Genomic DNA, 71656 nt, shown 5'->3' on the forward strand with positions numbered 1-71656 from the left:
GGGAGCTGCACTGACTCACTTGGCCATTCTCATGCACTTACTTCTCTGCACTTGGCCTCAGCCATTTAGAGTGAGCTGCGGACCCCAGGACACCGCCCCTGGACCCTGCAGCTCGAGTCTCCCGAGCGGGGGACGTCCTCCCCCGTGATGGGGACAGGCTCCCTTGTCAGGATGCCCAGTGTCCACGCAGCGTCTGGGTCTCCACCTGTGAGTGAGGGGCTCTTTGGATCATGGCCTTGTCTGAACTGAGACCCCGCAGAGTGCCAGTCCTGCCTGGGCTCTGGGCACACACTGTCCTCCCACTGGGTCGGGGGGTGGCACTTGTCTGGCAGAGGGTACGCAGCCGGGGGTGCAGGGAGGTCCTTTTAGAGCCATGGGTGAGGAGCTCAGCACTGACGCTGACCAGAGGCCACCCCGCCAGCCACATGGAGAAGTCTGGGAAAGGCCGGAATCTTGACGTCCCAGGGAGGCACAGCAGCCTCTGCTTCCACGCGAGGCCTGGAGATAGGACCAGGGCCCCGGGGAAAGGGGTCTTCCGCTGTGGAGAGGGAGCGAGGTGGGGAGCGGCACGGGGGCTCCCCACGGCTTCTGCAAACTGGCATTCCTGAGGGTCTTGTCACCTGCGAGGACATGCCTGCTGGCTGAGGGTGACAAAAGGACTGAGTGAGAGCTCTGGCCCTCTGCCCTGAGTGTGTGCGGAGTTCTTCAGGAGGGACAGTGGCATCCATCCTCCATCCCAGGAAGACCCGGCGCTGCTCAAACAAGTCATCGGCCAAGACACGAACGCAGGTTTGAAAACACCGCGGAACACGGAAAAGAGCTGGAGGGCCGTGGGGATCTGGTCTGTCCAGGGCCCTGCTCCTTCTGCTGCAGGAACCCCGGAGTCCCCAGAGAGGGGCGCACAGGCCCGTGAGCAAAGGTGCTCAAGACGCAGTACTCCGGGGTCCTGATGAGCTGGTGCACAGTCACTCCACACCCGTCCACACTGGTCACCCGGTCACTGTGACGCGGGCCACAGACAGGCCGGTGCAGTGGAGAGCCGGGGCTCCATCCCCGAGTCCGGCTTTCCCACAACACCGTGGGGAGGACGGCCCCGTGAGCGTGGTGAGCCAGGTGGCGAGAGACCCCTGAGAAGGACAGACGGCAGGTCACTCACCTTGTCAAGGTCTGCGGGGAGTCTGCCTCTTCACACTCCATGTGAAACACACTAGAAAAGGAGTCCTGAAACAGAAGACGGGAGGCTGAGGCTTGGCGTCGGCAGAGCGCCACCCAGGCGTGTGCGGCTGCCCCCGTCCTGCTGCCCCCGTGAGGACCGGCTCACGCACAGCCTCTCGCCGCCGCTCCCCACAACTCGTCTGGTTTTGTCGGGCAAGAAGGCCCCCGCAGCCCGCGCCGGTCCACGGCTCTCCCACCAGGGAATCCTCCTCGGATGGCCGTTATTAAATACAGGCAACAGGCCTGTGGGCCACAGGATAAAGGAGAACTGGAAAGGACCAACCGAAGCGGGGTGACCACGGGTGTTGGGAGAGGCTCTGATTTTGTTTTTGCTCCTGTTGAAATATTTTCATGCACAGTAACTGCAATAGGTATGAACCCACAAGGCACCTGACTCCCTTTGTAAACGTAGCCACGTAAGTTGTGAAAAAGTCAGCAGAACATATTCCCGGCTTCTTGTTATCTGTAGCCCAAGGCACCGCTTTTCCAAATCAGCGTGTCACCACGCAGGGTGCGACCCGGCGCAGCTCGCACTGAATACCAATGAAAGTGATATTTAAGATGTTTAAAAACAAGTGCTTCATGTACAACTTTCAAAAATTAAATTCCAGAGAGCAGGCCCTGAAGGCTGAATCTGACGTCGGCGTTGACGGATGCTGACCTGGACTTCAGGGCTGCAACCGTCTGTGATCGCCTCTGTGTCAAGGGTTTCGTGACCAATTTAAAACGCGAAGGAGCACCTGTGGACGTGCTGACTCTCTTTTTAGCACAGTGGATTTTCATTTGCTATCCTTTGGAATCAGCCACTGTGACGCACACACACACACTCGCTCACACACACACACTCACACACACACACTCACTCGCTCACACATACACACTCACACACGGGTTCACCTGATGACGGGCCACACAGCCTTCGCAGCTTGCTAAAGTGCCTGGCTGAATGCTTTTCTATCCTACGTGCCCAGTGCCACACAGACCCATGGGGACGCTCTTCCCAGTTCCACGGAAGAAGGACCACGTCGGAAAGAAACGTGCAGAGGTGATGGTTCCTGGGTCCAGGAGGCTCAGAGACCGCAAGAGCGCCACAGCGAGGGCCAGGACTCGACTCTCCTGCCAGACTCGGGCAGATGCCCGTCTGTGGGTGGCCAGCACTGGTGTGAGCACTCCTCTCTCCCTACACCTTGGGCTCGTCCTGGGCCTCCACCAGCAACAGAAGACTGTGCTCTAGAGGGTAAAGTCGGCCCGAGGAGGTGGGCAGTGGTGGGTCGGGACGCTTGGTGAAGGGGAAAGCATCTGTGGTTTCGTCACCGTGAGCACCCCACTGGAGGAGGTGCCCAGCGTCACCAAGCTAGCAGAGGGCCAGTCAGACCTGTCAGTACTGACAGGTGCCAGCCTGGTCAGTGCCTGGAGAAACGGCCTCTGCTGGGCGACACCTGTGGTTTGCAAGACCCTGTGGGAAAGGCAAGCTCGAAGCCAGGTCCACCTGCTTAGAGCAGCGGGCACCCCACCCTGCCGTGGACATCGGCACTCCGCAAGGACTTCTTCCCATCCAGAGGTGCTCGTCACCTTGTCACCTACACAGTGTGGCCATGGGCCTATGCAGTGGACACTGTGTGGCCACCATCATGGTTCCTACACAGTGACACAGTGTGGCCGTGGCCATGGTACCTACACAGTGGACACAGTGTGGCCATCATCATGGTGCCTACGCAGTGGACCCAGTGTGGCCATCATCATGGTACCTACACAGTGGACCCAGTGTGGCCATCATCATGGTACCTACACAGTGGACACAGTGTGGCCATCATCATGGTGCCTATGCAGTGGACACAGTGTGGCCATCATCATGGTACCTACACAGGGGACCCAGTGTGGCCATCATCATGGTACCTACACGGTGGACACAGTGTGGCCATCATCATGGTACCTACACAGTGGACACAGTGTGGCCATCATCATGGTGCCTATGCAGTGGACCCAGTGTGGCCATCATCATGGTACCTACACAGTGTGGCCATCATCATGGTGCCTACGCAGTGGACCCAGTGTGGCCATCATCATGGTGCCTGTGCAGTGGACACAGCGTGGCCATCATCATGGTACCTACACAGTGGACACAGTGTGGCCATCATCATGGTGCCTGTGCAGTGGACACAGTGTGGCCATCATCATGGTGCCTATGCAGTGGACCCAGTGTGGCCATCATCATTGTACCTTCGCAGTGGACCCAGAGTGTCCATCATCATTTTGCCTATGCAGTGGACCCAGTGTGGCCATCATCATTGTGCCTATGCAGTGGACCCAGTATGGCCATCATCATGGTGCCTATGCAGTGGACCCAGTGTGGCCGTCGCCATGGTACCTACACAGTGGACACAGTGTGGCCATCATCATTGTGCCTACGCAGTGGACAGTGTGGCCGTCGCCATGGTGCCTACGCAGTGGACACAGTGTGGCCATCATCATGGTACCTACACAGTGGACACAGTGTGGCCATCATCATGGTGCCTACACAGTGGACACAGTGTGGCTGTCGCCATGGTGCCTATGGCCTGGACCCAGTGTGGCCGTGGCCATGGTGCCTACACAGTGGACACAGTGTGTCCATCATCATGGTGCCTACACAGTGGACACAGTGTGGCCATCATCATTGTGCCTATGCAGTGGACCCAGTGTGGCCGTGGCCATGGTGCCTACACAGTGGACACAGTGTGGCTATCATCATGGTGCCTACGCAGTGGACACAGTGTGGCCGTGGCCGTGGTGCCTACGCAGTGGACACAGTGTGGCCGTCGCCATGGTGCCTACACAGTGGACACAGTGTGTCCATCATCATGGTGCCTATGCAGTGGACACAGTGTGGCCGTCGCCATGGTGCCTATGGCCTGGACCCAGTGTGGCCGTGGCCATGGTGCCCGTGCCAGGCCACAGGGTAGCTGTTGCCATGGCTGAGTAGTGGTGGGACCCGGGGCCTTGGAGAAGCCCTACACCCCAGCCACCCCTCCGCTGGACAGGCACCTAGTGCCCGGGGACAGCTGTGGCTGGGCCAGCTCCCAGGGCCGTGCTGTACTCACGGGGCAGTCTTCGTCCACTATGAAGATGGTGCAGCTTTGGACCTGCATGAAGGAGATGATGGTGGCCGCTATCTTCCTCAGAATCACCTCTAGTGACTGCTGCTCCTCAAAAATCAGGCTGGCCAGGTCCAGCAGCACCTGGATGGAGGGAAGTGCCGGCCTGCAGGGGCTGCCGCAGCTGGCAGCGAGCTGCCCACGTCCTCACTGCTGCCGTACGGCTGACCGCCCCAGTGCCAGAGCAGCAGGCCTGTTCTGCCTGCTGGCCACACACCCTGATGACCATCAGGATGGCCACACAGAGGCTAGGCTGCCGGTGGGCAGCGTCTGGCTAGTCCTGACGACCCCTCCACTGGCGTGACAGGGACAAGCTTCCTACCACAGGGAGCTCGCAGCAGTGAGCGGGCGCTGCTGGGGGCTGAGCTCCACAAGGTGTTCTGAACAGCATCCGGCGGGTGGCACACAGGGATCACTGCCCCCAACACCCGATCGACCTTCACCACAGCCAGTCTTCAGAGAGCCCGACTCCGCACAAAGCCAGGGTGAGAGCCCCTGTGCCTTCCTGGGGCCTACAGGCAGGAAACGTGCAGGTGCACACAGGGCTCAGGGTCGGGCCACAGGAGCCGAGTCCACAGCAGCCCCGGGAGCTGCACGCAGGTGTGGGAGGGGAGAGCCCGAAGAGGGGAACGCAGAGCAGCAGGAAGGAAACATGGCCGTCATGTTCAGACGGCAGAGAAGGCACGGATCGCCCACGGCAGGCAAGAGCAGGCACCAGGCGGGCCCCACGCTCTCCGGTGTCCACTCACACCCACAGAGGCCGCGGGCACTGTGGGTGTCCCTCACCTGCAAGTCTCAGAACGCTCACCTCACTCATACCATCTCTTAAGCACTTAATTGGGAATATGCTGGAACAAAACAATCAGGGATCTAGAAACCAGGGCACTTCCCTGAGGGCCAGAGCAGGTTCCGTGGGACATGTGCCTCGTGGTTGCAGGACAGTACGTGAGTTGTCAATGTGGTGATAGTGAAGACAGTCCAGAAGGAGAAGCAGGCAGAGGAGTGGCGGGGGGCGGCGGGTGCTGGGTGCAGGTCTCCTGGCGCCCAGAATCCAGGGACGGCAGGAACTAACGCGGTACTCAACAGCGCCTGGGCAGCAGCTGGACACCCACATGCAATGGGCAGGGTGAGGGCCACGTGAGCCTGCGCTCTCAGGTCAGCAGAGACTTCCACAGAGGTGGAGCGACCGAGCAGGGAGACAGGAATCGGCAACAGCTTCCAGAAGCCAAGTGCCTCTGAACGTCTGACCTAGTGCCCTGCACCTGAGCCCAGCCAGGACTCTCCCGAGGGGACACGGACACCCGCAGCACTCACCTGGTTCCTCCTGTTCTCCAGGAGCGAAGTCTCGTAGAGCTGGGCATTGTGAAGCACGATGCCACAGAACGCCAGGTAGGCAGCAAAGTCCTGCAGAAGAGCAGCCGGACCGTCAAGGGGCAGTGCCCAGACCACCGGCACCAGGTCCACGGTGGAGCGAGCGTCACGAGCCCAGGTGCAGGTGGCACTGATGCCAACCAAGTGGGCCAGCATGTTCTCAGCCTCCTGGGCACGGAAGGTCTGGGCCAGCAAGAGGAAGGGGAGAGGGGCTGGGAGGGGGCTTCCCACACGAGACCGCCATCTGCTCTGTGCAGAATCTGCAGTGGCCTCCACATGGTGCTGAGGCTCAGGCCTCTGCTGAGACGACGTGGAGCCTGCCAAGGGTTACTGCCGCCAGCAAAGGCACATCTGCCATCAGGACAAGGACAGCAGCAGCAATGCAGCCACACACTGCATCAAGGTGCAAGTAACACTTCCAATGTGCTCTTTAAACACGGACCCTCACAGCACCCTGAACACCCCGTCCTGGGGTTATGTGCTGCAGTCACATTAATTATCAATCCAAGCACATCTTGAGATCGCAGGCTTCATCCCACAACCATGAATATATTTTGCCAAGATGTGACAGAGCCTAAGATTGCAAATTCGTTCAAGAGGGCTTCACCTTAAAGGGCTATAAACACAATAATGGAATAAAGAGCCAACCCAGAACCAGGCTTTCCCACCAAGTATCCGCAGCTGTCCCTGGCAGCACAGGAGGCTAGATAGGTATTCAAAGGTACCGCTATGATGAAGCATGAGGACAAACAGGTGCCACACAGCCTAAGCCTGGGTCAAAGTATCTCCTGTCTTGTCTCAATGTCTGTCAAGCTCCTATGAATTTTCAGAGGAGCAATGTGTAAACACAATGGTCCTGGGGGAGGGGCGCTGGCGGTGAACGGTACAGAGGTAGGTATTCGCCAGGAGGAACGGCATGCCTCCTGCAGGACGAGGGTAAGAATGGGTTCAAGGACGTGCCGGAGGGGACAGATGCCACTATGGCCTGGGGAACGGGGCCTTCAGAGTCATAAGAGACGGGCATGAAGTAGCAGCTAGCCTGTTCCACGCACCCTGAGTCTGCACCCGGGCACCAGCAGTCTGTGGGCAAAGCTGGTAAAGCCATGGTGCACCAGGGACAGCCCCCACCTGCGCCTACCTGGAGGCTGAGCCTGGGTGGCCCTGGCCCTTCACTCAGGACAAGCCTCTGCAGCAGACAGCAAAGGCCAGCCAGGCCACGAAGACACCATGAGCCAGGCCACCAGGGCCCCAGGGCACAGCCCAGGGCAGGGGGCAGCTGCGATTCCAGACTGAGCAGCTCCACGCTGCCGGGTAGCACCCACACTGCACAGGGCAAAGATGCCTTTCCACACTCAGGGTGCTGCAAACCGCCATCAAGGACCCCCAGGGGTTGCTCTGGGTCGGCATGCAGTCCCAGGCCCCTGGCGGCAGCATGGCCACAGTACCTTCTCGTCCTTCTCCGTGAAGGTCCCGCCGTGAGCCGATTTCTTGTTGATGGCCTGGGCCACGCCGACGACCTGGTGGTGTAAGCACAGAAAGAGCCTCGTGTTTTCCTGGGCTGAGATCACCACCAGGAATCCCCCCGAGGGGATGTGTGGAAAGGGCAGGGTGGCAGACCTGTGCAGAGCCTCAGCCCCGAGCCAGCCCTGTGCCCGGAGCCAGCCCTGCACCCCGGCAGCCTCCCTATTTCTGGTCGACCTGATGCTGCTGGCTTCTTGGGCCAAACCCAGCGGGACCCTGGTGCCCCCTGCAGTCTGGATGAACTGAGTGGCAGAGACAGTCTATGTGAGTGTTCTCCACAACCATCTCTACGTTCAAATAAATAAAGTGAATGTTTTATGCTGCTTTTAAACGTTGCAGAAGGGCAAAATGCTCTTTTACTGAAAATGAAACAGTCCTGAGTGGCCAATCACAGAAGAAATGTGGGAGGGTCACCAGGACACAAAGATGGCCTGATGCAGGGGTGAGGCCCAGCTGCTTTGGAAACTTCAACCCTTGAAAACCCTCTGACCTCCAACAGACTTATTTTTGGGCTATTGGAATGCAAAAACAGGAATCAGAAGTTGAGCCTGATTTCAAACAGATCAGAAGGCACCCAGAGGGCGAAGGAGACAACTAAACCTACCCGAGATGGGCCTGAGACCCCAGCAAGAGGAGTGCGTGGAAGGGCCTGCCCAGCTCACTCTCGGCAGCTTTAATAGATGACCTGACCCCCCGTGAGGCCAGGGAAGCACACACTCTCCTGGACGTGGTTTTCCTACCCTGACGCCTTGATCCCGCTCTCCTCATAATAAAGGATACTAACATTGTAAAGAGGTGGAATACCTCTCCGTCCTAACTCACCACCCGGGTCAGCTCGCTCACCTCTGTCCACCTCAGCTCTAAGGCCTCCGCCCAGCAGGGCTGCTCACTTGAAGCCGACTCGCCAGGACTGTCAGGGCCACTGGGTTCTCACACACAGCAGAGGGGCAGGGCCACATGCGTGTGGGTGAGGTTCCCGGGCCTTGGATGACCGGGTCTTTCAAGGGTTCTTTCCTTTTGTGAATCAGCGGCTGCCCTGAAGGGGCGGGACATGACCCCACAGCACTGCAGCACAGACTGGCCAGCATCATGGCCAGGGCTCTCAGCCCGCGGGAGTGAGTGCTAGGCCCGTGTGGCCAGGGGCACAGGCTGGAGTCTGCGGGGAGGAAAGGCCAGCTGTTGGGATGACCAGGCCCTCCCCAACACCTCCACGTCTTAGAGGAAAAGACAGGCGCAGCTGACAGCGTTTCTCTGAAATCAAGACTGTGGGATGACGTGACTGTCAGAGCTGCAGTCCCTGAGACCGGGGTCAAGGTTGGCCACCAGTGGCACCCTGTGACACCGCTGCCCGTCCTGCTCCCTCTCTCTGAAGGCACCGATTTGACTTTAGGCTCCTCGGCAGGAGGTTTTCCATGGGGCCTCAGGTTCCGCCAGGGGCCAGTGTCCCTGCGCTGGTGGACGGGACTCCGGCCGTGTGTGGCCTGGGTCCTGCTGCTCCAGGGCGGTGCCGTGTGTGGCAGCTCACAGCTCTGGCTCTCCTGGCTGTCCCCCGCTCTCCCCCTCCCACCTGGGCAAGCCCAGCCTGTGTGGGCAGTTCCCTGGCCACCCGGCCCTCGCCCCGCGGCCCACCTGTGTCTGGCCCCTTGCTCTCCTCGCCTGGGACTCCCCTCCTGGTTCCTGGCACCTGGTTTCTCCCTGCCACGGCTTGTTTGTAGGTTTTCGAGTTTGTTTCAGGGGACTCTATTTCCCACTTGTCTGCAGAATGGAAGGTGGTCTGCCTCTGCCCAGTGGGCCATGGGCTGTCTCGGCCCCTGGAATGGGCTCCAGGCCGCCCCGTAAAGCGGCCCGGTACTGACAGCCTCCCCTGTGCCGAGTCACCCGGAGGCCGTGAGTGCCCACAGAGGACGCCAGGCGTGTCCACTGGCTGCACTGCCCAGGGACCAGGGACCAGGGACCAGGGACCAGGGACCAGGGACCAGGGACCAGGGACCAGGAAGGAAGCCTCGTGCGTTCTGTGTGTACACGACTTTCCCCATGACTCTGCAGTTGGCTGAATCCACGATGCAGAGTCAGCCAGGGAGGGCCAACTCTATTTACATTCTTTCCCTCCAACATTAAATAAAAATACTTACCATTAGGTGATTTTGTGGAATAAGGACTCCCAACAATGACTTTTTCAGACTTCTGGTAACCAGCTATTTCTCCACTACTAATTTTATACCTTAGGTATTAAATGCTAATTTATTTAATGGATAATTAATTGAATGTAACTTCTGTATTTAATCCCTATATTTCTAATTTCTAGATTCTAAACATAGTATATAATTTCTATATTTAAAAACGAGGCAATGGCACACGCTTGTGATCTCAGCAGTTCAGGAGGCTGAGGCAGGAGGACCTGAAGTTCAAAGCCAGCCTCAGTAACTTAGGGAGGCCCTAAGCAACTCAGTGAGACCCTGTCTCTAAATAAAATACAAAAAGGGCTGGGGATGTGGCTCAGTGGTCCAGTGCCCCTGGGTTCAATCCCCAGGGCCCTTCCACCAAAACAAGGGAGAGACAGTCTCTCACAAGAGACTCCTTGACCAGAAAACGTACCTACCATGTGCCCTGCCTCCATTCACCAAGGAGACGTCTTAAACCTGCACTGGCATGAAGAGCAGAACAAGAAGCTGCCTGGTGCTTCCGAGTCTCAGGATGGTCAGAGGACAGAGCCGGCTCCTCAGACTTCCAGGGGCCGGAGCCAGCGAGGCCCTGCCCTCCTGGTGCCCCCCTCGGTAGCCACCGGGACAAATCAGCGTGTCCCCTCACCCCAATCACAAGCTTTTACATGTCACTTTTCTTTTCTTTTCTTTTTTTTTTTGCGTTCTTTTCCATCTTCTTTTTATTTTATTGGTTGTTCAAAACATTACAAAGCTCATGACATATCATCGTTCATACCTTTGACTCAAGTGGGTTATGAACTCCCATTTTTACCCCAAATACAAGTTGCAGAGTCACCTCGGTCACACGTCCACATTTTACATAGTGCCATACCAGTGTCTGCTGTGTTCTGCTGCCCTGCCTATCCCCACTGTCCCCTCCCTCCCTCTCATCTTCCCTCTCTACCCCATCTGCTCTCATTCAATTCTCTCCCTTGGTTTTTTTTTTTTTTTTCCAGACAGGGAAAGAAATTAAATGTCACTTTTCAAGGACAGCTTTTCATGCAAGTAGGTGTTAGTGAGCACCCTTCCTCCAAGGTCAGGGAGCAACCCCTCCAAGGTCACAGGGAGCAACCCCTCCAAGGTCACAGGGAGCAACCCCTCCAAGGTCACAGAGAGCAACCCCTCCAAGGTCACAGGGAGCAACCCCTCCAAGGTCACAGGGAGCAACCCCTCCTCCAAGGTCACAGGGAGCAACCCCTCCAAGGTCACAGGGAGCAACCCCTCCTCCAAGGTCACAGAGAGCAACCCCTCCAAGGTCACAGAGAGCACCCTCTTCTCCAAGGTCACAGGGAGCAACCCCTCCAAGGTCACAGGGAGCAACTCCTCCAAGGTCACAGAGAGCAACCCCTCCAAGGTCACAGGGAGCACCCTCTTCTCCAAGGTCACAGAGAGCAACCCCTCCAAGGTCACGGGGAGCAACTCCTCCAAGGTCACAGGGAGCACCCTCTTCTCCAAGGTCACACACAACAACCTCTCCTTCAAGGTCACAGGGAGAAACTCCCCTCCAAGGTCACTGGTAACCTTTCCTTCAAGGTCACAGGGAGCACCCCCTCCTTCAATCCACAGGCACGGAGGCCACAGGACACCTCTACACTTCCCTGAGCCCACTGCTGGGGATGCTCAGCATGGAGACCAAGGCAAGGGGCCCGGGGAAGACAGCCTGCCAGTCCCGCTCTCCTGGCTGCGGGGTGCTCCGTGGACCCGTTTAACCTCCGTGGACCCGACTAACCTCCGTGGACCCGTCTAACCTCCGTGGACCCGTCTAACCTCCCTGGACCCGTCTAACCTCCCTGGACCCATTTAACCTCCGTGGACCCGACTAACCTCCGTGGACCCGTCTAACCTCTGTGGACCTGACTAACCTCTCTGGACCCGTCTAACCTCCCTGGACCGTCTAACCTCCGTGGACCTGACTAACCTCCGTGGACCCGTCTAACCTCCCTGGACCCGTCTAACCTTCCAACACCCTCCTTGCTGGACAGCGGGACGTAAGGCCTCCTGGGGGGCAGCAGCACCCCGCCAGGCGCTCTTTAAGGCTCTTCCTGGATGCACTCTTCCACCTGCCTCAAGGGTCCACTCCACTATCCCAGGGCCTGTCAGAGCAGTCTCTGTTCTGGACGGGAGCCCACCCCGCCCCACTCCTCCCTCACAGACACACAACTGAAGAGGGCTGCGTCAGCCTGACAGGCCTGGGGACCCGAGGTCCACTCACAGGCGACACCATCACAGAGGCCCGAGGTCCACTCTTGAGCTGACAGGGTCTCGGGGGCCAGAGCTCCATCACTCACAGGTTCTCGGGGCCACAGAAGCCGGAGGTTCTGAGTGCCTACCCAGGCTCAGTTGGGTCCCCTGCGTATGCTTATCTGGTCAGCAGTCCTTTTGTGAAAGGAGAGGAGCAACTTGTCACGGTGACTTTGGGGAACAAAGGCAGAGTGGCTACTGAGACCCACAGGACTACAAGCCTGTGACAGGCTCTAGAGCTGGAAGTGATGTGGGAACAGGGAAGCAGGCCTGCGGCCAGGCTTGGGTGTCAAGGACGTCTGAAGGCAGGCCACCTTTGGGATCCCACGGCTCCGAGGCCACAGAAGACCCTTCCTGCTCGGCAGGGCTTAATCCCTTGCTTCTAGGACGCAGAGGCTGCTGAGTCGGGGTGGCGTTCCGCGCTGGAGCCCTCTCTGGCTGGTTGCTGCCGTGCTCAGGAACGCTGGCCGTGGGGCGAGGAACCAAGGCCCCTGCCCACAAGTGGACCTGGAGCCCAGTGAGCAGCCAGCCAGGAACCCAGCAGAGCCACCCCCTCACTGGGCCAGGCCAGGACCCCTGGGCCACAGGCCGGCAGGATGACAGACCCTGGGCTCGCAAGGTGGCAAGAGAGAACCAATAGGGGCCCACGCCTGTCAAATAGTCTGTCACCGTCACAGAGGCCTGGAATTCTAAATCCAGGTCACTTTCACTTTACTTCAGCTCTTGTGAACTGGTGCAAAAAGCAATATTCAAAAGTGTCAAAAGAGGACCATCTCTTGCTCTTTAAATTCAACCTGAATTATTAATTTTCACTCTATGGTAAATGGAAGCAAGTAGCAATTTTTAGATGAGGGTTCACTACTAATTTTTATATAATATAGATATCTTAAAATTTGTTGGATTTAACTGGGGGAGGGAGGAGCAGAAGGAAGGGGAGATACTAGATAATGAAACTGACCAAATCACACTGCTATACGTAACAATGAATCCCACCATTATACAAAATGGTACACGCCTGTAATTCCAGCAGCTCAGAGCTGACGCACGAGAATAGCAAGTTCAAAGCCCACCTCAGCAAAAACGAGGCACTAAGCAACTCAGTGAGACCCTGTCTCTAAATAAAATACAAAATAGGGCTGGGGAGGTGGCTCAGTGGTCAAGTGCTCCTGAGTTCAATCCCTGGTATCCCCCTTCACCCCCCAAAGAGAAAAAAAGTTTTTGGATTTAAAAATAAAGGAATAAATTATTTAGTATAGATTGGTGAATACAGATGTTGGCACATATGTCTATTAAGAGTAGCAATTTAATCGACAAACTCCTTAACCAGTTAAGAATGCAGGGAAACACAGAAATTATTTAATAGGCAAAGTCCATCCAAGGATCTAATGACGTCGTGCTGGGTCAGACATCACACAGAGACGTGATTCATGCATGTCTGCAACTGGTTCTACATCTCCAACGTTCACATTCAGAGACTGCGTGAAGCTCCTCAGAGTTAACGTGTAAATGATGTGCTCAGTCCACGCTTCGGTGCATCCCCGCAAGCTGATGCTCAGCCTGAATGGCCGTCCTCTGAAGCACAAGGAAAGACACACCTTCGTTGGTGAGCAGCACTCGATGTGGACCCAGGTCTCTCTGGCGCAGAGGCCACCCTGATTGACCCTCTAGTCCCAGGCTGACGTTCACTCCGGCTGCTGGACCCGGGTCAGACGGAGGAACTTGGCCCGACCGTGCCAGGCCCACGCACTCCCAAGGAAGAGAGAGTGGTCAGGTCCTCCTGTGAGACAGGCTTGGTGTGAAGGGCGGGGGGAGGGACGAGGGCCCCACCGGTCACCACACCAGACCAAGAAAACGGACGCCGTGGGGCCCTTCTGCTATCTCCACCACAAAGCCACGGCCAGCGCCTAGCTGGGGACCAACAGAACAGACGACAACTCCCAGGTCTCTAAGGCTGAGATCGACCGCCAGCCGCCTGCTGGCTTTGGCAGTGTGTTTCCCTGGGTGGGAAGCAGAGTGGAAGGGTCTTGCAGGAAGCCGTGAGTTCATTCTCACGGGGTTCTCTCATCAGAGCCAGGCAGCCCGGGGACAGTGGGCAGAACTGGGGGCCTAGCCTCCCCCACGCTGCCCCGGGAGCAAGCACTGTGCTGGGCCCCGAGCTCCCAGGCTTCCCTTCCACGGTGGGAGCTGCACGCTGGACCTGACCCACGCTCCTCCTGCCCCTCATCTAGATACTGCATTTCTGGTGAACAAGATCCATAAATCTTCAAATCAAAAAAATTTAAAAGCAAGTCTGTTCTTTGCTTCATTAAAAATGTTTGTCTTTTCTGCCCAGACTAGTACTCTCCATATTTCAGTGATTCAACGATTTCTTGTTCAAAATAAGATACTTCCGGGAAAATAAGTGAGACTATTATAAAATAAGTAGATACCATCACCCAGCTTAAATCCTAGAAAATACTGCTTTGTACACTGTTGGAGGGACAGGTCTCATATGCATGCCTTACTGGTGGTTTTTGGCAGACATAAAAAGGCTTTGATTCATCAAAGTTTTTATCTCGTATAAATCTCATAAAAAATAGCTGATATTCTTGCATCTCTTCAGATTTTTTTAAAAGAAGATATAAATAGCTTGATATTTAGCTAGAATGCTGGGTGGTCACGTTGCCAAGAACTCATAAATCCTCCTCTGTAACTGCCATGTGAGAGTCACGTCAGAGAATCTCACTGTGATAACACAGGACCAAGATGAGAGCACAGAAATGGGGCCTGCAGGGAGCTCCGATCCCAAACTGCACTCGACTTCCTAATCGAGTTGATTCGCACGTCCCTGCGCCTCCCAGCCCTCACCCAGCAGAAGCAACAGGAACTGAAGTGGGCAGGAAACAGTGGCCATCGTCCACGGCAGAGAGGACCTGGGAGTCCACCGGCCTGGGTCAGCATTTCCCAGGCGTGCAGTGAGCGAGCTCCCTCAGGTCCAGCCCCCTCTGGCGTCCAGGAACACGGCGACTCCCCCAGGGCGTTATGAAGACCCGAGGACCCACTGCCAGGCCCAGGGCAGCTCTGCAGGGCCTGCTGGACCATACCGCACTGTTCCCAGGAGCCCGTGAGCTCCACGGCTCTCAGGCACAGCCGGGCCCTGCGGTCCTGTCCCTCCACGATCCTCCTTTTGGGGTCCAGTCACTTCCTGCAGCGGTGGCTCTCAGACCTCCCTCCTCAGGATTCTGGGGTGCTGCGGGTGCTTCCCGCTTTGCCCCCTGTTCTCTTAGAGAGGGGTGAGGGAAGACGCGGAAGCCACCTGCCCTCTGCACTTGGTTCCCAAACTCACTGTCACAGAAGTTGAGGAAGAGACCCTGCTGCCACTGCCACTCGCAGGACTGACCCCCGGGACTCGCTGAAACACTAACTAGCTGAGGCTCCTCTCAGGGGCAGACAGAGTCGGGCTCCAGGGACGCCTGCAGGACTTCCTGAGCTCCCCGCCAGGGTGCACTGGGGCGCTCGGAACCGGCTCCTCCCACAGCTTCCAGGCGGGTCCCTGCACCTCGGCGGCCAGCGCCACCTACAGGCACACCAGGGTGCTTCTAAGCCGTTGACCCCCAGTGACTCAACACGCAGTCCTTTCTTGGTTTCCTGGTAAGCAGTGGGAAAGAAGAGGGTCAGGGCTCTGCTGGTGACCGGTCCCGGCTGGCTGGTTACCACTGAGGACTTGCCACGTGGCTGCTGGGCTCCCTCAGAAGCTGCCAGCTCTGGCTTCTTTTAAAACAGTAGGTGACGCTGATCCTCCATCACGGCTCTTCCAACACCCTCCAGGGTCCTCCTGCTTCCAGCTCCTGCAGCCAGGAGGCGACGCCCCAGGTTATGGGCTCCGTTCTGGGAGTCACGAGGAAGCAGTGACTCCCGAGTCCTGGCCAGGCCTCTGATCTTGGATCTCAAGATCTCCACAAGAGAGGAGAGGTGGACACACAGGCAGACGGCCCTGAGTCTGGAGTCACGCGGAGGCTGCCGCTGGCCCGTGACGTTTATACCACCACCGCCACGCCTGCGCACGCCGAGCGCTTCTCTTTCTTCCTGTCCTCTGGAGACCGATTCTCTCTGGACGTAATTTCAGGTGGGCCACACAAATCTGGAAAGAGGAGAGGCGGGGAGGGGCGGCCGCCCGCAGCGCAGAGCCAGTGGGAACCCCCGAGTGACATCACCAGGCCCCCCGGGGAGGGCGCCAGGTGCTCCTTCCCACGAATGGCTGGTGTGAGTGGACGGTCCAGAACCCAGTCGTCACGGCAACGAGGCCAGGGCAGGAGACACGGGCCGGCACCAGGGAGAGGCTCAGGGCCCTGCAGGCTCTCAGGGAGGGCCCCGGCCACAGGACCTGCCGCGGACCCCAGCTTCATCAGACCTGCCGGCCAGCAGTGCCGTCACACATTCTGTAACCAAATCCAAGTCACAGGCCACCAGAATGGCTACTGCCACACGCTACCAAGGTGAGGAGCACTGGGTACTTGGGGTGGCCACATGGAGGTGTGGGACATGTCATGAGGCTGATGTTCCTCTATCACGGGACCTGGCACATCCCCTGCTGGACATGCTCCCACAAGAAACAGAGTCCAGTCCACAGGATGCGCTTCACAGACACAGACAGCATGTTCTCCAGAACTTAAAAAAATAGAAAAAGACTCCACTGTCTACCAACTCATGAGATGAACAGGTCACGGTCCTTACCCACACCCCGGAGGGGCCAGCCGGCCACAGGAGGGTGCACTGCCGCCCTGCCACCCCAGGCAGGAATCTCCAGCAAGGAGGTGGACACGGAGGCCACGTGCCACATGGGTCCATGCTGTGGCACCCTAAAACCAGCAAACACAACCCCAAAGCAGACCAGACACTGTGGTGGGGTGGGGGCGAGGAGGCACAGCTCTGGGGTGACGGGCGGTGGAACTCCAGGTGGCGGGGTTTCCTGACGTGTGCTCATCTGCCCAGTCTCATCAGCCACACTGACAGTGGGCGAGCGCCCTGCAGGTGAGTCCTACCTGGACTCTGCAGGGCGTGGGGCTGTCAGCCAACCAAGTTGTCCTCATGGGCAGCTGGTGGGTAAAGAGAAGCCGGATCCTGAGGACATTTCTAAGCAAGGAGCTGCCTCCTTCACCCTAGTGACCCTGCTGACCCTTCTCCTGGGTGGCCTGGACCCACTGTGGAGAGACCGTTCTGGCTACCTAGAAAGAGAAGTTCAGCAGAGCGGGGTTGGGCTAAATCCTTTCACCAGCACGAAGGAGTCTTGGGAGCCAAGGTTTTGAAGCTAAAAGCTGAATGTGGTCTTCAAAAGTGTACAGAATCAGTGTGGCCCACAACCAGGGCTGACAGATAGAATGCAAATAAACTCAGGTTCAGATGCCAACAGACAGCCTGTCGGCGTGACTGTACCCCAGGTGCTGTGTGGCACAGTCCCCCCGCCCATCAGTACCACCGTCATGGGTCCACGTAAGGCCCTTGGATCTTATTCATTCTCCCCCGGCCGACCTGACGAACCTCGCCTGCGTGTCAAGGCTGCAGGTATTTTTAGGAACTTCTGCTGGACCTTCCTCTTAAGAAACTGTAGCTGAAGAAACATGCAGGTGCTGAAGATGTGGACTTCTGAGCAGCAACTGCCACAGGACTTTATTAACCACAGGGCGACCACTGACCCAGGGCATCGCCACCTGGGTCCTCATTAGAAAAGAAGCTGGGGTTCCACCCGGACCTCTGGAGCGCAGAGTCTGCGCTGGGCAGGATGGATAGGCAATTCCTGTGCCGTGGCAACTGCAGAAGCACCCATTCAGAAGACTGTGTGCTGGAGAAATTCCCAGGGCAGGGCAGGACTCTGAGGGGAACGCAGCACATGGCCCACTGCTGGGTGTCCAGCCCAAAGACGGAGGACCCTGGGCGTTCCGGCCGAGCACGTGGACAACCCCTGACAAGTCCCCCTGTCCACCTAGACACTGCAGACGCAGCCCCTGACTGACGTGAGCCCATGTACGGCAGAACCGGGAACACACAGCCCAGGGCTCAGCTCATCTGAGGCTCTGTCCACTGTCTTTTCAAGTAAACATAAAACGATGCCGTCTCTCAGAATCCACAGACTGACACGATTCACACTGAAATCTACACAGCTGGAATCAGCTACCCTTTCTGTTTTCTCAAAATCTCAATTTGAATCCAAAGGTCAACTAATAATCATCACAGCTGAATGATCATTTACGATGAAGACTTATTCCAGTCACAGCTGGGTCAGTCTTCTAAGGTAGAACAGGTGCCTGGAGAGGGCAGGCAGGAAACAGCACGCATGACATTTGTTCTAGTCAGAGGCCACAGTGAAGCCGTCAGGATTCATCCCGGCAACCGAGGGCTCAGTGGGGACACCAAGCTGAACACCGAGCAGGACTTGGGGCACCTGCACATGGCACTGTCGTATCGATTCACTTGTATGCAAAGTAGAAAATATGTATATTCCTATTCAAAGAGAAAAGTGTTTCCAAATGACTTTTAAAAATGAAAACCTGCCTTACCTCCTCCCTGTGGTTCTTAATTGGCATGCAGAGAATACTCTGGGTCCTGTAGCCCGTGATTTGGTCGACTTCTGCATTGAACCGGGGATCCTAGGGAGGAAAGAGAAATTCAATTTGATGACTGATCTGTACAAAGACTGATGGGATTTCTCTAATTTATTAGATCAGAGAATCTAACCTTCTACTTAGCTGAGTAAAAATGTCACCAGGTGGCAGGCAGACAGTCACGTGAACACTGCCATTCTTTGACAAAGATGAATCCAAGATTTTTTTAGCATCTAGTGTTTATGAGAAACCAACAACGACCAAACAAAAAACAAAACAAAAAAACCAAACTTTTAAAAAGAAAGGAAATTAAAAGTACTATTTAGATAATCTCACAATTCAGGAAAAATTGGTGGCTGTCACCTCTGTGACACCATCTGCCAGTCCCTGCTGTCTCGCCGCCTGGTTTTGCTGTGCCATCCAGAGAGCACAGCTCTGGGGCGCCCCTGGGACCGCGGCCTCAGAGCCTGTACCGACCCCCCCCTGCGGAGGCCACTCCCCTGCGGAGGCCACTCCTCTGCTGGCCTTCAGGGCCTCTACCTGAAGGGCTCATGGGAATCTAACTTTCTGTGTGTGTAAAAGGGTGCGTGGATGGACTTGTACGACTCCTCTGGCTCTTTTTCCCCTTCTACAAAGCACGTGGTGCACATCTAGAACCACAGAGGACCTTCGTGGGGGTGTGGAAGTGCTGAATGTGGTCACAGATGGAGACCAGAGGGCAACTTCTCCACCAGGCTTTAGAGTAGGGAGACCTGAAATCAGGCTGCGGGCTCCAGGAGGGATCCACTGTCAGATGACTGCCGCCATCCAGTGTGATCAGGAAGGAAACCCACAGCACGGGCTCGAGTGAGACCAGAAGGAAGCAGACGTGCAGGACACAGCCCTCCAGGGGCTCCCAATCTCTGCACCTGGAATTCCCTCCCGGGAACGTGGCCGGCCCACCTGGGAAAACCTCACCCTTTGAAGGTCACATCTGCGTATTAATCGGAAGTCAGGCACAGACAGAGCTGGGGTGGGAAGGCCACTGCATGAGCCTGAGCCAAATGGGGTCAGAAACGAGGCCAGTTCTCCCCCGAGAGGCCACACTTGGCTTTAAAGATGATTTCAAAAGAAAAGTTATAAAATGACAGAATACTATAAACACTGACTTCATTTTTGCTTTTTTTTCCAAACATGCTCAAGATTATATTAACTAAGATACACAAAAGCCTTAGCTAAATATTTCTTAAAAATAGTTCCTATTTATCTTTAGATCTTTAGGTATCCTTCAACTGCGAGGGAAAGGAGAGGAGGCAGGATCCCGAGACGACGAATCACAGAAGTGAGGAACGAGAGACGAGGAGCAAGTCATTCTACAAACTTACAAAATAACAAGGATGAAAACGCACCTTCTGTAGCTAATTTTCAACAAACATTAGAATTGTGAGACCAATTTACAAAGCAGAGGACTGGACCAGTGGAGGCCGTGGACTCTGTGAAGTCAGGAGGACGGCGTGGCTTCTGGGTGTCACGTTCACCTCAGGGGAGATCCTGGAGGCTGCCCTTCAAGGAGGAGGGTGGGATAAACACACCCCTCAAATGCATTCTACCTGGAGGTCCAGATTCCTGGTACTGCAAGGAAAAGTGTCCTTCACCAATGAGGGCAGCACAGAGGGACCCACACAGAGGACGGCTCACTCCTCCAGGCCAGGGAACAAAGGGAAAATGGGACTCTGCCACCTGAGACGACAGCGGCTGCTGGCCGTGAGAGCACGCTGTGGGAGACCCCGCTGGGTGTCCCCCTCCGCAGGCCGCACACTCACAGGTACTGGACGTGCCCTCCCGAGAAGACCACCACCATCCCAGACGGAGCTGCAGCCGAGGCAGAGGGGAGACACGTGACCACCTCACAGCAATAAGCTCTGTGCCCGGGACGCTCCTGTCCCACGGAGAAGACCTGAGAGAGCTCCAGCCTCCGTGGCTGGAACTTGTAAACTAAAGAGAGATGTGAGTTGAGGGCGAAGCAGGAGTAAGCCAGGGTGGCAGGAGCAGGAGTGGCCAGTCCCCTTGGACGTGCCAGGGCCAAGCACTGAGAGGACAAGCAACGTGGCCTGCTGAGGGCTGAGGGCTGACGCCCGGCAGGGAAGGGCCTGTGGACAGCGACACTCAGCGAGGGCAAGGCAGGCCACTCCTGGGGAGCGCGATCACACCCCGTGTGGGTGCTCCTGAGGCCAGTTCAGAACCTGAGCTCACCCTCCCCAACAAATAATAAGACAGAGCCTGGCAGGATCAAATGATGTGCCCCAATTCCACCTCCTGCCAGAAGCCCAAGGGCCCTGCACGGCAGGCACCCAGTGTGTACCCACAGTCACAGCCCCTGAGGACAGGAAAACCAACCCCACGGAAAGAGAAGGAGTCGACAGAATGGCCTCCGATGGCCAGTGCTGGACCTAACAGACGAGGCTTCACAGCACCTTGACAAACAGACCTAAGGACTTAGGAGAAACAGGGTACGATCAGGCACAGGGGAGTCTGCAACGAAAGGGAGACAGCGACGCGGGAATTCTAGAACGGAAAGACGGTAAGACAAAAGGTTCCCTGATGAATCAGCAGACTGGAGACGGGGAGAACGGGTCCAAGAGCTGACCACGGTCCGGCGGGAGCCACTGTTCAGAGGACTAGGGGTTGACACACGGAAGGTGCTGGCCTTGTGCTTCCAGGACCTACAGACCCGGAGTCCCAAAGAGAAGGCTAAAAAGGGCATCAGGTCGTGATGGGAAATCCCCAAAGTTGGGAAAGCCTTCAGCTATTCTCCCAGTGAGAAAACCATCCGTGGGGGCAGCACAGAGGTGCAGACGGAGGACAACTGGATGCCCCCGAGGAAACTGAAGTGCAGGAACAAATAGGAAACCCATTGAAAGTGCTGGCAGAAAACCGCCCTCAGCTGAGCATCGTGGGGCAGTGAAATGTCCTTCAAAAACGCAAGCAAACAGCAGCATTTCCAGATAAACTAACCTGCCTCTGGCACCACCAGATACAAGACGTGCCAGGAGGGGTTCTCCACCTGAAGGGCAGCGGGCAGGGACTGCAGAGGGCAGAGCGAGGAGCTGGCTTGTGCAGGAGGTGATGTCTAGGAACGAGGGAGCCGCAGTCTGCTCCATGGAGCAGGAGGTACCAGACAGAGAAGAGGAGAGGAAATCACGTGCCCCTGCGCCGGGCTGAAGCTGGGGGCCTCAGGAGGATGGGCCGTCGCTATGGGAACGGGCTGCAGGTGCACACTGTGCTTTACGTCTTCTCCCAGTTGTCTCCTGACACACCGGAGCCGTGAGCACGTCTGGTGCTGCCATCTTGGTCTCTAAACCCCACTCCCTGCACCAAAGGAACCAGGTCCCCTGAGAAAAAGGACAGACAGGCTCAAACGTCTGGATAAGCAGAAAGTGGGGGAACACCCAAAAGAGGGCTCAGGAGGAGAGAGGAGTGGGCAGATCCGACAGGAGCTGAGCCCCCGACAGACAAAGGTCGAGTTCAGAAGACGGTGAGCCCCGCTGAGTGAGCCTGGAAGGGGAGGAGACGGCGCTTTCTTACGCCAGAAGCTAGGGATGAGCCAAAGGCATCTGGAGTGAGGAGATCGTGGAGGCCAGCGCGTGACCGCAGGCCAGATTCAAGGTCACGGGCACCAGAGACAAACCTGGCACAGACCTCCTTCTAAATCTGCGGTGACTTCCCTGGAGACAGCTGTGTGTTTTATAATTGTGACAAGCCGCTTCCAACCAGACCTGAGTCCCTGCTGACAAGATGACCGACTGTGGTGTGGGGTGAGCAGAGAGCCGTCCAGAGCTTCAGCCTGGGGCCAGGTGAGTGCTGGCCCGGCTGCGGGGAGGAAGGAGGGCCTGGGACTGCAGTGCCCAGGGCCAAGGATTCAATCGGTCTCGCCTGATTAGACGAAGCCTCAGCCAGAACTGGGACGAGCTGGGAGCTTGGGGCTGGGGTCTGTGCAGGGGTGGGCCGGCGGGCAGCTCCGCGGCCTGTGGCCACCTCTCCCACCTGGCTGCTGCTCAGGTGCAGCCTCTGTGACAGAACTGCCCTCCAGTGGAGAGCTGCCCTGGGTCCATGAGCCACGGCAGCGACCACCGAGCCCAAGGGGCCGTGGGCGGCTCTCAGCTGCGGTCAGCTGGAGGGAGGGCAGGGAGCTGCAGACCCACTGAGGAGGCACCCGGAGTCAAGCAGGGTCCCCACCAACTGCAGAAAGCCTGGGAACTCAGAGGGACAGCAGAACCGCTGGTGAACTGCTGGAGAACCAAGCAGGGTCCTGACGTCCACCTCTGTGGCCCAGCCTGAGTCTGCACGAAGGGCATCCCACAGAGCTGCTGCCCGTACCCCTCGGAGTGTCCCAGGAGAGAACATGGAGAGGCTGGGCACTGCTCTGGACTGACAGGTGATCAAAGAGACACCACGACCCTGGATCCTGTCAAGGTCCAGCTGAGAAGGAGACATAACTCCTCGTGGGTGATCCACTAGTGGGACCCTGGGGTCAGGAGCTGGGCGGCTCCGGCTCCGTGGGTGCACCGGCTCTCGGCACCTGGCGAGCCTCTTGTGTGCCGTGACACTCTCTCTTCTTGTCACTGACCGGAGCTCCCAGGTCTTCTTCCTATAGCTGGGCCCTGCATGCCCCCTGGGCTGCCCAGCTGATGGGTGAGTGGGGACAGTGTGCACCTGTGGTCTCTGCAGCTGGACTCAGTGGTGGATCTGGTCTTACATATCTGTGACCTGTGTCATTTTGTCAGTAATATAATTGCTGCATTTACAAATCTGTGTCATTTGGTATCATTTTCTATTAGTGGGCTTGAAAAAGTGAACCAAATATCGATGATTTCTTACAACTAATCTGAGATTATGTTCTTGATTCTTGCCTTCAAGCTGAGCACTATTCTATTTCATGGTCACTTCTTGCTTTTCCATGGCTATGTCACAACCTTTCAAAGGTCCTGTGGTCAAGTAAGTTCAAGGAATATGGCTACAGAGCACCACCCCTTTTACAGCTGCAAGTCGACAGAAGGAGGACTTAGAACACCTCAGAACACATCTTCATATTCTGACGACTTTCACAGACTGTGAGACTGGCTGGATGTGGTGACCCATGACAGTAATCCCAGCAGCTTGGGAGGCTGAGACAGGAGGATCACCAGTTCAAGGACAGACTCAGCAACTTAGCAAGACCTGGTCTCAGAATAAAAAGTGAAGAGGGCTGGGGATGTAGCTCCATGGCAGAGCTCCCCCGGGTCAGTCCCCAGGAGGGAAGCAAGGAGGGAGGGAAGGAGGGAAGGAAGGAAGGAAGGAAGGAAGGAAGGAAGGAAGGAAGGAAGGAAGGAAGGAGGGAAGGAGGGAAGGAAGGAAGGAAGGAAGGAGGGAAGGAAGGAAGGAAGGAAGGAAGGCCACGGGATGATGTTTTGATTATTCAAGTCATGGTGAGGCTGAGGGACTTCCTGTGCCAGGGAAACTAGAACAGACCCAGCCCCACAGCTCAGCATGAGCCTCTTGGCAGCTACAGCTTCTGTGAGCCACGGCACACGTGGGTGGAGGGCACTGAGGGTGAAGTCCACAGACCTGTCGGAAGGCAGCACCACTCCTAACCACATTAACCACATTAACAGAGCAGCAGGAGTCCCCAGGGGCCCTCAGAATGTGGCAGCCGGGAGCTGGCACCCCTCACCCCGCCCCAGGGCTGCACCACCTCATGAGCAGGCAGTGTCCACCCAGATGCCCTGCTTAGAAAGCACTCAGAACAGGGAAAGGGGAAATCTGAAGACTGAAGAGTGTGATCTGTGAATCCATAAAGGCCTGGGAATCGCTGCAGCAGAATCAGAACTATCAAATCTTCCCACTGAAATCCCTTAGAACAAAAATCTCCATCTTCAAAAAGACATTCATAACTTTGTTAAAAAAGAGAGGGTGGAAGGAGAGAGATCACTCTGTTATCAGGGGCCTGAAGGAGGGATATGACCGAAGGGATGAGCAAAGCCCAGGGTGGGTGGGTTGGCAGGTCTGCACCTGTCACCTCAGAACCTCAGAAGGGCCTGAGCTCACGCACGTGGAGACGGCACAGACCAGGACGAGTGTGACAAAGCCAAGAGGGACGCGTCCCCTCACGCTCTGTGAAGGAAGGACAGGCCAGTCCCCTCAGCCCCGTCTCCGGGGACCCCGGGGAGCTGCTGAGGTGCTCAGGCCTTTGAAAGGCAGGACAGCCCCCGCCCCTGGCCCTCCGCCGCCCTCCGTGACCGCTCTGCCCCGGTACCTCGTAGGCATCCTTGATGTTCAGGGGCTGGCCCAGCGCGGCCACGTGCCCCACGATGCCTTTGTTCCACTCCAGGCGGATGCAGCTGTTGGAGGCCTCCTCCAGCGTCGTCCCCTCGGCGACATCGAAGAGCCGGCTGACCAGGAACTTGTCGTTGGAGCTGTCCTCGCACACGAGGAACAGGGAGTAGCGGTCCGCCGCGATGAGCCCGTGGATGTGCAGGAAGATCTTGTGGCACAGGGCCGTGACGTCCAGGTGGCTGGAAATGTCCTTCACTAACTCCAGGAGCCGGGAGCACTGGTCCCCTTTGTCACTGTCGAAGCGTGGGGGGGTGAGAGGCATCTGCTCCTGCTTCCCTGTGTCGGACAGGAAGCTCACGGCGCCCTCGGAGTCCTTGACGACGATGGGTCTCAGGGGCCTGTCGAACTCCGAGGCAGAGATCTTCCTGGCTGGTGTCCCAGGGGCACTGCTGTCGGCGTGGGGACTGGGCGGCAAGGGGCACGAGCAAGACTCGGGGTGGCCTCGGGTGCCGTCCCTGCCCACGGGGATGGTGTGCACTCTCTCAGCAAACCACGCGTTGACCATTTCCCTGCAGGAAGCACAGGCACACGTCAGGCGGGGGCTGGGCAGTGCCTGGAGGACTCCCAGGGCCGGGAGCAGGCACTCGCTGTCCTGCACCTGGGGAAGAAGTGACTTGGGCCCTGGAGGCCAGCAGGCAGTGTCCACCAACTTTAAAGGCCCTACCCCTCACCCTGGAGCCTGCCCTCGTGTGCCAAGTGCAAGGCAGGCACCTGGCACTGTCTGCACAAGGAGGGGAAGTGGCTACCTGATGCCCTGGCTGGAGGCTGACTGGTCACCCAGTGGACGCCCACCTGCCCCATCTCCACAGGCAACAGAACATGTTCTTAGCATGTGCTTAGAGTGTGCTTAGCATGCTCAAGGCCCAGGCTCACGTGAACATGTCGGACACAAGGGAAAAAGTAGCAGGTGGGAGTCAAGAAGGAAGCTCTGACCGGGTGGTCACGGCTATGCCTGGGACACACTGCTCCTTCCCTCCTCTTTCTGGACTCCAGGGGACTCAGAAGAACGTCCCATTCCAGACACAGAAGCCAACATCATCACTTATTTAGGCCTGGAGAGGCCGATGCTGACAGCCCTCTGTCTAAATCCCGAGGCTGACTTCAGTGGCCGAGCTGACCCGTTCCACAGCTGTCCTGCAGAGCCAGGACCAAAGCCGAGTCTCCGGTGGATGCAAGTTCCAGGGGCACCGACGCCAGCCACCAAGGCGGCCCCAGAACCCACCAAGATGGAGAGCCAAGATCAGCTGTGCGCAGAGGAGGACGCAGGGGAACGGCCAGCCCCGCGCACCTCTGCACAGGAGCCCCGCCCTCAGATACTCTTCACATGCACTGCACCGCTGTCCCCAAGCATCAGAGACGGGGACTCCAGGGGATGGCGTCCGAGTGACTATGGTGCTCTGAAACTGGGTCACGGTTATCAACTGAGAGCCATGCATGAAGGGGACATGTGATGAGCACCCGAGAGCCGGCCCCAGGTCACCGGGCCCAGCCCAGGGCAGTGCAGGGTGCGGGCTGGGTTCAGACACAGGACGAGTCCTCAGCCTGGCTGGGTGTCCTGTCCTCGCCCTGGCCACGCCAGCCATCCTTCATTGGCCGCCTCTAGCTGAAATCACTGGCTTCAGACAACGAAGAAAAGGTTCCCACAGCATACCCAGAGCCCCAGGCCACCGCGTGACCAGTGCCATCACCAAGGGCACAGCCACCCACGCTGTGATCCTGAGTGATGACCAGGGCTTTTCAAAGTCCGTGGATTAATAAGTTCTGGTAAAACTAGAGCCTAGAATTCCTCCTTAAACCCAGCTCTTCTATTCGCCCCCCAGACCACATGGTAGAATAGATCCCACACCTGGGGTGGGGGTCACCTGCCATCCTCTCACCAGAGAGGAAAGTGTCCACTGCCGGAAGTCCCTGGCTTTCCCTCAGCATCTTCCCTGGGAGCCTCAGGGTCATCCTTGATAACCTGGGAACTGCTGACCGTCCCCACCCCTCATCAAGTTCCAGGTTCTGACCCCCTCAATCAAGATGTCCAGGCCAGCCAGCAGGGTGACCCCAGCTCAGCCATGAGGCTGCAGACCTGAGGGCTGGACCAGCACAGCTTCTCTGGAGGCCCAGCTCTGTGGTGGTGACCCAGCTGCTGTGCCAGCTGGCCCTGGAGACCCCACGCAGCCTCACGGTCAAGGGGCCAGGAGGCGGCCTCCAGCAGGCGACCCCCTCAGACTCCAGGCATGGGAACCCTTTCAGACTCCTTCCCAGAAGTCAACGTCACAGCTAAGCCGAGAGCACAGGGTCACCACCTGTGAGGGTCGGCCATCCCCACGCCCCGCTCGCTCCCTGGAGGCGGAGGGCTGGGTAAGGGGCAGCACTGTTCATTCCCTCCTGAGGCTCAGCCAAGAGAATCAGGGCTCACGAGCCCCAGGCAGGGCGGACTGGCGCGGTCCGTAGAGGCTTGCCCACACACCACGAGGGCCCAGGGGCTCGCCACGGCAGGTGCCTGGGAATGCCCTTCTGTGCATCCCTCCAATTGGAGGGGAGCGGAGCTCTTCTTTTAAAGAAGTGGTATTTAAATCACTCATCTGAGCAAACAGAATGCAGCAGACATACGTCCCACGGAGGTACTCCGCCCTCTGCGACAAGCACTGGTGATGCGCAGTGATTCCGAGTGTAAGCTGGTCTTCACTGCCCTGCCGACCTGGGGGCCATCAGAGAGCACGGCGGCTTGAAGTCACAGGCTCTTCAAAAAGGACAACGGGCCCTGGACACTCAAGGCCAGCCCTGGCCAGGGGCAATGCCATGACAATCCATGCCACAGCTTGGTCACCCACGCCCAGAGCCTGGTGTTGGGCGCCCTGCGAAGGTCCCTCTCCTCCACACTCTGCTGTATGCCCGTCCCTGGCTCCTGGTGCTACAGCACCACACCCTGTCTCCCACCTACCAACAAGCTGCACCCCACGGCTGTTTGACATGGTATCACCTTGTTTCCCGACTTTCTGAAGACGTCCTGGGCTAACCAGGGAGTCCTGGGAGTCGACCTTGGGGGGAGCTCGGCCACAGTACAGGTCATGAGGAAACCTTCCTGCGGGGGCACAACCTCCCAAAGACGCAGGCCCAGTCCGGGGCGGGAGAACCCACCGCAGGTGTCCTGTGGTGATTGAGACCTTGAGTCTCGAATCTTTTCCAATAATGGGTCTGACCCCATCTGAGTGCTCATCCTGCCCTTCCACTCCAGGACGACTCTGGCAGCCCAGCCTGCTCATGGGGAAGGACTGAGTACAAACACCTGCACCCCAGGAGCTCACCGGTCTCTCCCCAAGGCCTCCCTGGGCACAGCAGCACCGCATCCTTCAGGATCAGAGCCTGGGTGCAGACCCGGGAAGCCGGCAGGTCCCCACACTAGCTGCCCCAAGCTGGACATCAGGGGGTTGGACACTCAGATGACTCGGCCAACTGTGGCTGATAACACAGGATCAAGGGAATCCCAGGGATGGGAAGCTTGAGTGTTTTCAACAAAGAATGTGTCAAGAGTACAGGCGGGAAGGAAAAAAACTGCTCCCTGAGCCCGCCTCCAGGCCCCACTTTCAAAGTACACGAAAAGGGTCTGTGTTCTTAAAATGACAGAATCAGTCAATTAACGACCAGACGAAACGATGGCCAGCAGCAGCGACTCCATGGTGCTGACAGACGTGGGTTGTGCACACTGGGCTTGCTTCATCCTGGACACTGGTCAGTAATGACTTTGAAACAGTGAAGGGACCACCCTGAGGGAAGAAGCAAAGCATGCCCCCAGCCAAGTCCTCAGTTTAAATCAGATTATTATGACCCTGTCACAGGAAGGAAGGCCACAGCGTGCAGTCCATGTTTTAGGAACCGTCCACACATCTGGACAACTCAGCACCTGCCGATGCTGACGGCCTTGAGGCCTCAGGGAGAAGCACCAAGTAAAGCCCACTGACGGCCCAGGAGGCCCACGCCACAGAGGCAACCCGCCACCAAGAAGAGGCCACATGCCACACACAGGCTGACAACTCACACACGCCTGCACACACAGGCATTCCTGTGAACACACTTGCACAAGCACACACATGTGCACACACACACGGGCACACAAGGGATGCACAGGCACACCTATTAACACACATAAGTGCACACGCCCATGTGCACACACATGCACACACAAGTGCACACACAAGAAAATACCTGCAAAGCACACTGTGAACACACTTGCACAACCACACACGTGCACACAAAAGTGCACAAACATGAGCAAACTCATGCATGCCCAGGCACCTGTGAACATGTTTGCACAAGTACACACATGCACACACAATTGCACACATGCATGCACATGCACACCTGTGAACATACACACAAGTGCACATGCTCACGTGCACACACATTCCCACACAAGTGCACACGCCCACGTGCACATGAGCAAACACATGCATGCCCAGGCACACCTGTGAATACACTTGCACAAGCACACACATGCACACATAAGTGCATACTTATGCATGCCCAAGCATGCCTGTGAACATACACACAAGTGCACATGCCTACATGCACACTCATGGGTACATACATGCATGCACAGACACAACTGTGAACACACACACACAAGTGCATACACACACATGCACACACATGGGCACACACATGCATGCATAGGCATGCCTGTGAACACACACATGCACACACAAGTGCACACGCCCACATGCATGCACATGGGCACACACAGGCATGCCTGTAAACACACATGCACACACACACAGTGTTCATAAGGGACCCCATTAGCAGTAACTAGTTTCTACCAAAGGTCAAACTGTTTGTGCATCTTAAAATACACATCTTGGAAAAGACAGAAATGTCTTAAAGTACACTCAATATTCCAGAGGTCTCTAAAGGGGAAAATACTGGAAATGTTTTGTCTAAGTTTTATAAAATAGTTCTTGGCTTCTAGAAAAGCAGGAAAAGAAAAGAAAAAAATTACAGGGCAAAGAAATTCTAACACAAACCTAATAACCCTGGTGAATCAAAAATATAATTAGATGGAACCCACTAATTAGAAGGCACTAGTTTAATGTGCCTGTACCTTTGCCTAAAATAATGCACCAGAGGATAAAAATTCTTTGAAAATATCCTGTACTTAGGGTATTTTTGCTCTAATACTAAAAATACAATTGTAATGGCCCCGTACCTGAGCGCTCAGCCACTCTATTTTAAGCTGTCATTTGAGATTTCCCACTTTTTACACTCTAAAATGACAAGTGGAATCGGAGCCCGCTCGGGCGCTCGGGCCACGTCTCCAAGCACATCCTTCAGCAGCATGCACCTGGGAGACCCTGAAGAAGCCAATTCCTGACTGGGTTCCCGGTGACGGGGGTCCACAAGCCTGTGCTCCCGCCCCAGGAAGGCACCCTACGTCGCCCAGCACAGGGACAGGTGCACACTGCCACCACAGACCACTTCTCTCCAAGCAGTGGCTCTGGCCACGTTACCTGCACTCTGTGAAATGCAGTGCTAAGGATGACCATGCCCACGAGTGCCAGCAGAGTCTGCCAGCAGTGCTGGCCCCAGGACGCACCCGGGAGGTGCCCGCACAGCGAGGGCAGCCTGCTGTCAATCAGCATCTGGTCAGCCTGCTCGGGACGCCACCAGGGCTTCCTTCCAGCCCTAACTTAAAAGCACCAAGTGTTCGGAACCCTTCAGACAGAAGGAAAAAGTTGTTTCAGTGTTCCTTCACATTAAAACTGAGAAAACAAGGGCCCTCCACACAGGGCACTGTGCTTCTCCGGGACGTCGTTCTCTGATCGGGAGCTGAAACACAATGCAGAAAGCAACACGTTTTTCTTCCAAGTTGATTTTTTTACAGAAATAAGTTAGACATTTGGGGACTTCTCGAGACCAAAGTGAGGAAATACAATGACCGCCTACGGCACCGACAGCCACGGCCCTGTCCCAGGAGGAAGTCCACCCCACAGCCTTTCCGTCTGGACACGAGGGCACGGGCACTGTCGCAGGTGCCTGGAGACCACCCTGTGGCTTCCTGGGGAACGCCCAGGCAGGCAAAGACACCAGCCTCAGGGTGCACAGCACCAGGCCTGCACGGCTCTGGGGAGAGATCCAGGGAGCTCCGACAGGACGGCACGGGCTGCGGGCCCCAGATCACCCAGAAGGACGTCCTCAGTCTGCAGGTGCACCACCAAAATGCCCCCACTCCTTTCTCATGAGCCCCCTCAGGCCTGGGACCCCAACTGCAGATGAATTAGGTTTTCTGACCATGAAGGACAGTTGTGTGCAAATCTACTGACATCATCTATAGGAAACAGAAAAATGACCCACACAGACAGGTTGGCTACTTTTCTGGCTCTTGGATCTGTATTCTACTCGTTTTCATGATGTTGTTTGCATGACGGACCTGGATCCACTACTCAAATTTGGGAAAACCACTTCCAAGACGGAGAAGGTGGTGCTCTGCTCTCCCCGGGAGGGTCAAGAGCTGAGGTCGAAGGCCCTTCTAAAGCGCGTTGAGGACCTTCCCATCTGACTCCTGCCCTCTCTCCGTCGTGAAGCCGAGGTTTGCTGACCTGGGCCAGGGCAGAGCTCATCTAGTGGCCAAGCCGGAGCACAGTGTGGGTCACGTGCCCATCAGACCCCAGCTGCTCACACAGGCCCACAGGCTGTCTTCAGACCACGGATAAAGGTTCCCCAACCACTAGAGAGACTCTGAAGGTCGTCCCTCCCCGTTCCACTGTTCTCATTCCCATTTACCAGAAGGAGCACGCGCCACCAAAGCTGATGACTGTTCCGCAGGTGCCATCGATTCCCAAAGCAAAACACAGCAAGTCACCCAAGAGCAAGTCACGCTGACAGGTAAGGGGAGGGGAGGGGGTAGGCACGGTTCCCCTGACTCCTGGGCCCCCGTGGAGAAGGCCACCGCCATCCTCTCCGATTCCAGAGAGTGAACCCGAGGCTGGTCCTTCTCCCAGGAGGGTGGTTCTGGGGTTGCAGCTGAACTCTGCCCAGAAACAGAAACTAAGTCTACAGCTTCAGGAGAGGGGCTCCCAAGCCAGCGGCGGAGCCAGGCCTCGGGGTGTCTGGAAACGTGGAGGGCAGATGCGCTGTCACCGTCACTCGGCCGCTGCTGGCATTTAGTCTGCAGGTCCCAGGGGCTGAAAGTCCCACAGGGTGCCAGACGGCCCGTCAGGACACAGGCGACACCGTCCCATGCCCACTCCTTCTGAGAAGCATGGTTCAGAGGACAGTGGGTGGACTCACTGCTCCTGACCCTCCAAGGCTCTGCACTGGTGTCCCAGGGAGTGGTTTCCTGGGTCTGGCTGGGACGGAAGTGAGGGCTCTGCCCGAAGTTGCTTAGTATTTCAAGATTTCTCCAGCTGAGAAAACATCTGAGCGGCCTGCTGGGGCCAAATGGAAACCACATGCAGAACCGCTCACACGGGTTTAGGCTCACTGACCAGTGACAGTGGGAGGGACAGAGGCTTCGTCATGCGTAGTCACAGTCACATGGCATGAAGTCTGCCACAGCTGAAAAAAACCTGATGACTGAGAGCCACACACAACACGGGCACAGGTCTTCTCTGCAGTTTAGATCAGGAGAGAGCAGCTGGGCCGGCCTTTCTCAGCCCAAGTGCCGAGTTCAAGACAAGGGCATTCTGAAGACCTATGAATCTTTTGTAAAAAATGTTTTACTTTTGTGTTTTCAAACTGATCACAATTACAACAAGAACAGGTGGAAGAGCAGGCCTTAAATTATTGGAATGACCATAAATAAAATGGCCCTGCCATCTTGGCACACAGGCTGACATTTGTGTTCATAAAAAAGCAAAGCAGGTGAGCTTATCGTGCAAATGTTTCCCACCAAGTAAAACCCAAGAGCTGGTCTGCTATGCTGCAGGAGGAAAAGCCCCAATCTGTCCATAGACCCAGCGAGAGAGCCAAGTCTTCCCAGGGCCGCTGCAGCAAAGGCCCGGCCCTGGGCTGGGCCCCACGGACCCTGCCAGGGAGCGACGCATCTGCATCAGCTGTGGTTTTATTATTTTGTTCAAGATTAAACTAAAGTTTGTTTTGGTATTACAGTTGCACAAATTCTGTGACTATGACTGAATCATGCCTACTTTTATTTATTCTAGGAATTTCACATGCAACTCACAGTAAAATAGAAGGAAGTCAGCCCTAGATATGGAAGACATCTAGAACTTCTGGGCCTTCAAACATCACTTTCTTCTGAGAATTCTGACCCCACCCCTGATGGACAGACCACACTAGAGGTGACCTGCCTGGCCCAGAGTGAGCAGATGACCCAAGCAAGGCCAGGGTAATTGGGGGAGGATTGATATGAATAAAAATATATCTCCAATACCAGAGGCTCAATGCTCACCTGAGCTACAAGGAAGAAACCTTCCGGGCACCTGGAGAAATCAACAGAATAGGCCAACACAGTGCAGGCCACGGAGGGACGGACCCAGAACAGAGAGGGCAGACAGCACACGGAGAGATAAGAGCACACACACAGACCGACAGACAGACAGGACAGGGGATGGGTGGAAGGAAGGGCAGACAGATGGACGAACAGAGACATAGATAGGATAGAGGGTGGGTGGAGGGAAGGACAGATGGATGAAGACAGCAACACAGACAGGACAGATGGTGGGTGGAGGGAAGGGCAGATGGATAGACACAGATAGACAGGACAGATGGTGGAGGAGGGAAGGACAGATGGATAGACACAGATAGACAGGACAGATGGTGGAGGAGGGAAGGACAGATGGATAGATAGACACAGATAGACAGGACAGATGGTGGAGGAGGGAAGGACAGATGGATAGACACAGATAGACAGGACAGATGGAGGAGGAGGGAAGGACAGATGGATAGACACAGATAGACAGGACAGATGGAGGAGGAGGGAAGGACAGATGGATAGATAGACACAGATAGACAGGACAGATGGTGGGGGAGGGAAGGACAGATGGATAGACACAGATAGACAGGACAGATGGAGGAGGAGGGAAGGACAGATGGATGGACACAGATAGACAGGACAGATGGAGGAGGAGGGAAGGACAGATGGATAGACACAGATAGACAGGACAGATGGAGGAGGAGGGAAGGACAGATGGATAGACACAGATAGACAGGACAGATGGAGGAGGAGGGAAGGAGAGATGGATAGACACAGATAGACAGGAAAGATGGAGGAGGAGGGAAGGACAGATGGATAGACACAGATAGACAGGACAGATGGAGGAGGAGGGAAGGACAGATGGATAGACAGATAGACAGGACAGATGGAGGAGGAGGGAAGGACAGATGGATAGATAGACACAGATAGACAGGACAGATGGTGGGGGAGGGAAGGACAGATGGATAGACACAGATAGACAGGACAGATGGAGGAGGAGGGAAGGACAGATGGATAGACACAGATAGACAGGACAGATGGAGGAGGAGGGAAGGACAGATGGATAGACAGATAGACAGGACAGATGGAGGAGGAGGGAAGGACAGATGGATAGATAGACACAGATAGACAGGACAGATGGTGGGGGAGGGAAGGACAGATGGATAGACACAGATAGACAGGACAGATGGAGGAGGAGGGAAGGACAGATGGATAGACACAGATAGACAGGACAGATGGAGGAGGAGGGAAGGACAGATGGATAGACAGATAGACAGGACAGATGGAGGAGGAGGGAAGGACAGATGGATAGACACAGATAGACAGGACAGATGGAGGAGGAGGGAAGGACAGATGGATAGACACAGATAGACAGGACAGATGGAGGAGGAGGGAAGGACAGATGGATAGACACAGATAGACAGGACAGATGGAGGAGGAGGGAAGGACAGATGGATAGACACAGATAGACAGGACAGATGGAGGAGGAGGGAAGGACAGATGGATAGATAGACACAGATAGACAGGACAGATGGAGGAGGAGGGAAGGACAGATGGATAGACACAGATAGACAGGACAGATGGAGGAGGAGGGAAGGACAGATGGATAGACAGATAGACAGGACAGATGGAGGAGGAGGGAAGGACAGATGGATAGACACAGATAGACAGGACAGATGGTGGAGGAGGGAAGGACAGATGGATAGACACAGATAGACAGGACAGATGGAGGAGGAGGGAAGGACAGATGGATAGACACAGATAGACAGGACAGATGGTGGAGGAGGGAAGGACAGATGGATAGACACAGATAGACAGGACAGATGGAGGAGGAGGGAAGGACAGATGGATAGACACAGATAGACAGGACAGATGGAGGAGGAGGGAAGGACAGATGGATAGACACAGATAGACAGGACAGATGGAGGAGGAGGGAAGGACAGATGGATGGACACAGATAGACAGGACAGATGGTGGAGGAGGGAAGGACAGATGGATAGACACAGATAGACAGGACAGATGGAGGAGGAGGGAAGGACAGATGGATAGACACAGATAGACAGGACAGATGGAGGAGGAGGGAAGGACAGATGGATAGACACAGATAGACAGGACAGATGGAGGAGGAGGGAAGGACAGATGGATAGACACAGATAGACAGGACAGATGGAGGAGGAGGGAAGGACAGATGGATAGACAGATAGACAGGACAGATGGTGGAGGAGGGAAGGAGAGATGGATAGACAGATAGACAGGACAGATGGAGGAGGAGGGAAGGACAGATGGATAGACACAGATAGACAGGACAGATGGGGGAGGAGGGAAGGACAGATGGATAGACACAGATAGACAGGACAGATGGAGGAGGAGGGAAGGACAGATGGATAGACACAGATAGACAGGACAGATGGAGGAGGAGGGAAGGACAGATGGATGGACACAGATAGACAGGACAGATGGTGGAGGAGGGAAGGACAGATGGATAGACACAGATAGACAGGACAGATGGAGGAGGAGGGAAGGACAGATGGATAGACACAGATAGACAGGACAGATGGAGGAGGAGGGAAGGACAGATGGATAGACACAGATAGACAGGACAGATGGAGGAGGAGGGAAGGACAGATGGATAGACACAGATAGACAGGACAGATGGAGGAGGAGGGAAGGACAGATGGATAGACAGATAGACAGGACAGATGGTGGAGGAGGGAAGGAGAGATGGATAGACAGATAGACAGGACAGATGGAGGAGGAGGGAAGGACAGATGGATAGACACAGATAGACAGGACAGATGGGGGAGGAGGGAAGGACAGATGGATAGACACAGATAGACAGGACAGATGGAGGAGGAGGGAAGGACAGATGGATAGACACAGATAGACAGGACAGATGGAGGAGGAGGGAAGGACAGATGGATGGACACAGATAGACAGGACAGATGGTGGAGGAGGGAAGGACAGATGGATAGACACAGATAGACAGGACAGATGGTGGAGGAGGGAAGGACAGATGGATAGACACAGATAGACAGGACAGATGGTGGAGGAGGGAAGGACAGATGGATAGACACAGATAGACAGGACAGATGGAGGAGGAGGGAAGGACAGATGGATAGACACAGATAGACAGGACAGATGGAGGAGGAGGGAAGGACAGATGGATAGACACAGATAGACAGGACAGATGGAGGAGGAGGGAAGGACAGATGGATAGACACAGATAGACAGGACAGATGGAGGAGGAGGGAAGGACAGATGGATAGACAGATAGACAGGACAGATGGAGGAGGAGGGAAGGACAGATGGATAGACACAGATAGACAGGACAGATGGAGGAGGAGGGAAGGACAGATGGATAGACACAGATAGACAGGACAGATGGAGGAGGAGGGAAGGACAGATGGATAGACACAGATAGACAGGACAGATGGAGGAGGAGGGAAGGACAGATGGATAGACACAGATAGACAGGACAGATGGTGGAGGAGGGAAGGACAGATGGATGGACACAGATAGACAGGACAGATGGAGGAGGAGGGAAGGACAGATGGATAGACACAGATAGACAGGACAGATGGAGGAGGAGGGAAGGACAGATGGATAGACACAGATAGACAGGACAGATGGAGGAGGAGGGAAGGACAGATGGATAGACACAGATAGACAGGACAGATGGAGGAGGAGGGAAGGACAGATGGATAGACACAGATAGACAGGACAGATGGAGGAGGAGGGAAGGACAGATGGATAGACACAGACAGACAGGACAGATGGAGGAGGAGGGAAGGACAGATGGATAGACACAGATAGACAGGACAGATGGAGGAGGAGGGAAGGACAGATGGATAGACACAGATAGACAGGACAGATGGTGGAGGAGGGAAGGACAGATGGATAGACACAGATAGACAGGACAGATGGAGGAGGAGGGAAGGAGAGATGGATAGACACAGATAGACAGGACAGATGGAGGAGGAGGGAAGGACAGATGGATAGACACAGATAGACAGGACAGATGGAGGAGGAGGGAAGGACAGATGGATAGATAGACACAGATAGACAGGACAGATGGAGGAGGAGGGAAGGACAGATGGATAGACACAGATAGACAGGACAGATGGTGGAGGAGGGAAGGACAGATGGATAGATAGACACAGATAGACAGGACAGATGGTGGAGGAGGGAAGGACAGATGGATAGACACAGATAGACAGGACAGATGGAGGAGGAGGGAAGGACAGATGGATAGACACAGATAGACAGGACAGATGGAGGAGGAGGGAAGGACAGATGGATAGACACAGATAGACAGGACAGATGGAGGAGGAGGGAAGGAGAGATGGATAGACACAGATAGACAGGACAGATGGAGGAGGAGGGAAGGACAGATGGATAGATAGACACAGATAGACAGGACAGATGGAGGAGGAGGGAAGGACAGATGGATAGACACAGATAGACAGGACAGATGGTGGAGGAGGGAAGGACAGATGGATAGACACAGATAGACAGGACAGATGGAGGAGGAGGGAAGGAGAGATGGATAGACACAGATAGACAGGACAGATGGAGGAGGAGGGAAGGACAGATGGATAGACACAGATAGACAGGACAGATGGAGGAGGAGGGAAGGACAGATGGATAGATAGACACAGATAGACAGGACAGATGGAGGAGGAGGGAAGGACAGATGGATAGACACAGATAGACAGGACAGATGGTGGAGGAGGGAAGGACAGATGGATAGATAGACACAGATAGACAGGACAGATGGTGGAGGAGGGAAGGACAGATGGATAGACACAGATAGACAGGACAGATGGAGGAGGAGGGAAGGACAGATGGATAGACACAGATAGACAGGACAGATGGAGGAGGAGGGAAGGACAGATGGATAGACACAGATAGACAGGACAGATGGAGGAGGAGGGAAGGACAGATGGATAGACACAGATAGACAGGACAGATGGAGGAGGAGGGAAGGACAGATGGATAGACACAGATAGACAGGACAGATGGAGGAGGAGGGAAGGACAGATGGATAGACACAGATAGACAGGACAGATGGAGGAGGAGGGAAGGACAGATGGATAGACACAGATAGACAGGACAGATGGAGGAGGAGGGAAGGACAGATGGATAGACACAGATAGACAGGACAGATGGAGGAGGAGGGAAGGACAGATGGATAGACACAGATAGACAGGACAGATGGTGGGGGAGGGAAGGACAGATGGATAGACACAGATAGACAGGACAGATGGAGGAGGAGGGAAGGACAGATGGATAGATAGACACAGATAGACAGGACAGATGGTGGAGGAGGGAAGGACAGATGGATAGACACAGATAGACAGGACAGATGGAGGAGGAGGGAAGGACAGATGGATAGACACAGATAGACAGGACAGATGGAGGAGGAGGGAAGGACAGATGGATAGACAGATAGACAGGACAGATGGTGGAGGAGGGAAGGAGAGATGGATAGACAGATAGACAGGACAGATGGAGGAGGAGGGAAGGACAGATGGATAGACACAGATAGACAGGACAGATGGGGGAGGAGGGAAGGACAGATGGATAGACACAGATAGACAGGACAGATGGAGGAGGAGGGAAGGACAGATGGATAGACACAGATAGACAGGACAGATGGAGGAGGAGGGAAGGACAGATGGATAGACACAGATAGACAGGACAGATGGAGGAGGAGGGAAGGACAGATGGATAGACACAGATAGACAGGACAGATGGAGGAGGAGGGAAGGACAGATGGATAGACAGATAGACAGGACAGATGGAGGAGGAGGGAAGGACAGATGGATAGACACAGATAGACAGGACAGATGGAGGAGGAGGGAAGGACAGATGGATAGACACAGATAGACAGGACAGATGGAGGAGGAGGGAAGGACAGATGGATAGACAGATAGACAGGACAGATGGAGGAGGAGGGAAGGACAGATGGATAGACACAGATAGACAGGACAGATGGAGGAGGAGGGAAGGACAGATGGATAGACACAGATAGACAGGACAGATGGAGGAGGAGGGAAGGACAGATGGATAGACACAGATAGACAGGACAGATGGAGGAGGAGGGAAGGACAGATGGATAGACACAGATAGACAGGACAGATGGAGGAGGAGGGAAGGACAGATGGATAGACAGATAGACAGGACAGATGGAGGAGGAGGGAAGGACAGATGGATAGATAGACACAGATAGACAGGACAGATGGTGGAGGAGGGAAGGAGAGATGGATAGACACAGATAGACAGGACAGATGGAGGAGGAGGGAAGGACAGATGGATAGACAGATAGACAGGACAGATGGAGGAGGAGGGAAGGACAGATGGATAGACACAGATAGACAGGACAGATGGAGGAGGAGGGAAGGACAGATGGATAGACACAGATAGACAAGACAGATGGAGGAGGAGGGAAGGACAGATGGATAGACACAGATAGACAGGACAGATGGAGGAGGAGGGAAGGACAGATGGATAGACACAGATAGACAGGACAGATGGAGGAGGAGGGAAGGACAGATGGATAGACACAGATAGACAGGACAGATGGAGGAGGAGGGAAGGACAGATGGATAGACACAGATAGACAGGACAGATGGAGGAGGAGGGAAGGACAGATGGATAGACAGATAGACAGGACAGATGGAGGAGGAGGGAAGGACAGATGGATAGACACAGATAGACAGGACAGATGGAGGAGGAGGGAAGGACAGATGGATAGACACAGATAGACAGGACAGATGGAGGAGGAGGGAAGGACAGATGGATAGACACAGATAGACAGGACAGATGGAGGAGGAGGGAAGGACAGATGGATAGACACAGATAGACAGGACAGATGGAGGAGGAGGGAAGGACAGATGGATAGACAGATAGACAGGACAGATGGAGGAGGAGGGAAGGACAGATGGATAGATAGACACAGATAGACAGGACAGATGGTGGAGGAGGGAAGGAGAGATGGATAGACACAGATAGACAGGACAGATGGAGGAGGAGGGAAGGACAGATGGATAGACAGATAGACAGGACAGATGGAGGAGGAGGGAAGGACAGATGGATAGACACAGATAGACAGGACAGATGGAGGAGGAGGGAAGGACAGATGGATAGATAGACACAGATAGACAGGACAGATGGTGGGGGAGGGAAGGACAGATGGATAGACACAGATAGACAGGACAGATGGTGGAGGAGGGAAGGACAGATGGATAGACACAGATAGACAGGACAGATGGAGGAGGAGGGAAGGACAGATGGATAGACACAGATAGACAGGACAGATGGAGGAGGAGGGAAGGACAGATGGATAGACACAGATAGACAGGAAAGATGGTGGGAGGAGGGAAGGACAGATGGATAGACACAGATAGACAGGACAGATGGGGGAGGAGGGAAGGACAGATGGATAGACACAGATAGACAGGACAGATGGAGGAGGAGGGAAGGACAGATGGATAGACAGATAGACAGGACAGATGGAGGAGGAGGGAAGGAGAGATGGATAGACACAGATAGACAGGACAGATGGAGGAGGAGGGAAGGACAGATGGATAGACACAGATAGACAGGACAGATGGAGGAGGAGGGAAGGACAGATGGATAGACACAGATAGACAGGACAGATGGAGGAGGAGGGAAGGACAGATGGATAGACACAGATAGACAGGACAGATGGTGGAGGAGGGAAGGAGAGATGGATAGACACAGATAGACAGGACAGATGGAGGAGGAGGGAAGGACAGATGGATAGACACAGATAGACAGGACAGATGGTGGAGGAGGGAAGGACAGATGGATAGACACAGATAGACAGGACAGATGGAGGAGGAGGGAAGGACAGATGGATAGACACAGATAGACAGGACAGATGGGGGAGGAGGGAAGGACAGATGGATAGACACAGATAGACAGGACAGATGGAGGAGGAGGGTAGGACAGATGGATAGACACAGACAGACAGGACAGATGGAGGAGGAGGGAAGGACAGATGGATAGACACAGATAGACAGGACAGATGGAGGAGGAGGGTAGGACAGATGGATAGACACAGATAGACAGGACAGATGGAGGAGGAGGGAAGGACAGATGGATAGACACAGATAGACAGGACAGATGGTGGAGGAGGGAAGGACAGATGGATGGATAGACACAGATAGACAGGACAGATGGAGGAGGAGGGAAGGACAGATGGATAGACAGATAGACAGGACAGATGGTGGAGGAGGGAAGGACAGATGGATAGACACAGATAGACAGGACAGATGGAGGAGGAGGGAAGGAGAGATGGATAGACACAGATAGACAGGACAGATGGAGGAGGAGGGAAGGACAGATGGATAGACACAGATAGACAGGACAGATGGAGGAGGAGGGAAGGACAGATGGATAGACACAGATAGACAGGACAGATGGAGGAGGAGGGAAGGACAGATGGATAGACACAGATAGACAGGACAGATGGAGGAGGAGGGAAGGACAGATGGATAGACAGATAGACAGGACAGATGGAGGAGGAGGGAAGGACAGATGGATAGACACAGATAGACAGGACAGATGGAGGAGGAGGGAAGGACAGATGGATAGACAGATAGACAGGACAGATGGAGGAGGAGGGAAGGACAGATGGATAGACACAGATAGACAGGACAGATGGAGGAGGAGGGAAGGACAGATGGATAGACAGATAGACAGGACAGATGGAGGAGGAGGGAAGGACAGATGGATAGACACAGATAGACAGGACAGATGGTGGAGGAGGGAAGGACAGATGGATGGATAGACACAGATAGACAGGACAGATGGAGGAGGAGGGAAGGACAGATGGATAGACACAGATAGACAGGACAGATGGGGGAGGAGGGAAGGACAGATGGATGGATAGACACAGATAGACAGGACAGATGGAGGAGGAGGGAAGGACAGATGGATAGACAGATAGACAGGACAGATGGTGGAGGAGGGAAGGACAGATGGATAGACACAGATAGACAGGACAGATGGAGGAGGAGGGAAGGACAGATGGATAGACACAGATAGACAGGACAGATGGAGGAGGAGGGAAGGACAGATGGATAGACACAGATAGACAGGACAGATGGAGGAGGAGGGAAGGACAGATGGATAGACACAGATAGACAGGACAGATGGAGGAGGAGGGAAGGACAGATGGATAGACAGATAGACAGGACAGATGGAGGAGGAGGGAAGGACAGATGGATAGACACAGATAGACAGGACAGATGGAGGAGGAGGGAAGGACAGATGGATAGACACAGATAGACAGGACAGATGGAGGAGGAGGGAAGGACAGATGGATAGACACAGATAGACAGGACAGATGGAGGAGGAGGGAAGGACAGATGGATAGACACAGATAGACAGGACAGATGGAGGAGGAGGGAAGGACAGATGGATAGACACAGACAGACAGGACAGATGGAGGAGGAGGGAAGGACAGATGGATAGACACAGACAGACAGGACAGATGGAGGAGGAGGGAAGGACAGATGGATGGACACAGATAGACAGGACAGATGGAGGAGGAGGGAAGGACAGATGGATAGACACAGATAGACAGGACAGATGGAGGAGGAGGGAAGGACAGATGGATAGACACAGATAGACAGGACAGATGGAGGAGGAGGGAAGGACAGATGGATGGACACAGATAGACAGGACAGATGGAGGAGGAGGGAAGGACAGATGGATAGACAGATAGACAGGACAGATGGGGGAGGAGGGAAGGACAGATGGATAGACACAGATAGACAGGACAGATGGAGGAGGAGGGAAGGACAGATGGATAGACACAGATAGACAGGACAGATGGAGGAGGAGGGAAGGACAGATGGATAGACACAGATAGACAGGACAGATGGAGGAGGAGGGAAGGACAGATGGATAGACACAGATAGACAGGACAGATGGTGGAGGAGGGAAGGACAGATGGATGGATAGACACAGATAGACAGGACAGATGGTGGAGGAGGGAAGGACAGATGGATAGACAGATAGACAGGACAGATGGAGGAGGAGGGAAGGACAGATGGATAGACAGATAGACAGGACAGATGGAGGAGGAGGGAAGGACAGATGGATAGACACAGATAGACAGGACAGATGGGGGAGGAGGGAAGGACAGATGGATAGACACAGATAGACAGGAAAGATGGTGGGAGGAGGGAAGGACAGATGGAAGGACAGATAGATGAAGAATGGGTGGAAGGATGGGTGGTGGACAGACAGATGGATGGATAGATGGAGGCAGGCAGATAGAAACAGACAGAATCTTGGCAAGGTTATTTGATCAACTGAATGAACAATCAAGCCAATTCTGTGGGACTAAATGATATGAGTCAATTTTGTACTGGTCACTTAGGACCAATTTTGAACTGGTCACTTAGGACCAATTTTGTACTGATCACTTAGGACCAATTTTGTACTGGTCACTTAGGACCAATTTTGAACTGGTCACTTAGGACCAGTTTTGTACTGGTCACTTAGGACCAGTTTTGTACTGGTCACTTAGGACCAATTTTGTACTGGTCACTTAGGACCAATTTTGAACTGGTCACTTAGGACCAATTTTGTACTGGTCACTTAGGACCAGTTTTGTACTGGTCACTTAGGACCAGTTTTGTACTGGTCACTTAGGACCAGTTTTGAACTGGTCACTTAGGACCAATTTTGTACTGGTCACTTAGGACCAATTTTGAACTGGTCACTTAGGACCAGTTTTGGTTACTTATGTTATGGATAGACATAGACAGGAGACCATGGGTGGAGGTGACCAAAAGCCTTCTCACTCCTATCCTGGAGATCGATAAGAACGTCTTTCTTCAACAAGGACACGCTGCTTAAGTTTGAGAAATGGATTGTATGCTGTCCTCTGACTCTGCAGTCAAAGGCCTTATGTATGTGTGCATGCATGTGCATGTGTGTGTGTCTGTGCATGTGTGTGCCTGAGTGTGCACATGTGCACGCTCTAATTATTTCATCAGCTCAGGAGACCAGGTTCTTCTCTCCTTAGCCAGGGTTTCAACAGAGAGAGAATTATATTTTGTATAATTATCACTTGGAAGATGAGATCAAATGGGGATCTTTCTTCTCCAAAGATAAGGCATAACAAAATTGTTCAGAGTATGTGCAAAAATTACTTTCTGATTAGAATTAAGGGAAGACTCCCTTCTCCAAAGAAGTTAACAATGGCAAATAAGGTTTAATAAAGAGTTCACCCCAAACTAAAAGCCAGAGAAATATTTGTCTTTTTAAAAGGCCTCTAAAACCTTTTTAGAATATTTAACAAAATGATTCTTTTTTAATATTTATTTTTAGGTGGACATGGACACAACACAATGCCTTTATTTTTATGTGGTGCTGAGGATCGAACCCGGGTCCTGTCCGTGCTAGGCGAGTGCTCTACTGCTGAGCCACAATCCCAGCCCTGTACAAAATGATTCTTATCAACTCAACACTCAGTTTGTTTATCTGCCTTAAACATTTGTTTGGCAATAAATATAAATTCCTAACATTCAAAGAAAATGGACAAAGCGCTCAGGATGAGACACCAAGAGGGCAAATGAGATTGCAGAGCTAAATATCAAGTGAGTGACTCACACGGAAAGACTTTCTTCAATTTTATTCCCAGGTATGTAGCTCACAGGCTTGTCCCTGAGAACCTGAGATGCCTACCAAGGTGACACCGCCAAGAGAAACTGCAGCTGGGCAGCTGCACAAGTGTCACAGAGAAGAGTCGCTGCTCAGTCCCCACCACCCGTCCTCGATAGGCTGGCTTAGCGGTCCTGCGCTACTGCCCAGGGAGAGGCCCTGTCCTCCGGTCAGCTCCGAGAGGAAAACAATTGCAACTCAGTTATAATGACAGGTTTAATAAATTATTAGGCCCAGAGTGTCTGCAGTATAAACTAATAAGTGCCAAGGAGTTCTGTTTCGCCTTCCTGTCTACAAAAGAAATCACTCAGAGTGCACGGCAGTGGAGCAGAGCTCCAAGCTAGCCGGTGTTTCCAACTCCAGAGGAAACGAGGCTTCTTGTTATCATCAGGCCAGGGTGAAGGCACAACTGTCACGCAATTTGAAAAAAATTTCAAATATTTTAAAAGACATGATGTTAGAAACCAGAGTCAAATTTAGGTGGAATTATTCAAAAAAGGAAGTTTTGTTGCCTAACATAATCAAAAGGCAAAAATGTTCCTGATTCTGAAGTGCTGTGCAAATTACCTCCTGAAAACACTGGCAATTTCTACAGATCTTCAGATCACAAACAGAAAAGGGAGCTATTCATTTTACAGCAAGCCTACTTAGGTCTGCTATACTGAGGAAATCAGCTTATTTCAAGATACCCATCTGTGATTAACACTTATTGCATTATATCTCCAGAGTTTCAAGAATCATTTTCATGCAGTTCAGGCCCTAAAATGAGCCTGAATCTGAACTTTAAAGACAGTACAGAAAGAAGGTGATGGGCTGCCACTTCCAGGGCGCCTGTGGATTCCTCTCGGCAGGAAGAATCCTACCCTCTGGAGAGGCCAGAGGCCATGAAGGCAGCACAGAGCTGGCCCTACCGACCCTGCTACACACGGCACAGGGAGAAAAGGCCATTCTGCACCAGAATTGCCATCGTAAAACATTATAAATAAGATCAACCTTTCACCAGAGCCTTTGCCTGACAGAATACGCGTAACAACTCATTCGTCTGAACACTGTGGAAAACGTTTATATCCCTATCTAATTATAGAAACAATCATTTTTAAGAATGGATAGCAATGTTTATTTTATATCCATCATCTGAGTTTAATATAAACACTTTCCACATAAAAATGCTGCAGGTTTTAGAAATGAGAAAAGAATGGCAAAGAAAAAAGAAAGAAGAAAAATCCCAAATGGAGGACCTTGAACTTAACTCATTCAGCACAGCTTTGCAGTGTCAAATAAAACATCCGCCACAGAGAGCTGCGTGGGAGTGGAAAAGTTCTGTTTCTGGACTTTGACCCACGCTGTCATAAAAGCTGTCCTCACTGAATCTCTCCCATTTCCATTATATGTCAAATACTCTTCAGCTTTTGCCTGCTACAAAACAAAGCAATGAAAAGTCAACCATGTCATCCCACCATACGAGTGACCTCAAACATCACCCGCAGTCACAGGCTGATTCCTAACTCAGGAAAGGTAAGGTTATTCTCGTAGGCTGTCAAGAATCACAACAGCTGCTGGAGGCATTAGCACAGGAAGGCTCCACCTGCAAGTGCCAGGCTCGGGTGCAGAGCACCAGGCCCCAGGACTGCAGACCGTGTGCAAGAGCCGCCAGGCACTTCACAGGGCCACCCTCAGAGGCACATCAACAGGGTATGATTACTTAAAAACATCTATTTCCATGCTGGAAACTAAAGCTTTTAATGAGCTGCTTAGCTCTGTATTTAAGATAATTACAGGAAACAACGTAATTATACAGCATGACTGTGTTCAAGGACAACCAAAATCCACAGGTTTCGAAAAGAGCTCAGGAATACCAGAACCCACTGAGGCAGCTCATCTGGTGTGCAGGTAGGATACTGGCATGTGTGAATGTCAATGGCAATGATTAAATCATGCAGAAATACTTCTGCAGCAAGTCTGGGTGCTGATGGACATCTGAAAGAATCTAAGTCTTAAAATATTCCACATGCCTCTGTAGAACTGTTCTGTTTCATGAATTTCCCGAATCACACATACAGTTTTCATTTTACACTTACCAAGACTAACAAAGTGATCTGCACTTCTAATTAAAAAAAAAAAAAAAAAAAAAACTTAGCTAAGAAGAGAAAATGTTCACCATAAATCTTACCTCAGTGTGGACCAAACTGGGCTTAGTAGTTTGCATGTTTATAAACAACTAATATTCAACTTCTTGTTCTTATTTTAAAAGACTGCAGTTAATGACATTTAGTACAAAGCCAAATGGGAATACTATCTCCCAGAGTTCTCAGCCTACACCAAAATCCTCAGATTATGCTCTTTACAACAACAACCTTCAGCCCTTCCTAACTGCTAAAGCTAAAGGCCTGCAGGGCTCTAAAATACTGTGCACTTTCGTTTTCCAACATGTATTCAACATGAACTCTTTGGTTAAGAACACACACACACACACACACACACACACACCGCATGCAATGTTCTGCCACTGCCAACATCAACTGTAATATAGAAATGGGGGTGGGGGTTGAAGTGTTAGTGATCTAAACTTTACAGTGCATCCTAATTTTGAGAGCTGGGATTTTAATCCTATATCACTTGGAAGAAAAAGCAACGGCAGGAAATGTAACAACAACTTTGCAACACTTTCGAAGTTTAGAGGGCTCTGCTGTAAGGGCCCTGGTTTATTACAAATAACAAAACACGAAGCCATTAACTTCAAGAGTAAAACAGACAGGGACATCCACGCTGATGTACCAACAAACTAGCTCATTCTCTGAACTGTTAATAATCTATCTAAAGAACGTCTCCCACATGCTCCACACTGTCCCGGGGCCTCTCCAAGGCTGCCCTCTGCTCAAAGAGCGACCGCTGGGACTGTGACAGTGCCCGTGGGGACCTCACTAGGACAGAGGCCCTGGGGTAGAAGGTTGACCCCTCCTCAGGGGTGAGCAAGTCGGATGGAACCCCACGCTTTAGTCTCACGATGGTTCCAGATGAAGGTGGGCTCAGGGTCCCACCCCAGCTCACGGAGAAGAGCTGTTTATAGAGAAACCACTTTCCTCTCAAGGTTACGCTCTGACGGCTCTGGATTCAGGATTCTGGAGGTAGAAGGAGAAATCGGGAAAGAGGATCGAAACAGGAGGGCGTGGGCACTTTGAAGGGGGTGAGATTTGCCCCCCCCCCGCGAGGGTTGGCCTGTCCAAAAAAAGAAAAGAAAAACTAAAGATATTAAATCTACACTAACTCTGAGCATTCTTTGGAAAAACAGGATTTAAGAAGGCCGGATCTAAGACCCCAAGCAATACCTCTGCACGTAGCGCTGTCCCTTCCCAACTCGGCATCTCCCGCGATGCGCCCCAGGCGCCCCACCCGCGCCGGGGAGCGGAAGGGGAGCGCAGCAAGTACCTGGTCTTGTCTCCGAAGGGCAGCATCGCGGGCGCCCAGGGTCACACTCCAGGAGGCTCCCAGGGAGGGTGCGACCAGGTGCAGCCGCTTCGGGGCTCGCGTCCACGCCGTGTGCGGGCCGCCCGGGGGAGCGCCCCGCAGCGCGGCCGCCGCGCTGGCCCGGGAGAACGCGCCCGCCGGCGGCCGCTCCAGCATCGCCACCGGCCCGCGGGCCGGCACTGGGCGAGGCGCGCGCGGCCTCCCCCAGAGGGGCGCGGGCCGCACACTCCCAGGTCCGCGCGCGGGAGCCGCCCGTGCCCCGGCCCCGCGCCGCCTCCGCAGGCTCCGGGGGACCCGCCCGCCGCGCGCTCTCTGCTCCACCCTTCTGAGCCAGTCTCAGTTCCTCCAACTCCTCAGCGAGCGTTTCCCACGCGCGCCACTGCCCGGTGTGCCGTCGCCTCCCAACGCGCAGGCTCCCGCCCCGCCCCACAGGGCCCCAGCGCTTGGCCCAGGACCAGGCAGCGCGGGCGGGGGTCTCCGCGGGGCCAAGAGCCCCGGTCCAGTGCCACCGCACCGCCCTCCCGCCTGTGTGCGCGCCGCGAGCCCCCGAGCCGCCTTCGGTGAGCAAGCGAGAGAAAGAAAGCGCGCGGGGTAGTGGGGACTGGAAGGGGCCAGAGGCGACGCACTTACTCCGGGAGGACTCGGGCAGTCGTTGCCGCGGGCTTCCCGGGCGCGTCCCCACCCGCTTCCCCGCCCCGCGGCCAGGACAAGGGGCGCGGGGGAGGAGCGGGGACCGAGCGGCAGCGGCGCTTCCGGAGCGGGAAAGGGGGCAGAAGCTGTTTGGATTTTGCTAAGAGGATTTAGGGGGACCCGGGAATGGAGGCGGAAGGAAGACCCTCGAGCGCGATGCGAACAAATGATCTCGCTTAGGGGAACGCCAAGGGCTTGGGGACAGGGGTCGCAAGCACGTTTTTGTGTTTGAACTTTGTGAGCAAGTCGGATGGAACCCCACGCTTTAGTCTCACGACCGTGCAGGCTTCAAGTCGAGTCTGCGCCACACCAGGGGACTGAGGACCTACTTCCCGGGGCAGCGGCCTGGGCAGGGGTCCCGGGGTGGTGGGCGGGGAGAAGTTCAGCCGCGAGAGACCAGCAGGCCACGCTCCAGCCCGCGGGTCTCGGCGATCCTTCTTACCTGGTGGCCTTTCTAACAAAGTAGGAAGAGGTGAAGTCCCGGTGGTCGTCCAGCCAGGCTTCCACCCAGTCCGGGTCCGGCCGCCCGGGGCCCGGGCCCGCGCGGTCCATGGCGCTCGGGGCTGCCTTCCGCCCGGGTCCCTCCCGGAGCTGCGTGCGCGCGACCCTCCCCGCCTCGCGGCGCCGGCCCTGGGGAGCGCCCGGGGCCACCTCGAGCCCCGCCCCGGCCCGCAGGCCCAGGTGTGGAGGGCGGGGCCGCCCAGCAGCCGCGCCCGGGGTGTGGCGAGGACCCGGCACCGCGTGCAGCTCCCGGGCAGCGGCGGCGACTGCGGGCTCGGGAGGCAGCGGCTGCAGGAGGCGGCGGCCGCTGGGGTGCGCCTGTGCGCCGGCTGCGGGGCGCGCGGGTGTGTCCGCGAGGTCCCGCTCAGGGCCGACAAGGTCACCGAGGGGCGCCCCTCCGGAGCCCAGAGGCGGAGGTAGCGAGCCCACGCGAAAGTGAGACGCTGCGGCTCGGGCAGCCCTGCTCAGCGCGCGGGCTACTTGGACTTCCCAGCCCGCAGAACTGTCTGCCGCTTGTGACCCAGACCATCTAGTTGTCACACCACAGACCCGCGCTCCCAGGAGCACTGGAAGGAAGCCCACGGGGCGCAGCTCCGCCCTCCAGGAGAGGGGTGGGGAGAAGCCAGGCGCGTGCTGCCACCCGGACAGGCCCTTGGCGTAACTGTGGGCCTCTGACAGACCGTGCCCTGCTTGAAGCTAACAGTACTAAGGGCATTTAGTGTTGCATCAAACACCCTTCTCATAACTGGAAAAGATTTTCAGGAAAAAAAAAAAAAAAGGCAAACAAAGCCGGAATGACAGCCAAAGTTAGGAAACCAGGACACCTCTGCACAGTTAGGTCAGCTGGAAAGACCAGCGCTGCCGGGCAGTGGAAGCACAGTTCAATTTTACACTGATCCATCACTTTCATTTAACTGGAATTAACATCGCCTCAAAAATACCCAGTGGAAAAACTCAGCCTTCTTACCCTATTTTGTGTAGCCTATTGTGCTTTGTGTGTGTGTGTGTGTGTGTGTGTGTGTGTTTTAGAAATAGGGAACTGGTTTCTTTGTCTCATCCTGATCTTGCAGTTTTTTCATCCTGGAATTTGCAGTTTAATATGGCATTTTGCAATGACCTAATTTTGGGGCAGAATTAAATCTGGGGTGTATGTTGCACAATGTGTGAATGACACCATTAGCAGTGATACACCAGAGCGATTTAGTTGACATACTTTCAGCAAACTCCCTTCAAAGTACCCTTGGCAAGAATGTAAGACATTACTCACTCCATGGAAACACATAATTAGATTGATAATATGGGGACTTTGAGAAATTCCTTCCAATCCTTCCATACAAGGGCTTATTTTCCTGCATCTAATGATTATCCTTTTGTAATTTGGGTTCCTGTGAAACTTGAAAGTTATGTGCAAGTAAACAACCCAAGTTTGAAGGAGAGTGGTCAACTAGCTACTGGGACAGTGGCCACAGTGCTCAGGAAGAGGAGGCTTTACCCCTCCCTGCTCAGCCTGGTGGAGGTCCATGCCTCCTCCGTGCTGAACATCAGTTCACTTAAAATTGAAACTCAAGACTGGATTTTTGGCTTGAATTGATTGCTTTGGTTGGCTGCTTTGGTGAAACAAACAGGTGTAACAACTTGAATCTCCAAAGTTCATGTTGAAATGTCAGGCTCAGTGCACAGATCTGGAAGTCTGTGCCCTTACGAATGGCCCATGAATGGGCTCCAGGGGGCAAGTTTGCCCTTCCATCCCTTCCACCATGCCAGGAGCAACACTGGCCCTGCAGAGGCCCAGGGCAGCCCTCACTAGACTGCAGCTCTGCTATGCCTTTGTCTTGGCCTTTCCAGCCCACAGAACTGTCTGCCGCTTGTGACCCAGACCAGATAGTATTTTCTTATCACAGCACAATGGACTGAGACCATGGCAATATTCCAGTGTCCCTTTTCTCCCCTATCCTGAAAGCCCTACATTACCGGAAACGGGAAGGGCTGAAGAATGGCTGAGGGTGAGATAGTCCCTGGATTCTGCCGTCGGTGATGCCCAGGCTTCGAGGCCTAAGTGGTGGCAGAGGTGGGGATGGGGTTACTGAGAAGGCCTGTCGCCTGAAAGACACGCCACAGGGCACCGGGACAGGGCATTTCAGCCTATTCCGGTCTCCAGGAAGCCAGGCAGAATCCCTAGCGGTCCCTCCTGGAGCCAGGCCGTGCCCTGAAGGGGAGCGTCCTGAACTGGCCTTTCCTCTTGTTCTCAGCCCGCCTTCCTCCTTCTTCCACTTTCCCCGATCCTTTGTCTTAACTTGTTGATGGACGAGGCTCTAAACATCTCCAACCTTGTTTTGGAATGAGGTGAAGAATAAATAACAATTGTTCCCAGGAAATAAGTTGAAAAATGCTCTTGATACTATTTATAATAAGTGAATGTGCTGTGACTTCACACAGCCCCCGACACCCTGTGTCCCACTGTGGAGAGGAAGACTCCACTCTCACGTGTCAGTCAACTTTCCAGACTCTGCTGAACCCTGAGGGAGCCTACCATGAGGAACGGCTCCTCTCAGCTCCGTTTTGGGAGCTCCATTCATTTGGGCCCGGGGCCCACAGCACATCATGGTGGAAGCACCTGCAGAGGTGGCCCATCCACCTCCTGAAGAGAGAGGAGGCGGCCGACTCCCATGCGGCCCAGCACCTCCTGCCAGGCCCCACCTCACGGTGCCCACTGTGGTCTGAGCCTTTGGCATCGGGTTAGGGACACTCCAGCTCCAGGGGACAGACACAGTGGGCCAGGTTCACATCACATGGCTGCCCACCTCTTCTGGGGATAGTTTTGGTCTACAACTCGAAGAAGCAAATAATCAAATTCCTTTTCCCAAAAAGAGAACAGAGGTGGCAAGAGCCACTCTGCAGTCCCTGCTCACTAACACCACCCACTGTCTGCGTTCCTGCTGCAGACTGTACCATGCAGGTGACAGGCACACTAAGCAACTTTACGCCAATAAATTCAATAATCAACACAAATTGGACAAAGTCCTTGGGGGGAATCTAACCCCAAATGATACAGGATGAAATTAGAAATTTCACTGAAATGGAATTCAATAACATATTGATTTTAACTACTTAAAATGCTGTCAATAAGGAAATCTTCAGGTGAATTTAATCAAATGTTTAAGGTAAAAGCAATAAAATATCAATATTTTATCAACAAGCCAGAAAACCCTGATACTAGAGTGTGACGCAGAGGTCAGAGGGAGCCACCTGCCTCACGATGGGGATAGGAAGTCCTCCGTGAGGCATTAGTACGTGGAACCCAGAAATACAGGCAGCTCTTAAAGGATGACCTCCAGTGACCAGGTGCGATTCGCCCCAGGTGCTTACTGTTGGCCCAACCTTCAAAGGTTGTTTAAGGCAACTTACCACTTTAACAAAAATAAACCAATGGCCATCTCAGTTGATGCATAAAAACCCACCTGATGAAATTCAGCAGTCATTCGTGATAAAAGGAAATCATCAGCGAGCAGAAAAACACTTTCAACTTGATAGAGAGCATCTTCAAAGAACCTCCCGTAAGACTGGAAGCAGCCAGTGCACCCTTAACCATCTCTATGTGACGTTGTGCCAGGGTCCTCACCAGGGCAGTACGTCATAAAAACAAAAGAAACATGGAGCACACACGCTCGAGAGGGAAGAGGGAGGCTTTCCCTGCCGATGTGTCTGTGATGAACGCTTTAAGGAACACGTGAAGCCACCGCAGGATTTAAGAGGTGAGTCACCAGGCTGCAGGTGGTCAGCAGGCGAAGTCAATGCACTCTCTATACACTAGTGCCCCCCAAAAGTCCCACGTTGAAGTCCCAACCCCAGGGCCCTGAAAGGTGCTGAAGGCCAGACGAGATGGCACGGTAGGCCCTCACCCAGGCCGACTGGGCCTTTGCAGAAGAGGATGTCCACACACCACGAGACCCTGGCTTCTCAAGCAGAGAGACAGAGGGAGGACTAGTGGGGAGGAAGCCGAGGACAGTAGTGCACCAGCCAAAGAGGAGACCTCAGGACACCACACGTCTGCCACTCTGGGCTTGTCTGCTGGTCTCCAAACTGTGGGGTGTGATCCTGGTGTTTAAGCCACCACTCTGTGACACCCTGCCATGGTGACCCTAGCAACATAGAACATCTAGCAAAGAACAGAGAGTCAGGCCATTTTTGTGTGTGTGTTAAAAAATAAATAAATACTTGGAGAGGAATTTAACCAAATATATGTAAGATATACTGCGGGGAGAAATTTAGGCCAGAAGATCTAAATAAGTGGACAGATATCTCATGATCTCAATTGGAGGACTCAGTGTATTGTAATTTCCACTCGTTCCAAAGTGATCAGCACCATTCCAGCCATGAGCTCGGCAGGCATTTTCATGGAACGTGAAAGTCAGATGCTGAATTTTTATGTGAAAATGCAGCAGCCACAGTGTGGCCAAGACTCTCCTGAGAGAGACCGAGGCTGCAGAGCCAGGGCTTCCTGAGCTTCCTGGCAGCCACAGCCCGGAGGCGAGCAGAGCCTGGGGGAGGGGACCCAGGAGAGCCACAGGCAGAGAAAGAGCTCAGTAGGTAATAGGTAGAATCAACTGATTTTGGAAACAAGCAGCCTTTCCAACCAGTGGTGCTTAGACAGGCAAATCCCGCACAGATGTAATCATGGATCAAGAACCCGACACCCAAGCTGGCTCTGGAGGGCAGGGTCTGGTCCCACCAGCCAGCCCAGTGTCCTCAGGGAACATCCAGATTTCATTAAGATCTGCTCTTTGAGGGGCACCCCCAATAAAAGAAAAATGCAACCTAAAGATTAGAGGAAAATATTTGCCAAACAAATCTGACAAAGACTGGCATCAAAACATACAAGGAAGCCCCCAATTCACACACAAAGGACAAAGACCTGGTAGGGAAATGGCAGAAGTTTTAAGCAGCTGCTTCACAGAGAGACTAACTGGCGGCTAAGCAGAGTGCAGAAGCCAATCCTTCAGGGGAATGCAGGTGAAGAGATCAGCCCTGAGACAGGCCACCCTTCAGAATGACCAGACAAGACTTGCAGACCCCTGGAACTGGGCGGGGTGCAGCAGGACTCCCCACACTGCCGGAAGAAGTCGAAACAGTACAGACACTTGGAACATGTTCACAGGTTCTTACAAGGGTGAGGTGGACCTACCTGTCCCCTATCAATTCCACCCCTAGATACTCACCAGAAGAAATGAAGACTTGTGTCCAAAAAGTTATATAACAATGTTTGAAGTCTTTAATCTTGATAATGGAACATTCCCAAATGTCTCAACAGGGAAATGGATAAACAAAGTTCAACACATTTGCAGTTGTTAAATGAAGTAGAGTCACAAGGTATTCAAGAACATGGTGACGTCCATGCACATGCCATGTACACAGCAACACACGAGGTGCAGAGTTCTAGGGAGACCCGCAAAGAAAGCGATAAGACTGGGCTGCCCCAGGGAGCTCGACAGAATGGGCTGACAGAGTCCTATGTCTGCAGACTGGTGTGGGTTATTTCTGTATGTGCCTTTCTCAAACATCAAATTTTACAAAATGAAATCACTACTTAAATTTTGTCTCAACAAATTATGAAGTATCAGAATCTACTTTTTTGTGGGGAATGCGCTAGCCATTCTGGAACTACTTTCTGTCTACTCAAGGCAGGAGAAAAATGAGTTGCTGTCGCAGTGTGGGAGAAGGGAGCTACCCACGGATGAGAAGTCACAGTGAGGTGCTGAAAGGGAAGTGGAGTTAGTTTTATCATTTTAATTAAAAAACTATGAGTCCTGTAGGGACACTCCATGACAAGGAGACCCAGGCATTTCTAGGAGCGACGGGCAGCCTACAAGGAGCTCTAGCCAGAAACAAACCCTTCCATCTCGGAATCACAAGGAACTAAGTCTGCCAACAACCCAGGGAGCTCAGAAGCCTCAGATAGACCACTATTCCCAACAAGAACCTTATTTCAGCCCATGAGAAGCTAAACAGAAGCTTAATGATAGATGAAATAAGAATGTCGCGTCTTGAGATCCATGAACGTAGTGTATCTCTTCATTTATTCAGACCTTTTAGACTTTCTCTAGAAATCCCTTGAAGTTTTGGAGTCCATGTCTCGTGGGGTTTGTTAGATGTGTCTCTACATCCGTGGTTCCTCCTGCCTCTCCCACTGGGAAGTGGTAGGCAGGGGCATCCCATTCTCCATCAAGAGACAAGTCCATGTCTGGGGAAGGTCAAGAACAAGATGTGCTTAGAAAATCTCATTTTTCTAGAAAATAAAGAGGTCTTGGGGATGATAGGAGGACAGAGGACGTGTGTTGAAGAGGACTCCTAAGAGACAAACATGAAAATGCAGATATGAAAGCACACAATGGAAACAAATTAAACACTATTGACTAAAATAAGGAACTGGGACTCCACTAACATAAATAAGTAAGCAAATAATGAAGGAATTGGCTTTACAGAAGAAGGTCACCTGGTAAATGTCTAGACCACTCAAGGCTGCTGAAGCTAACAGGCTGGTGGTAGATGGGCTATCTAGGTTGCCCTGGGGTATCTCAACCCAGGTCACTTACTAGTTAACCACGGGGGAAATGCCTGCTTATGGTGGGCTGAGTTCTTGGAGGCCACCACCACCAAGTCACTGATTCAATACCACTGTTGGGACAAACCCAAGTTCCGCCTTTAACAGAACGCACCGAGAAGCCCACACATCACTCTCTATGGCTGCCCAAAACACAGTCTGAATCCAATCATGAGGAGACAGCAACACCCCCGAGTGAGGGACTTTATACAGAAGAGTAGGCCTGTACGCTTCAGAAATTCCAGGACAAGAAAGACCGAGAGGCGAGAGGATGTGTATCCATCACTATTGCCGTGTAACAATCTCACCCAATCTCATGGCTTAAAGCATCAAGCATTCGCTCTCTGCCCGGTCAATGACTAGACAGTCCAGCAGGCTTAGCTGGACTCTCCACCCAGGACTCCTGGCAGTGCCGCAGGTAGGGTGCTGGCCAGAAGGTTGTCTCCACCAACGCTTAGCTGGGGAATAATCCACCTCCAAACTCCCTCAGTCGGTGGCATTCAGTTCCCTGTGATGGTAGAGCCAAGGGACTCTCTTTATCACCAGGTGCAGATTCACAGGCTGCAGGCTGGAGGCTGTATGCACACCATGCTGAGACCCCTCAGGCTGCTGGCTGGAGGCTGTGTGCACACCATGTTGAGACCCCTCAGGCTGCTGGCTGGAGGCTGTGTGCACACCATGTTGAGACCCCTCTGGCTGCAGGCTGGAGGCTGTTTACACACCATGCTGAGACCCCTCAGGCTGCTGGCTGGAGGCTGTGTGCACACCATGCTGAGACCCCTCTGGCTGCTGGCTGGAGGCTGTGTACACACCATGCTGAGACCCCTCAGGCTGCTGGCTGGAGGCTGTGTGCACACCATGCTGAGACCCCTCAGGCTGCTGGCTGGAGGCTGTGTGCACACCATGCTGAGACCCCTCAGGCTGCTGGCTGGAGGCTGTGTGCACACCATGCTGAGACCCCTCAGGCTGCTGGCTGGAGGCTGTGTGCACACCATGCTGAGACCCCTCTGGCTGCTGGCTGGAGGCTGTGTGCACACCATGCTGAGACCCCTCAGGCTGCTGGCTGGAGGCTGTGTGCACACCATGCTGAGACCCCTCAGGCTGCTGTCTAGGGTCTCTGTGTCTTCAGATGCTGGAGACCCCTCAGGCTGCTGTCTAGGGTCTCTGTGTCACCAGGTGCTGGAGCCCCTACAGGCTGCTGGCTGGAGGCTCTGGGGGTTCTGAGACCACCAGGGCCTCTTGCAAGGTGGAGTCAGCCATCGTGGCTGTGAACTTTCTCCACACCAGGAGCAGAGGCTCCAGCAGGACAGGCTCCGTGTTCTGATGTCACACTCAGATGCACCCGACATCTTTACCAAATTCAAACCCTGCCCTCCCACGAGGAGAGGGGATCTCACACACACACACACACACACACACACACACACACACACACACTGGGAGCGACAGGGCACAGTGCCTGGGACGTGGGGCACACATGCTGGGTGGCCGCTGCTGGGTCAGGGTGGCCAGGCCTGGGGAGTTCGAGTTCCTGAGCGTTCTGTGTGCACCGTCTATGCCTGCACCAGCGCCCCATCTTGGGGAACCACAGTGAGAAGCACTGGGCTCCCGTGAAAGAATGCTTTCTGTGGACAGTGCAAGTGGTTACGCAGCAGGCTGAACCCGGCCTAATGCTTCCCACGCAGCCTGATGTTCTGGACATGCCAATTTAAACCCATCTTGATCCTCCACTTCAGTACGAAGCCCGTGTAGGGGTGAGAGCACCGAGCTATGGTGCTGATCCCAGAGAGCCAGGCCTTCCCTCTCCCACACCACCTGTGGCTTCCGCCCAGGTCTCCCCTAGCAGCCAAGAATTCAGTTTGTTATATGGAGCCTGATCTGAGAGAGCAGCCCTCCCCCCCCGGGGGGCCAGGGAGCAGCTGCTCTTCATATCAACACAGTCGTAGGCAGGGGAAGTGGAAGAGGAGGGCTGGAGAGACGCTGAACAGATGAGGTACAGATGCACTCTCAGGATGTGCACAAACAGGTGGATGCCATCGGCGGAGGACGCTGCAGTCCTGTCTGGCAGCCGACCCACCCAGCAGCTCCCGCGGTGGTCAGCTGCCTCTCATGGCCCGCGGAGCTCCGAGGGTGAGGAAGTGCACCGAGTTCATTGGAAAGCGCAGCAGTCACTCATGGAAACCTGACGGACAGGTGGCCAAGACTGGTCCACTCCTCCCACACCCTCTGCCGCTGTGGAAGAGAGTCCCCTCCCTAGAGAAAGTGCCCCGTGCTGGTCCCACCAGGGAGAACGGCAGGAGTTTAGGGAGAAATAGCAAGGACTGGCACCCTTGCCATCGGACATGTCAGGGGAGACCCGCGGCACTGAAACCCGTCTAAAAGCCTGTCACTGAAAACAGACTCCACAGTCACAGGAGCAAAGGTGTCTGCTCTCAAGAGAGGATCTGGAGACAGAGGTGGACTGATCTCGTCCAAAGAATCGCACGTCTTTCCTCTGCATCTCGTAGGTACAGGATTTCAGTCGATGATCAGGCTCTCGTTTTGATTCTCTCAAAAGTGCACGATTCACGATTCACAGTCACATGGAGGAGCCCTCCTCCCAGATGTGCAGGGAAAAGTCCAATTTAAGTGTCATGCCAGGGACAAAGAAAAGGCCTACCAGACCGGCAATCTCCATCGTTTACCAAGAGCCATTGGTGCGAATGTGCAGTCTGCAGCACTCAGGGGCACATGGGGGAGAAAAGGCACGCCCGGCGTGAGTCAGGCGGACTTCAAGACCAGCCACTCTGGAGCGAGCAACTTTGTACACAGCTCTTCCCAACAAAAAGGAGGGTTTGCAAGACGGGCTGGCCGGAGCCCCCCACCTCTGAGGGTTCTAAATGCAGAAGGAGGCTCCTGGGGAGGAGGCCCTCCCACGCTTCCTCCTGGGCTTTTGTGCCTGGCCGTCAGTCACGTCTCTCAGCACCGGCATTCTTCCCTTCTGTCCTCCTTCCTCGGGCGGGTGTCCCCCCTGGACTTCACATGGGGTGGCTCGAGTCCCTCTAGGAGAGAGCCCATCCCTACCAGAATCTGGTGTGGAAGACGCTCTGTGACCCTGTTGATGTGAGGAGGTCTCCTGTGGTGGCATAGGTGTCCCTGAAGAGCCCCTGTGTGAGACAGGGCAAGGACTCCCAGAGGTGGAATGACCAGAGCACGAGAGCCGTGGCCTCTTCAGTGGTCGGTCCCCTGACCCCACGACTGTGGGCAGGAGGGCTGTGCTGGAGGAGGTGAGCACACCGTCTCTGCTTCCTGGTGCCCTGTCCTGAGCTGCCGTCCTCCTCCACACCGTGGTGCCTGCCTCACCTGGGCCAGCAGCTGGGCCGATGACCATGGACTGAAGCTCAGGACCAGGAGCCAAAGCGGACTTCACTCCTCTGACGGCTCCGTCAGGACTTCTGGTCACAGAGGTGCGAAGTCGGCTCAAACCGCCCTCAAGAGCTCTAGGGAAGGACAGGTCACGCCATCCTGGAGTGGCCTCTTCCTCAGACGCTGCTGGGTCTTGTGCAGCTGTGACAGGGCCCTGCAGAGCACACCTCTGGTAAGGGCGGAGGGGGCGGCTCCTCAGGGGGGTCACCAGGGCCTGCCCTTCTCTCTGCCCACAGCCAGTACCTATCTGGCTCTTAGCGGGTTCAGCTGGTGTTTTAGAAGAGGAAAAGTTCATTTAGAGGCTCCCATCCATAGACAGCCGACTCGTCCTCAGGGCTTGAGTGAGGCAGAATCTCATGGCAGAAGCGTGTGGCAGAGGGAAGCAGCTCCCAGGGTGATCAGGAGGCAGAGAGACAGTCCACTCACCAGATACAAACATATCCCAACCCCCGTCCCCAGTGCCCACCTCCTCCAGCACGCCCACTGCCCTCGGTCACCACTCAGTCCCATCAGGTGACTGATTCAATCCTTTTTCCTCTGAACCCTCTTGCACAGTCTCGCCTGTGTGTTTGGGGGGAACACCTCTCATCCACACCATGAAGTTGGGTTTGTCCACATCTTGTGAGACTCAGAGGCTCTGCCTCAAATGCAGCTCTGTGTCAAGTCAGCAGAGCAAGTGGGAAAGGCGGGCACACGGTGGAATCCAGGCAATGGGGGGCCACACGTGGCGCTGCCGAACCAACACACAGGCTCTGAAGACCACGCTGGTCCACACGTTGCCAATCTGCACCTGCCTGTCCACCCATGGCCGCCAAGGTCCATGTCCCCACCGTCGCGCACACACACACACACACACACACACAGGTGTTCTGTGGAATCAGCTTTCTGCACAACGAGAAGCCCTCACCGTGATTCACCTGGGGAAGGAGAGGGAAGTGTGTACGTGGTGTGGGTTCCTGCTCAGCCTTTGCGTATTCGGACACCACTGAAATGAGTCGATGTAAACAAAAGGGCTTAATAGACTTTAAGATCCGACAAATAAGTCAAGCCCATGAATTGTGTTGAAGCACATTTGAAGAGGATCTCGGATCATCCCTCCAGTCTTCTCCAAGTTGCAGTGGTACCTTCTGCCTGGAGAACACCTGGCCCTGGACTGGACAGCCCTGGAGTGGACAGCCGAGTGTGGGGAATATGGGGAGAGCACTCAGAACCTAAGTGAGCTTCCCAGCAGGGCTCTGACTGCGGCACAGCTAGCCACGCGGGTTTCAAATGGACACTGTCCTGAGCTGCCCACTGAAAACAATGTCTCTGTGTCATTTAAAGACCACTAAGAGGTTAAGAATCACCATTTCACTTACACTAAACATGCTCTGGAATATAAAGATAGGATCTGGATTCACTTTAAAAGTTTAAAGTTTTCTTTGTTAACTAATTAGGTATGGCCTATAATCAAGTTAGTCTTTGTTTTTTTTTTAAAAAAAAGCAATTACTTTTTGTCTGAGGGCAAATAAAGGCCATTTCTTAAGTATGCTGTTTTCCATCCAAACTAGCATTCACTATATATTATCTGCAGCAAAAGGGTAAAAATAGATCTACGTTCTTGTGTAAGTTAGAAGGTTGGCTTTTGAAGTCTCAGAGAGTCTGTGCTTGATATTTTTGCACATACTCAAATAAACCTGTTTAATAAAAGAACAAAGTAAGTTGTAGGCTCTGACCTGTTGGTCAGTGTCTGCGGGTGCAAAGTCACGGTATTGTCCCCCCAGGATCCTTCCAACCCGTTCTTGAAGTCATCGTTCATTGTGTTAAACCTCATGGTAGTGAAATGCCTCTAATATTGAAGCCAAAGTAGCAGGCACTTCATGACAGCAAGTACAACTGCTGTGTTTAAATACTATTACTTTCCCTGTGGGACACAGAAATGCAGGTTCTTCAAGCCTCATCGTCCCCTCTTAAGGTAGAAGCAGGATCCTGAATTTCTATTTAAAGAAAACCTGATCACTAACTGTAAAGAAAACACCAGTGGTGAAGGCAAGAACAGCCAGATCCACTACTCGCTCTGGGTTAAATATGGCAATATCTCCTACAAGCCATGTGAAGTCTGTCACTCCGGTGGTCTGCCCCTTTCCAGTATCTAGTAACAGTGTGAGCGGGGGTAGGTCTCTTCTTATCTTTCCTGCAGGGCTGCAGGAGGTGGGGCTGGGAGCTGCCTCTGCAGACCACAAGCTGCACTGTCCTGCAGGGAGAGGCCGCTCTTCAGGCCTGTCCTCAGTCTGGCCGTGCAAGACAGAGCCTTTGGATGCCTCCTATGTAAAATAAACTGTGATGACTTAAAAATGGCTTGTGAAAATACACTGTTGCTGGGAAGAAGCTATCCGAGCATTTATTTTCCATTTGCTTTGCAGGGAGACGTATCCCTGCAGCCTGTTTGATTTGGATATTATTCCTAAAGTAAACATGGCTGGGCCTGCTTCCTGGTCCCTGTCGGCTGGTCAGCTGGCTGGAGAGATCTCCCAGTTGGGGTGCCGTTTCTTCACATGGATTCCAACAAAGAACTTTAATGGTCTTGGAGGCATAAAAACCAACTACCTCCTGAATCCAAGCTTTTACGGGGTTTTTCCTCCCATTTACCAAGAGACTGGATCCACGGCATAGAAGCCATGGCTTCGGTTTCCAATAAGGATACCGTGTCCCACTTACGTCAGCATCTATCATGTCATATTAATTTGTAGATAGGAATTAAATTAGCTCTTCTGGTTTCCTGGTTGTGGGGAAGCTATTTAGTACTCTCCCCCTCAGACCCCCCCGTAACTGCAAAATCAAGTTCCACCAAGTGTATCGCCCTTCCTGCATCTGCCCCCCGGCTCCGCCTCCCCAGCTGCGGGGTAGCCTGGCTGCAGCCTCTGCTTGGAGTGTCTTCCATCAAGCCCCTGGGAACGCCCTCCCTGGCCCAGCCTCCAGCCAGCTGTGCCCCTTCCTCTGCTGGCCCCACTGCTCTCTGTCCTGGGTCCTCCCGTGGCTGCTGGGCCTGACCCAGCTGCTCTGTCCTCACAGACCCTGTCTGGACTCACTGCCTCCCTCCGCCCCGCAGAAGAGTGCTCAGCCAGGCCACACGCGCGCGACCCTGCTTTGCCACATCCTGCCCACAGGGCTGGTCCTCCACTGGGTGACCCTGACCCTGGTGCACCCCTCCCCTGCCCTCGCCCTATCTGACGGGCAGCCTCGCCTCTCTCCAATGTCCATGGGCCTCCTCTTCTGGACCCAGACTCAGTCCTCAGCTCCCTTCTCTATTCTTTCTGACTTCCTTGGCCAACTCCTCTCTGAGCTGCAAACTCCCAGGTTACATGCCCGGACCACGGCGAGTCAGCGGGCTCCTGCGCCTCCCTGCAATGCAGCACAAGGGAGAGAACTTGTGCATCTTTCTTGATTCCGTATGCACCCTGCTCCCCTCTGCTCTCCTTGGGACGAAATGGGAGGATTATCTGTCCCCTCATTTGACTGACAGGGACTTTCTGAACAGCACGTGTGAGCCCCATGCTGTGCCATCCCAGGTGGGCTTCCACAGCTTCTGCCCCCTGCCCGGGGCCTTCCTGCCTGTCTCCTGGGCAAGCTCACCCTTTCCCATCATTCAGGCATGCTCCATGACCCCTCGGATTCCTCAGCCCAGCCCAGACGTGCCCCTCCCTTGCTGCAGACTTGAAACACTGCCCTCTAAGTTTCCATGCCTGGAGCAGACGCTCAGATTCAACATAACCTTTAAATGCTGTTTGTTAGAGACACAAACAGCACAACAGACCTTGATGTTCTAGCCTACCCAGCTGAGTCACTCTGAGTTCCTCTCCTTCCCCAGCTCGTGCCCACGTCCTCTGGAAGTGGCCCTCTTTCCTCTGCTCTCCTAACAGCTCCGTGGTTCCCTGGCCCCAGCCACGTGCCCTGCCAGGGTCCCCAGCCTCCAGCCCAGCCCCTCGGCTCCTGCCCCACGTCTCTGCCAGGTGGTCTCCCTAAGTGGAGGTCTGAATGACTCCCTTCCTCCTGCCCCACGTCTCTGCCAGGTGGTCTCCCTAAGTGGAGGTCTGAATGACTCCCTCCTGCCCCACGTCTCTGCCAGGTGGTCTCCCTAAGTGGAGGTCTGAATGACTCCCTCCTGCCCCACGTCTCTGCCAGGTGGTCTCCCTAAGTGGAGGTCTGAATGACTTCCTCCTGCCCCACGTCTCTGCCAGGTGGTCTCCCTAAGTGGAGGTCTGAATGACTCCCTCCTGCCCCACGTCTCTGCCAGGTGGTCTCCCTAAGTGGAGGTCTGAATGACTCCCTCCCTCCTGCCCCACGTCTCTGCCAGGTGGTCTCCCTAAGTGGAGGTCTGAATGACTCCCTCCCTCCTGCCCCACGTCTCTGCCAGGTGGTCTCCCTAAGTGGAGGTCTGAATGACTCCCTCCCTCCTGCCCCACGTCTCTGCCAGGTGGTCTCCCTAAGTGGAGGTCTGAATGACTCCCTTCCTCCTGCCCCACGTCTCTGCCAGGTGGTCTCCCTAAGTGGAGGTCTGAATGACTCCCTTCCTCCTGCCCCACGTCTCTGCCAGGTGGTCTCCCTAAGTGGAGGTCTGAATGACTCCCTCCCTCCTGCCCCACGTCTCTGCCAGGTGGTCTCCCTAAGTGGAGGTCTGAATGACTCCCTTCCTCCTGCCCCACGTCTCTGCCAGGTGGTCTCCCTAAGTGGAGGTCTGAATGACTCCCTCCCTCCTGCCCCACGTCTCTGCCAGGTGGTCTCCCTAAGTGGAGGTCTGAATGACTCCCTTCCTCCTGCCCCACGTCTCTGCCAGGTGGTCTCCCTAAGTGGAGGTCTGAATGACTCCCTCCTGCCCCACGTCTCTGCCAGGTGATGTACCTAAGTGGAGGTCTGAATGACTCCCTCCCTCCTGCCCCACGTCTCTGCCAGGTGGTCTCCCTAAGTGGAGGTCTGAATGACTCCCTTCCTCCTGCCCCACGTCTCTGCCAGGTGGTCTCCCTAAGTGGAGGTCTGAATGACTCCCTTCCTCCTGCCCCACGTCTCTGCCAGGTGGTCTCCCTAAGTGGAGGTCTGAATGACTCCCTCCCTCCTGCCCCACGTCTCTGCCAGGTGGTCTCCCTAAGTGGAGGTCTGAATGACTCCCTTCCTCCTGCCCCACGTCTCTGCCAGGTGGTCTCCCTAAGTGGAGGTCTGAATGACTCCCTCCCTCCTGCCCCACGTCTCTGCCAGGTGGTCTCCCTAAGTGGAGGTCTGAATGACTCCCTCCCTCCTGCCCCACGTCTCTGCCAGGTGGTCTCCCTAAGTGGAGGTCTGAATGACTCCCTTCCTCCTGCCCCACGTCTCTGCCAGGTGGTCTCCCTAAGTGGAGGTCTGAATGACTCCCTTCCTCCTGCCCCACGTCTCTGCCAGGTGGTCTCCCTAAGTGGAGGTCTGAATGACTCCCTCCCTCCTGCCCCACGTCTCTGCCAGGTGGTCTCCCTAAGTGGAGGTCTGAATGACTCCCTTCCTCCTGCCCCACGTCTCTGCCAGGTGGTCTCCCTAAGTGGAGGTCTGAATGACTCCCTTCCTGGCTGCTGCCCTGGGTGCTCTCCCCGGTCAGGGAAGGGATCTCCTGCGTTCTTTCACAGTAAGAGCAAGACCTCAGGTGCCTCCAGGCTCTCTGCAGAGCCGTGGTCGAGGCTCTGCAGGGCGGGAGGCAGGTCTACAGAGCTCTGGGGACCTCTCTGTCTTCACCTGTGTCCCAGAGCTGGTGCCCCCCTCCCCCACTCCCGAGTGTGGCCAACCTGAATCTCCCATGAGGCTCAGAGGAAACTGACCTCTCCCAGATGGCCCGAGCCCTGAGGCCATCACGTGTGGCCTCCCTCCTGCGTCAGGGCGGGTAGGCCATGCCACTGTGGTTCTGCACCTGGGGCAGGGAAGATCAGGTGATTAACCTGCAGGCCTGGTCTCTCTACCTTTATTTCATCTTTTCACAGAACAGGGACGTGTGATGTGCACCATCCTTTCCATGAATATGTTATAAGCTGTTGGGGTTTAGATCATAAGACGTTTTCCCCAAACCTAATACTTATTTTGCTAATGTTGGCGTCTCACTTCTCACTTAAGAGGTTTTCCCTTCAAATCGGAGTGCCATTCACCTTCTCTAACCCTGTACAGCCCGGGCGTCCAGCGGTCAGCAGGGTTGAGCAGGCATCGTCCCTCATCCCAGAGCATCTCTTTGCCCAGGAAAGAAAGCCTAGCCCCCTGCCACGCTCCCCACCACCTAGGGCTCTGTTCTGTCTTCATGGCCTGCCTGTGGTGGCCGTCCCACACACTGGAGCTGCGTGACAGCGGGCCTGCTGGGCTGGGGTTCCAGGCTCGTCCGCATCGTGTGCCACAGCATCTGCCCTGAGAGGTCCCCCAGCTGTTAGTCCTTCTTCACTTGAAGGACATGATGGGCAGGGCACCTGTGGCTCTCCATGTGCACATCTGGTGGACGTGCTTTCTGCTTTCTTGGGTGTGTTTAGGGGTAGAGCTCCTGGGTCACACAGTGACAGCAAACCACTCTCCCAGCAGCACCACTCTGCCCTTCAGGGGCGGTGCCCGAGGGCCCCGACTCCCTCTTCTACCAATGCTTGAGGGGCACCCCTCGTCCTGGCCATCTGGGTGAGGTCAGCAGTAGTGGCCGTGTTCGTGTGGGGTGGACACCTCATTTTGTCTAGAAGGAGCAGACAGATCCACCATTTTCTGTTGAGCGGAATTCAGGGGGCAGGGCTGTCAGGGACAGAACTGCCCGCTCTTCCCTAGGCCATCAGTGTCTCCCAGGGCTGCCCACAGTGTGCGGGTTCTCACTTCCAATTCTCTTTACACCCCACTCTTTTCAACATGAGGCCCCGACTGCAAAGGGCTTAATGAAGACTTGACTAATGTTAGTTTTGGGGGAAATGCTGTCTAGCTCCATCCATCTGTCCTATCACTCGTGTTATGTGACATCGTGGGGACAGGGGTGACCATGTAATTTGTAGCTCCCTGTGACTCCATAGACCATTTTTTTCATGTGTTCTTAACCAGTCTTTCCTAGTAACTAGTTCTCAGCCTGGTTTTTGCTATACTCAGCTCTCCTAACTCAGCACTATTTGAGAACTTAACAGGTCCTGGTGAGTTCTTTTCTGCGCATTGTGCAGCTCAGCGTCTGCAGGGTTTAGCGGCTGGTGCAGTTGCTTGATCAGGCCTGGCCTGATGGGCAGGGTGGCCCGAGCTGTGGAGTGCTCAGGTGGAGTGCTCTTTGTCCAGCAGCTGGCTGCACCTGGGCACCCAGCCCTTGGTCTGGCCCTGTGGATGAGGTGGTGTGCCGTGCTCAGCACGCTGGGCTCTGCATGGCAAGAGGATGGCCCAGCTAGACTTCCGGGCAGGCCAGGCAGGGCCAGGTGCTGCCAGCTCTGCCCTGCAGGGTGGGCCTCCTGGGACCCGTGTGTTCGCACCCAGGGGTGCGCTGACCGGCCCTGGCTGTCTTCTCAGCCTCACCCGCAGGCTCCTGGGAGAGCCGGGGTCAGCCCTCAGTGACCCTGGGGTTCCTGTCTGCTTCCTGGCTGACTGGGGATTCTCTCCCGGGTCCACTCACTCTTCACTGGCCCAGGGACCTTCATTGCTAGTCGTCAAGCACCGCCCCTCAGGGCCTCTGAGGCCTTTCCTTCAAAGCCCGTGTGTTTGGGTAGCTGCACTCACAACCCACATCCACACAGCTGCCGCCGGCCTGCTGCGCCCACAGGCCGAAGGCGTCCCCCGGTGTGCACACAGAGCTGAACGTCAGTCACCATCCTCATCACGCTGCGGAGGACCCATCTCCCTGCCCCCTAACACCTGGGTGGGAGAATGGCCCTGAACTGCGGTAGGCGCCTGCTGTTAGCGTGAGTGTGTCTGAGCCAGGGCCGGCAGTGCCCTGCTTGCCCACCCCACCAGCACCCCGGGAGCCTATGGCTCTGCTCGTCCTCCCCCAGGACGAGGCTGGGAGAGGGACATCAGCAGGCCACTGCTTCCTGTGTTCCTCTGACTCTCTCCTCACACTTCCTGCTTCTGTGGCCTGCGTTTCTAATGAGATTACGTTTAATTTGTGCCACTGCAGCGCTGTTGATCGACCACGTGGAATCCTCTCCAGGCCCCTCAGGGGACCTAAGCTCATCCAGCTCAGGACTGGAGGAGGCCCGTCTCTCTGGAATAGGGGGGGGCACAGTGGGCAGCTGTGTGTGCTGGAGCTGGGTGAGGAGCGGTACAGCCCCACACCGCCCCCTGTCCAGGGTCTGCCTGAGCAGCCACACCTGCAAAGCTGGGCCTCGGGGGCCTCTCTGGATGCAAAGCACCGGCCTTCCCTGCAGGGCAGATCACCCCTGTGTTTGAGGGATGGATCGAAGGCAGCAGGGGCTCCGGGCTCTGGTTTGGGCGCTCTCCAGTCCTCCACCTTGACTGACATCAAGTGATGCAAGTCGCTGCCAGCGAGGGCACTGGAGCGGGGGGGGGGGGGGGTGGGGGGGTGGGGGGGTGGGGGGGGTGGCCACTGTGCAGAGAGCAGCCTTAGAAAGCGTCTCCACTCCTCCCTGGCCTCCAGGCAGTGGGCTCGGAAGGCCCTGCAGGCCTGGTGCAGGTCCTGGGCCCCTGCTCTCACGGCTGAAGTGGCCTGAAGCGCCCCTCCCTGCCCCTTCACCATTATTCCCTCAGGCATTTTTGTGATCAGAGTGCTGCTGGGCCCCGATTTTGGAAGCAACACTTTCTAGGTACCAAGAGCACGTCTTTCAAGTTGAGTGCCCTGCCTGTGCTCCTGGCCGTGTCGTGGAGCCGCTGAATACCTCGTCTCCATGAACAAACATGGGCACAAAGAACACAGAGAGAAACCAACAGGACGAATCTTGGTCAAGCCGCTGCCGACGTGCATGGGAGGTTGTAACCAGCTCAGAGACCCACGTCCACACACCCGGTCTGAGCCGTGTGGAGAGAGCTCACCCTGATTCAGAGTCGCTCTCTCAAGGGCATGCTGCTTCCCAACTCGAGTAAGGAGTCAGGTATGATTTTGGCGTGTTTTCCTGGGTTCAGCTACAGGACGGCAGGACAGACAACTCGGTGGAGACGATGTACCAAGCAGCTCCACTCCTCTGGTATATGAACCAGTCTTGGAAGGGCTCTTGCCACAGCAGGCTGGCGCCTCTCTCAGCTGTCAGCTGCGCTGCGCTGCCCTGTCCTCCAGGCCTGGCCTGATTGGCAGGGTTGCAGCCTGCCTGCCACCCAGACCTGGGAGTGTCGTCTTGGTCTTGGCGCTGTCACTCAAGCTGGATACAGCCAACGAGAAACCCAGGGCAGGAACGGAGCTCTGGCCCCCGCAGACCCTGCCTCGCGAGGACCCTGGAGCTGGGTGGGTGGCCACTGTGCAGGTGGCCCGACTCTTAGTGACCTCCCTGTGGTGGCGACTTCTTCCTTCACCCTGATCACAGGGACTCAGTAGACAAGTGCGAGCAAGGCTCACCCACCTGGCCCCCGGGGGAAGGTCAGCCTGGGATGGCACCCACGCTCCTCAAACCTGCCTGAGTGGGGTCCTGGGTCCTGGCACCATGGACTTCCCCTGGTGGAGGCAGCTGACTTCACATGGGCAGAGTGGACCGCCGCCCAGCAAGCAGCTCGGCTTCCAGGCTTGCTGGTCACTACTTGCTCTGAATGGCCCCTGTGTCAACCCCTGAGGTCACAGCCACCAACAGCAGGTAAGAGCACCTTCAGAGCCTTCTTCCTCAAGGGCGGCCCAGGAGGGCGCACCCACAGGCCGAGGAGGCTGAGGGCGCTGGGGGCTGCAGGGGTGGGCACCCGGGCAGCACTGCGGTGCTTCCTGCAGGGTCTGCCTCCCTCCTGCTCCTGGCCCCCCACTTCCTCCTCATGGCCCTCTTTGAGCAAGGATAGAAATCAAAAGTGAAAGTGTCACCACTGATTTTCATCAGAGCTGCTGGGAAGGCAAAGACGGAGAGACCCGGAAGGCCAAGTTGCGCAGCGGAGAGCCCGCGGGCTCCCGCCAGCACGTGGCAGAGACCTGGCCAGGGAGGTCCCCCCGACCGTCTGTCTGTCCCCACTCCCACTCCTGACTCCAACGCGTGGGTCATCGGAGCAGCGGGCGTCAGTGTCTGGGCCGGTTGCTTTCCAGGTCCGAGGGGGAGACTCACCTGGGGTCTGCTGCCCGGCCGGCCCTGACCCCGTGGGCCTGGGGAAGGCCGCAGACAGCCTCTGGCTGCTGGGGGGCGTGATCCTGCTGGAGCCCACCCTTGCAGGGCCTGGGGTCCAGCCTCCCAGGAACGCTGGGGGCTCACTCACAGCCTCTCGGATGAGTAAAGACTCAAGGCGCAGTGTCTGCTCACCAGTGGCCACCCACGAGGAGACCCCAACGCCTTTCTAGACTGTTGGGCCACGGGGCCTGCCCTTCACTGCCCCGTCCTTCCAGGACGTTTCAGGGCGATGGTGCTCTACCTCCTCGTCTAATTCTGCTCTGAAACTGTGGAAGGAGAGCTTGGGGTTTCCCGGTCCTCGTTCCCCCACCACCTCCTGCCTGCTCCCTGAATGGGGCGCTGGCCTCGCCTACCTAGAGCAGCCCTGACGCGGGACACGCTGTTGAGGTGCTGGAGACACGGGACAGGTGGAGTCCAGGTGCCGCTCCACATTCCCCCGGAGACAGGTGTTGTTCCCATGGACAGCTGAAGCCCACGGTACCTTAAATCACCGCAGGGCGACCGCAGGGCGACCGAAGGCCTGGACAGCCCCAGGGCCGCCCCTCACAACTCCAAACCCTCGCCCGGGACCTTGGATGCCATGAGTCCTGCTACCTACCGTTCAGTGATTTCTCTCCTTTCCTCCCTGTGGCCGCAGCCCCCTGTCCCCATGAAGGGGCCCCGTGAGCCCCAGGAACCGGGCACACCCCACGCCTCAGACTGCCTCTCGTTGGAGTGGGATTTCCTCTTCCTAGCTTTTGTTCTGGATGATTGACCAGAATTGACAGTTTTCAGAAGTAAAATCCTGCCCTCCACAGAAATCCACCTGAAGGGGCGGTGAGAGCTAAGCCAACGGCAGAGCCGTCGAGTGGCAGGGGTAGGCCAGAACGAGGTCCCGTGAACTCGGAGAAGGGAAAGACTTGCGGGAGAAGAAGGGACAGTCCCAGAGGGAAAGGCAGACAGTTGTCCCTCTTCAAAGCTCCTGCTGATGAAAACACAGTACTGAAGAGAGGGACGGCCACCGTGGGAGAGGGACCGGGAGCCTGGGAGCGGACCAAGGACCAGCCAGGACGGGAAAGGGGAAGATCCCAACAAGTCAGTCAGGGAAGGACAGGAAACACCCTGGAAGTGCCCCGAGAGATGGGAAGGACCTCACGGAAGAGCCAGCTGACCTGCTGAGGAGCACAGGGCTCCTTCTCCACCGCGTCCTGAGGCAAAGCAGATGGCCCCAGGCAGCGGGGTGGCGCACCCGGCCCACAGCCCTGCTGGGGCACACCGGAGCTGCAGCTTTGGGAGACCCCACGGCTGTGCAGACCACAGGCAGGCAGACTCCCGCAGGACTGGGCAGTTCCACCCAGGGGTCTCTGCAGGGCTGGGCAGCAGGAAGCAGGCACACCAGCACGCACACTCCCAAGCATCCGCAGAACTCACCACCAACAGCGACCCCAACGTGTGCGTGTGGACTGTTGTATCTTTCAACCACACTGAAAGACCCCAGCCCAACAACCTCAGGCCTAGTTGCAAAACCACCGAGGCATGTCACAAACCTACGCAGGTACCAGAGGTGTTTTTCAGACAATCAGTTAGGTGTAACCGGTTGAGAAAGCACAAAGGACCAGGTCCTAAGGCATGCCTGAATGAGCAGCAACAGGAGGACCAGAGTGCTAACATGTAACTTTTATGTGGCTTTTCCAGTAACATAAAGTGAAAAACAACTTTGCCCTTTAGGTAGCCTATATGCTGGGTTTAAAATTAACTAATAAGAAACCTATTGTTTACCCTGTGCGAAAACTGCCCCTTTACCCTATAAAAATCTCTGTATCCCCAAGCCCGGTGTGCCAGCTCACCAAAGCTCCAGCTGAGGTTCTGCTGGGCACCCGCAGGCGCCTGTGTCCCCCAATAAATCCCTCGTGCTTTTTGCAGCCAGTGTTTCGTGTGATTCTCCTTGGACAGGGAAACGGGGGTCTTTTCATTTGGAGGTTCCACCGAGATAAATATCAGCCCCTCCCCCACCCCGTCCGGATCCCTGCCCAAGGACCACCTGGCATCACT

General features: G+C 54.9%; 1 protein-coding gene across 1 annotated transcript; it reads right to left on the reverse strand.

Moving 5' to 3' along the window:
* Window positions 1-1152: 1152 nt before the first annotated feature.
* On the reverse strand, window positions 1153-48235 carry LOC144251900 (cGMP-specific 3',5'-cyclic phosphodiesterase-like). Its single transcript, XM_077794555.1, has 7 exons — window positions 48161-48235; window positions 24533-25121; window positions 18217-18306; window positions 7166-7237; window positions 5664-5753; window positions 4296-4433; window positions 1153-1221 (listed from the first exon to the last, which is right to left on the reverse strand). Exons 1-7 carry the CDS (start codon window positions 48184-48186, stop codon window positions 1153-1155), a joined length of 1074 nt encoding a protein of 357 aa, XP_077650681.1. The 5' UTR covers window positions 48187-48235.
* Window positions 48236-71656: the final 23421 nt, after the last annotated feature.

The sequence above is a fragment of the Urocitellus parryii genome, unplaced genomic scaffold (assembly GCF_045843805.1).
Source record: "Urocitellus parryii isolate mUroPar1 unplaced genomic scaffold, mUroPar1.hap1 Scaffold_2620, whole genome shotgun sequence".
Classification (NCBI taxonomy): Eukaryota; Metazoa; Chordata; class Mammalia; order Rodentia; family Sciuridae; genus Urocitellus; species Urocitellus parryii.

What these genes read in the sequence shown, in the direction of transcription:
- LOC144251900 (XM_077794555.1), bottom strand. Translation starts at nt 48,186, where the DNA reads ATGCTGCCCTTCGGAGACAAGACCAG. An exon ending in CCCTTCGGAGACAAGACCAG is followed by an intron (nt 25,122 to 48,160) that starts GTACTTGCTGCG and finishes TGCTTCCTGCAG; the next exon opens with GGAAATGGTCAACGCGTGGT. An exon ending in TTAAGAACCACAGGGAGGAG is followed by an intron (nt 7,238 to 18,216) that starts GTAAGGCAGGTT and finishes TTACACCACCAG; the next exon opens with GTCGTCGGCGTGGCCCAGGC.